This window comes from Acipenser ruthenus, chromosome 59, assembly GCF_902713425.1.
Source record: "Acipenser ruthenus chromosome 59, fAciRut3.2 maternal haplotype, whole genome shotgun sequence".
NCBI lineage: Eukaryota > Metazoa > Chordata > Actinopteri > Acipenseriformes > Acipenseridae > Acipenser > Acipenser ruthenus.
This window is the reverse complement of record NC_081247.1, coordinates 2,505,002-2,576,732: the sequence shown is the minus strand read 5'-3', so window position 1 is coordinate 2,576,732 and position 71,731 is coordinate 2,505,002. Positions and strand designations below refer to the sequence as shown.

General features: G+C 42.2%; 5 protein-coding genes across 11 annotated transcripts in view; 1 reads left to right on the top strand and 4 right to left on the bottom strand.

Annotated features, from left to right (window-relative positions):
- The window catches only part of LOC117409948 (voltage-dependent calcium channel gamma-6 subunit), a 21,792-nt gene extending 18,235 nt beyond the window's left edge, over positions 1-3,557 (bottom strand). For 2 of the 3 annotated variants that reach the window (XR_009320397.1, XM_059018393.1), the window contains exon 1: positions 2,824-3,051. The gene's annotated coding sequence lies outside the window, so the exon portion shown is untranslated. Of the gene's footprint in view, positions 1-2,823; positions 3,052-3,516 lie in introns of those variants that run through there. The other variant, XM_059018392.1, reaches the window with a different exon arrangement.
- An 11,061-nt stretch (positions 3,558-14,618) lies between these two features.
- LOC117409949 (ER lumen protein-retaining receptor 1) lies at positions 14,619-24,382 on the bottom strand. Its single transcript, XM_059018399.1, has 5 exons — positions 23,990-24,382; positions 21,268-21,368; positions 20,183-20,341; positions 19,667-19,919; positions 14,619-18,463 (listed from the first exon to the last, which is right to left on the bottom strand). The coding sequence occupies exons 1-5, from the start codon at positions 24,078-24,080 to the stop codon at positions 18,429-18,431; spliced, it is 639 nt and encodes a 212-aa protein (XP_058874382.1). The 5' UTR covers positions 24,081-24,382; the 3' UTR covers positions 14,619-18,428.
- An 8,039-nt stretch (positions 24,383-32,421) lies between these two features.
- On the top strand, positions 32,422-46,555 carry LOC117966814 (coiled-coil domain-containing protein 106-like). Of its 5 annotated transcripts, none has more exons than XM_034913515.2 (7): positions 32,424-32,966; positions 35,013-35,111; positions 38,138-38,317; positions 38,484-38,525; positions 38,616-38,873; positions 42,110-42,337; positions 42,806-46,555. In XM_034913515.2, exons 1-7 carry the CDS (start codon positions 32,930-32,932, stop codon positions 43,120-43,122), a joined length of 1,161 nt encoding a protein of 386 aa, XP_034769406.2. In that variant the 5' UTR covers positions 32,424-32,929; the 3' UTR covers positions 43,123-46,555. The 5 variants fall into 5 exon arrangements, with proteins under 5 accessions (XP_034769407.2, XP_058874315.1, XP_034769406.2 ...); XM_034913514.2 differs by having other exon boundaries at positions 32,425-32,966; positions 38,141-38,317; positions 38,481-38,525; XM_034913512.2 differs by having other exon boundaries at positions 32,425-32,966; positions 38,481-38,525.
- Positions 46,556-49,416: 2,861 nt separating this feature from the next.
- Positions 49,417-58,323, bottom strand: LOC117409922 (zinc finger protein interacting with ribonucleoprotein K-like). Its single transcript, XM_034016234.3, has 2 exons — positions 57,929-58,323; positions 49,417-53,106 (listed from the first exon to the last, which is right to left on the bottom strand). Exon 2 carries the CDS (start codon positions 52,642-52,644, stop codon positions 50,962-50,964), a length of 1,683 nt encoding a protein of 560 aa, XP_033872125.3. The 5' UTR covers positions 52,645-53,106; positions 57,929-58,323; the 3' UTR covers positions 49,417-50,961.
- Positions 58,324-64,287: 5,964 nt separating this feature from the next.
- The window catches only part of LOC117968865 (uncharacterized), a 22,954-nt gene continuing 15,510 nt past the window's right edge, over positions 64,288-71,731 (bottom strand). The window contains exon 2 of the mRNA XM_059018383.1: positions 64,288-68,574. Within this exon, the coding sequence (XP_058874366.1) occupies positions 64,288-68,574 (4,287 nt within the window). The remainder of the gene's footprint in view (positions 68,575-71,731) is intronic.

The window sequence follows — 71,731 nt, the reverse complement described above, 5'->3', positions numbered from 1 at the left end:
AGTGCTTGAATGACATGCTTGGCTGGTTTAACGTCCATTCTTCCCACCGATCTGAGCCCCATATAGATATTGGAAACTTTACAGTAAGAGTGCAGTTATTTTTTTTGCAAACATACCTTATGAAATACGTTGAATGCCCCTTGATTATAAGTATGATAGTAAGTGCGTGTTTAGAAGCTTAATAGACAGTATCAATAATTGATTAAAATTGGTGTGAAGTGATGGAAATGGTGATCGAAATTGGTGTAGGTACTGTAAACAGGTTAACGGATTTAAATGTTTAAAAAACAGTGCACCTTGTTATCCTGACTGTTTTTCTAATTTGCTAACATGTTTTAAAGTACAAGCTAGTGCTGTGTTAAACTTCATTTATTTGGCCGCCTTATGTTGGGGGGGGGGGGGGGGGGGGGGAGCCAAATACATATGTAGCATCCCTGAGTGGTCTCGGGGTCTGTTTTGTGCTATAAATTATTATACAGTACAAGTTCTCAGACGCAGGAGAATGAATCCGGTTTACAGCTTTTATTTGTGTCCCTCAGTCCCACTATTTTTCAAACGCAACACAATGAGACTCACTTGTAATTCAGACTCACTTGTAACAGAGTAATTAAAAAAAATAATGCTTATATATATATATATATATATATATGTGTGTGTGTGTGTGTGTGTGTGTGTGTGTGTGTCTCTTACTGTACGTCGTTGGGTTCAATAAATGCAATGGGAAAAGTGTGTGGAATAGCCTCCCCAAACGAAAGACTCACACGCCGCCTATGGAGAGGAAAGTTATTGATTGTTTTGCCGAACCTAAAACAGACGAAGTCCTAAATATCATTGCCAGTGATCGGTTTCCGAGAGCTTGTTTGAACAATGGTTAAAGCCAAGAAAGAAATGCAGCCGCTGAGTGTAAATCTAACGTCTGTGTAAATGATGGTGATGAAATTGCTGTTGTTCCGGAAGCTGTCCGGAAGATATGTGAAATACAAATTAGAAGGGGGTTGTTCATGTGGAGATAAATTTGTAATTATGAAAACTTTTTTTTTTTTTACATTATGTAATAATTGTATTACTTTCAGCAAACAATATAATATTGTAAGTGTTACTTTGAAATGTGTACTACTGGAATTGCTCATTGTTGAAATGATGAGTAATAAAACGGTATTCGCTTTTCTGTTGTATTGTTCCGAGTGTGGTTTTGTTGACAAATCAGCAGTCCTTCTGTGGGCCTACAAATTACCTCAAAGTACCACAAGGTTACCACATACTACCACAAACACTCTTTCAATAGCATAAACAGCAATGCGTTTCTCTCATTTGAGACGCTGTACTTTGTTGCGTTTCAGTGCAGTACTCACAAGAACAGTGGTTTTTAATGTTTATATAAACGAGTTTAACTACACGTAACTTAATTAATGGCTTTTTAAACAAAACAGGTAATGGAAATACGCATTGAGAACGTATTACATCACGATCTATCCTTCTTACACGTATTTCTTCTCTCTTCTCGTCTGTATTTATTTATGTAGCGCTTTTTATACAATAGTATCTCAAAGCATAAATAAACTGCACGTCCCCTGCATGACAGGAACCCGCTGCAGCCCGGCCTTGTGGCTGTGTCGGGGCCGTTGCTGTGATCTGTGTGTACATGTATTTTATCATTGATTGAACACCTTTTTTTCCTGTATAAATATATCCATGTTCTTTGGTTAATTAGTAGGACCAGTTTTTTATGGATTCGTTAATCAACAATATGCATGCCCCGCATCCCCCCTCACTTCAAAGCCACACTGCCACTTTTAGTTAAAAGATTCGTAGGATTGATTAATCAAAATGTCCAAGGGCGACGTCACGGAAATGTTTTAAACGCAGTTTAATAATATTGCACAGATAATACCGTAACCGTTAAAACACAGAGGTGTGGTAAAGCATGTTAAAACATGTAAACCAACTCTTATGAAGTCTCCCACAAGCTCAGCAAAGTGTAATAAAGCGCAGTGAAAGCATGGTAAAGCATAGTAAACTAACCCTTATGAAGTCTCCCACGAACTCAGCAAAGTGTAATAAAGCGCAGTGAAAGCATGGTAAAGCATAGTAAACTAACCCTTATGAAGTCTCCCACAAGCTCAGCAAAGTGTAATAAAGCGCAGTGAAAGCATGGTAAAGCATCGGGAAAGAGAGGTATGGTTAAGCATAGTACAAAAAAAACCATGGTAAACTAACTCTTATAAAAGTTTCCCATAGTACAGCAACGATTAATAAAGCACAGTGAAAGCATGGTAAAGCAGAGAGAGAGGTACGGTAAATAAATCAAATATTAAAATCAAACCATGGTAAATTAACACTTATAAATGTTTCCTACATTAAAAGCACAACAGCGTGTAATAAAGCACAGTGACCGCACGGGCATAGGCAAGCATTGTAAAGTACAGAGAGGTATGGTGAAGCATATATATATATATATATATATATATATATATATATATATATATATATATATATATATATATATAATACACAAACATAGTAAAACTAATGCATAGTATAACCATGAGAACTTTACCATGAAAACGTATTGTAAAGTTAATTTGCGACTAAACTTTTACAATTAGCGAGGGGGGATTTAAGAATTATATTTGATTTAATAAATAAACGAATAAATATGGAAGTACATAAATAAATAGGAATCCAAGTTCCGATGAGGACGCGAGTATATTAACATTGCACCGCCCTGTAAACGATTATAGCTGTCACATTGTACGAGTTTTTACATATACAAAACTGCAATTTATATACAGTATTTTTTTTTAAGAAATTCATTGTACTCACCGGAATTCTTCAGTCGCTGGATTTGTTTTTCACCCAAGTTTAGTTTTTATTTGTTTTCTGTTTAACTTCCTAAGTCCCCAAATTTCGTTCCAAACAAATCTCACCGAGCCGAGCCGAGCCGACAGAAGGGGTAGAGAGAAACGCCAGACACCCCCTCACAGAAACACGCAGCACCTGTTAAGGGAATCAATCTCTTTTTGCTGCCAGTTACAAGATAGCCGGGGGGGGGGGGGGAGAGAGAGAGAGAGAGAGAGAGAGAGAGAGAGAGAGAGAGAGAGAGAGAGAGAGAGAGAGAGAGAGAGAGAGAGAGAGAGAGAGAGAGGAAGGGAGTGGAATTTTGTGAGAAACAGAGAGAGCGCGTGTAGCTCTTGTACATTAAATTTAGACACACTAATTTGGGCGATACTGTTTTGGCTGATACATCCATTTTGAATTTGAATGAGAGAGAGAGAGGGGAATTGATGAGTGTGTGTTTCTCTAGTAAAATAAACAGCCACTAGAAGTCTTTCTTTAATGTAAATTCAATGTGCTCGTTCGTGCGCGCAAAACGCTAAGGGGTGCAAATTAGGGGTACCTCATATAGCGCCATCAACATTAAATTCTGGCGCCAGGAGATATATTAAAAAATATATTTTTTTTATTCCTAAGCAACTCTAGATGATGATAGTTTATCATTGGGTCTGGACTACTCACATGACCCACCCACACTCATTCACATGCACAGGAGAGAAGGTTCGTGTCGTGTGGGAAAGTGATAGCAAAGTCACAGCGCACTTTTACACAGTTATCAATCAAGTCTTTGTTCAGTAAGTTAAAAAGGTATGTGGGCAATAGTAGACTTAACAGGTAACAATACTGTAGCGTGCAAGGGGCTGGGGGTCATGACTGGTAGGTGACGCGATCTAAACATGAAGACATAACCCCGATACCAGCTCTTTCAAGGTTAAGCATAGCTCCTGTAACACACAGGCTAATTCTCACCCCGTGATTAACCTTGTTGTTACGTTAATTAAATTAAGATTTATTATTTTTATTACTTTAATTTACTTAGTCTCCTTAACTTTAGTCACGTTTGTATGTTAATTGTTCTATTGACAGTTACGTTTAAATTGTTATATTTTAATGAGTAGCACATTATATATATATATAATGTGGACAGTATTCAACTTTTTGTGTGTATTTCCATTGGAATATAATTTCCATTTTAAATCCTCCCAATCAATGAACTTGAAGTATTTTTAGATGTGTCTGTCTGCATGGACTATGCAGTATGCTTTCCTATTATTTAGGAATTTATATATATATATATATATATATATATATATATATATATATATATATATATATATATATACACACATCACATTATTTTTACATACAATTACCCATTTATACAGTTGGGTTTTTACTGGAGCAATCTAGGTAAAGTACCTTGCTCAAGGGTACAGAGCAGTGTCCCTGTACCTGGGATTGAACCCACGACCCTCCGGTCAAGAGTCCAGAGCCCTAATCACTACTCCACACTGCTGGAGAAGGGGTTGTAGCATTCTGTGGCCCGTGGTCCGGACCACTCAGCGCTGTGACGTCACAGTGGTCCGGACCACTACAGTTGTCGCTGTTATGTTATGATTTCACAGTTTCCTTTTCATTTTCTTTATTGGCAGTTATGTTATTTACAAATACGTATGTTGCAGTAATACATGCCAGTGTTAAGGTTTATAATAATCAGTAAGGTTTAACTGAGTGTAACTGAGTGGTCCTAGTGGTCTGGACCACTGTGACGTCACAGCGCTGAGTGGTCCGGACCACGGGCCACAGAATGCTACAACCCTTTCTCCACTGTTGCCTCTTTAGTATAGTTTTCAAACTCTTACTTGTCAAACAGCTGCAGAGACAGGTTTGGAAGTACACTCGTCAGAAACTGATTTTTATATGGTCATCTTACAGTTAAAGAAAGTGATCCACTCCATTTTTCATTTTGAATAAAAAAATTATTATCTTTATTATTTAAAACATTGATGTTTATATTATGTCAATAATGTTGTTGTGACAGAGACACTTGATATATATATATATATATATATATATATATATATATATATATATATATATATCAAGTGTCTCTTGATAGTTCCCTTCTTCAATTTCAGTATCTGCCATATGATATTTATAATGCACATTTTTATTGCCTGCATGCCATACTTTACACTTTTCTCTATTAAATGTCATTTGCCATGTGTCTGCCCAGTTCTGAATGCTGTCTAGATCATTTTGAATGACCTTTGCTGCTGCAACAGTGTTAAACACTTCATAATCCATGTGCATGCATTTCCTTGAATCCCTACTGCTTTCAGTTTGAGAATTAATCTTTTATGCAGGACTTTGTCAAAAGCTTTCTGGAAATCTAAATAAACCATGTCATATGCTTTGCAATTATCCATTGTCGATGTTGCATCCTCAAAAAAATCATGCTGACTGTCTCCCAGGATACTGTTACCATATAGGTAATTTTCCATTTTGGATCTGTTATAGTTTCCATAAGTTTACATATAATAGAAGTCAGGCTTATTGGTCTGTAGTTACCTGGTTCGGTTTTGTCTCCCTTTTTGTGGATCGGTATTACGTTTGCAATTTTCCAGTCTGTCGGTACAACCCCTGTGTCAAGAGACTGTTGCATGATCTTGGTTAGCAGTTTGTAAATAACTTCTTTCATTTCTTTGAGTACTATTGGGAGGATCTCATCTGGCCCAGGGGATTTGTTTATTTTAAGAGCTCCTAGTCCCTTTAACACTTCTGCCTTGGTTGTGCTAAAGTTATTTAAAACTGGATAGGAACAGGTCGACATGTGGGGCATGTTGTCCGTGTCCTCCTTTGTAAAAACCTGTGAAAGTAATCATTTAATATATTTGCTATTTTTTTTTCTTTGTCTATGATTTTTCCATTTGTATCTCTTAGACATTTAACCTCCTCTTCAGCCCCCTTAGTAATGTTTCTATCTCTCTCTTGGCCTTTCTAACTTCCTTTTTGACTTGTGTTTGCAGTTCCAAGTACTCTTTCTGTGTGCTTTGTTTTTGGTCCCTTTTAAACGCTCTGTAAAGCCTTTTTTCGTGGATTTTTTTTTTTTTAATTGATCTATTAAACCATTTTGTTTTAGATTTAGATTTGTCTACTTATCTACTTAGATATATCTACATGTTGTCCAGGCTAATATATTTCCTACTGCTGAGATTAGTTCTTGTGCAATGAAAACGATTATGCTATTTACAGAATACTGTGGTGAGACTTGGCCCAGGCTAATGGTTTTTCCACCCTCAGAAGAGTACTGGGGTGAGAATTAGTCTGGGGTGAGAATTAGCTTGTAATGTCGGCTCTTTGTACAGCAGTATGTGCGCTATGCTTCAGCAAGGGAGCTCCTGGGTTTGTGTCCCACCTCTCCGCCTGTGAGCCGTGGTTCTCCACACTACATTGTAAAACATTTTTTCGTGTTCGCAAGCCTTTTAATTTACCACGAAAGGTATGCTTTACTAGTTTATAAACACATTTTGTTGATTAAAAAATGCTGATGCTTTGGTTAGATACATACCTGTAATCACAGATTTATGTTAAAAAACAAATCAATTGTTGCAGCTAATGTAAATATAATCCATTAATACAATGTAGCTGAATTCACAATCTATTTTTCGTTTATATGTTGAACGTTTGGACTACTCAGATCTGCAGTGTTAGGTTTCTTAATATAGCAATTTTGGTTTTAATATATATATATATATATATATATATATATATAGTAAGGCAGCAGGTTGAGTGAGACAGCAGGGAGGGGGTTAAAACCTCCCTGCGAGAGAATGTACGTTTGTTTGGTTGTTTGCTTTATTGTTTCATTTAATTTGCTAATTGTGTTATTGTTTAATTTAATTGTTTGTTAATTGTTTTATTTATAATGATCCCCTGCACCTGGCTATTATTGTAAATTAGAGCCAGGTGCAGGGTATTTAAAGAGGAGCAGTCCGTCTGCTCGAGGCTTCTGAGGAGAAGGAGTGCTCTGCTTCCTGGCAGTTGTAAAGTAAGGTAAAAGTGTGCTGTGTTAAACCTGCGTAGGTGGTGTTGGCAGGTAAACGGCTTAGCCGTCCTGCAAGTTAGTGAGGGAAAAACTTGTATAGTAAGCGCTCCGAACGGAGTTAGGTTTTGTTTTGTGTGTTTTGTTTTCATTTTTGTGTTCATTTTTGTGTGTGGGTGCAATTTGTTACTATATATATATATATATATATATATATATATATATATATATATATATGCAGTGGCTCTCAAAAGTATTCACTCCCCTTTGACTTTTCCACATTTTATTGTGTTACAACATGGAATCAAAATGGATTTAATTAGGAGTTTTTGCCACTGATCAACACAAAAAATTCCATAATGTCAAAGTGAAAAATAAAATCTACAAATTGTTCTAAATTGATTACAAATACAAAACAGAAAATAATTGATTGCATAAGACCACCACATGGTCTCATTTGAAGTATTTTTTAAAACCCCAAAAGTAATGACTAAAGCTAAGGTTTACAATTTTAGAAAAGCAAACTACGAAGGTATGAAACGGAGACTAACAGAAGTAGATTGGTGTAAAATAGAGAAAACATCCACAGGAAAAGGGTGGCTGTTTTTAAAAATGTAGTACTAGAGGCGCAAAACAATTACATCCCAAAAGTAGACAAATCTAAATCTAAAACAAAATGGTTTAATAGATCAATTAAAAAAAATATTCAGTGAAAAAAGGCACTTTACAGAGTGTTTAAAAGGGACCAAAAACAAAGCACACAGAAAGAGTACTTGGAACTGCAAACACAAGTCAGAAAGGAAGTTAGAAAGGCCAAGAGAGAGATAGAAATCAATATTGCTAAGGGGGCTAAAACCAATTCTAAAATGTTTTTCCAATATTATAACAGCAAGAGAACATTCAAAGAGGAGGTTAAATGTCTAAGAGACACAAATGGCAAAATCATAGATGAAGAAAAAAAATAGCAAATATATTAAATGATTACTTTTCACAGGTTTTTACAAAGGAGGACACGGACAACAAGCCCCACATGTCGACCTGTTCCTATCCAATTTTAAATAACTTTAGCATAACAGAGGCAGAAGTGTTAAAGGGACTAGGAGCTCTTAAAATAAACAAATCCCCTGGGCCGGATGAGATCCTCCCAATAGTACTCAAAGAAATGAAAGAAGTTATTTACAAACTGCTAACCAAGATCATGCAACACTCTTGACACAGGGGTTGTACCGACAGACTGGAAAATTGCAAATGTAATACCGATCCACAAAAAGGGAGACAAAACCGAACCAGGTAACTACAGACCAATAAGCCTGACTTCTATTATATGTAAACTTATGGAAACTATAATAAGATCCAAAATGGAAAATTACCTATATGGTAACAATATCCTGGGAGACAGTCAGCATGGTTTTAGGAAAGGGAGATCATGTCTAACTAACCTGCTTGACTTTTTTGAGGATGCAACATTGACAATGGATAATTGCAAAGCATACGACATGGTTTATTTAGATTTCCAGAAAGCTTTTGACAAAGTCCCACATAAAAGCTTAATTCTCAAACTGAATGCAGTAGGGATTCAAGGAAATGCATGCACATGGATTAGGGAGTGGTTAACATGTAGAAAACAGAAAGTACTGATTAGAGGAGAAACCTCAGAATGGAGCGAGGTAACCAGTGGTGTACCACAGGGATCAGTATTAGGTCCTCTGCTATTCCTAATCTACATTAATGATTTAGATTCTGGTATAGTAAGCAAACTTGTTAAATTTGCAGACGACACCAAAACAGGAGGAGTGGCAAACACTGTTGCAGCAGCAAAGGTCATTCAAAATGATCTAGACAGCATTCAGAACTTGGCAGACACATGGCAAGTGACATTTAATAGAGAAAAGTGTAAAGTGTTGCATGCAGGCAATAAAAATGTACATTATAAATATCATATGGGAGATACTGAAATTGAAGAAGGGAACTATGAAAAAGACCTAGGAGTTTATGTTGACTCAGAAATGTCTTCATCTAGACAATGTGGGGAAGCTATGAAAAAAAAGCCAAGAAGATGCTTGGATATATTATGAGAAGTGTTGAATTTAAATCAAGGGAAGTAATGTTAAAACTTTACAATGCATTAGTAAGACCTCACCTAGAATATTGTGTTCAGTTCTGGTCACCTTGTTACAAAAAGGATATTGCTGCTCTAGAAAGAGTGCAAAGAAGAGCGACCAGAATTATCCCAGGTTTAAAAGGCATGTCGTATGCAGACAGGCTAAAAGAACTGAATCTATTCAGTCTTGAACAAAGAAGACTACGTGGTGATCTGATTCAAACATTCAAAATCCTAAAAGGTATAGACAATGTCGACCCACAGGACTTTTTCGACCTGGAAAAAGAAACCAGTACCAGGGGTCACAAACGGAGATTAGATAAAGGGGCAGTCAGAACAGAAAATAGGAGGCACTTTTCTACAACAGAGAATTGTGAGGGTCTGGAACCAACTCCCCAGTAATGTTGTTGAAGTTGACACCCTGGGATCCTTCAAGAAGCTGCTTGATGAGATTCTGGGATCAATAAGCTACTAACAAGCAAGATGGGCTTGTTTGTAAACTTTCTTATGTTTCTTACAATAAAATGTAGAAATGTCCAAGGGGGGTGAATACTTTTGAGAGCCACTGTGTATATATATATATATATATATATATATATATATATATATATATATATGCATACATATACTGCTGTGTAAAAGTCTTAGACATGTTGCATTTTTCTACTCTGTTGCATTATGAGCATCAACAATTTACTCAAAGCCTCCACTAGTCTTTTCTACTATTATAATAACCTTGACTAAAGAAGGAAATAGCTCGCATCACTTGATTTTCAAGGTCTGGTACCCAAAGCATAATCAACAAGTACAGAGAAACATCATCTGTAATTGACAAACCCAAGCCAGGATGAGCAATACTTGAAGATAATATCCTTAAGGAATAGAAAACAGAACTGGCAGAAGGCACAGGTGTCGTTGTCCATCCATCAACAGCCCAAAGCACCTTTGACCATTGTTCCATAGTCCAATTTCTGTGTTCCTGTGCAGATTTTAGCCTTTTAGTCTTGTTCCCCTTTCTTAACAGAGGTATTCTTACTGCAACACATCCTTGGAGTCCTGATTTCAAGAGTGACCTTCGTATTGTTGATTTGATGGACAACGACACCTGTGCCTTCAGTGAGTTCTGTTGTCAATTCAATGCTTGTCATCTTTCTATTCCTTAAGGATATTATCTTCAAGTATCATTACAGTATTTTTCAATTGGCCTCTATTGATGCCTGTTGTGTCATTTTAGAAAAAGAATCGTGCTATGTTTGAAGTAGACTGGAATTCTGAGTGCTTGAAGTTGTGAATTATATCAAATGATAAAGTCTAACAAACACATTGAAAGAAGTATTTATTAACATTTGAATATCATGAATATTATTTACCGTATCTTAGTGTTAGTATATGTCGGTGCATGTGATTACATGATGCACCTCTATACTCACTGTTAGATGCAGTTGCTACAGTAGCATTCATTTGATGTTCTGGACCCCACACTTAATCATCACCACCTATGGCCCCACACAGCCTAAGACTGGCCCTGGTCTAATAATGTAATGAGTTTATTTTGATATTTCTAAATTCAGCACAACTGAGTGTCTAGTTATGAAAGATGTATTTTAAATTAGACGCACTAACTTTGGCGATATTTTCTGACAGATACATTTAAAATTGTAATGGAGAGATGGAAGAAAGGAAGAAAGAAAGTAAGAAATCTGAGTGCCCCTTTTTAAATGTCTGTTTTAGTTTTGCTTCCTGAGCTCTAGCAGAGCTTGAAGATGTCATTTCTAACCTCCTGTACTACTGCTGCGAGTAATAGCAAGAGCATGCCTGATTTGTTCTGTTCTGTCCTGTCCTGTCCTGTTCTATTTCAGTCTAGTCTAGTCTAGTGTTATATTCTATTCTATTCTCTGTGTGTGTCACTGTGTGTGTGTGTGTGTGTGTCAGTGTGCATCTCAGTGTGTTAGTATGTGCATCTCAGTGTGTTAGTATGTTCCTCAGTGTCTCTCAGTTAATGTAGATACTTTAACCACCACAGTCCTCAAGATGTGCCACTGCTGCTAAAATACTGCAAAGAAATTTGCAAATCTTCAACAGCGTTTGAAAAAAGGGATTACCAATACATTTTAAACCGAGTGTGAGATCAAAGCTGGCTTACTGCTTTAGTCAGCAAATGATGCAACAAGAATACTAATTACATGATATTCAATCTCCCTCCCCCTACTTACCACTAGAGCCATTCTCTCCGCAGCCCTAACCACTAGAGCCAGCCAGCCTCCCTACCAGTCCCTAACCACCAGAGCCAGCCTCCCTCCCTCCCAGTCCTTAACCACTAGAGCCAGCCTCCCTCCCTCCCAGTCCCTCATCAGCTCTAACCACTAGAGACAGCCAACCTCCCTACCAATCCCTAACCACTCGAACCAGCCTCCTTCCCTACCAGTCCCTCATCAGCCCTAACCACTAGAACCAGCCACCTTCCAGACCCTACTTAGCTCTAACCACTAGAACCAGCCAGCCTCCCTACCAGTCCCTGATCACTAGAACCAGCCTCCCTCCCTACCAGTCCCTGATCACTAGAACCAGCCTCCCTCCCTACCAGTCCCTCATCAGCCCTAACCCCTAGAACCAGCATCCCTCCCTACCAGTCCCTCATCAGCTCTAACCACTAGAGCCAGCCCCCCTCCCAGTCCCTCATCAGCTCTAACCACTAGAGCCAGCCTCCCTCCCTACCAGTCCCTGATCACTAGAACCAGCATCCCTCCCTACCAGTCCCTCATCAGCTCTAACCACTAGAGCCAGCCCCCCTCCCAGTCCCTCATCAGCCCTAACCACTAGAGCCAGCCTCCCTCCCTACCAGTCCCTGATCACTAGAACCAGCCTCCCTGCCTACCAGTCCCTCATCAGCTCTAACCACTCGAACCAGCATCCCTCCCTACCAGTCCCTCATCAGCCCTAACCACTAGAGCCAGCCAGCCTCCCTACCAGTCCCTCATCAGCTCTAACCACTAGAGCCAGCCTCCCTCCCAGTCCCTCATCACTAGAACCAGCCTCCCTCCCTACCAGTCCCTCATCAGCTCTAACCACTAGAGCCAGCCTCCCTCCCTACCAGTCCCTGATGACTAGAACCAGCATCCCTCCCTACCAGTCCCTCATCAGCTCTAACCACTAGAACCAGCCTCCCTCCCTACCAGTCCCTCATCAGCTCTAACTACTAGAGCCAGCCTCCCTCCTTCCCAATCCCTCATCAGCCCTAACCACTAGAGCCAGCCTCCCTGCCTACCAATCCCTGATCACTAGAACCAGCCTCCCTGCCTACCAGTCCCTCATCAGCTCTAACCACTAGAACCAGCCTCCCTCCCTCCCAGTCCCTCATCAGCTCTAACCACTAGAGCCAGCCTCCCTCCCTCCCTCCCAGTCCCTCATCAGCTCTAACCACTAGAACCAGCCCCCCTCCCTCCCTCCCAGTCCCTCATCAGCTCTAACCACTAGAGCCAGCCTCCCTCCCTCCCTCCCAGTCCCTTATCAGCTCTAACCACTAGAACCAGCCTCCTCCCAGACCCTACTCAGCTCTAACCACTAGAACCAGCCTCCCTCCCTCCCAGTCCCTTCCCAGCTCAGATCACTAGTTAGCCTCACTCTCTTCTCCCTCTTTTTTTTCCTTGTCCCCCTCCCTCTCCCTTATCTTTAGCACACATGAATTATAATGACATAAAACCTGCAGTAGCATTTGTGACTTGCATATAAATGGGTATAGCATTGGACTCAATAGCAATAGCAATACACTGTGTTCTAGTATAGCTGCCATAGCACTGTCAATAGAGTGTACACCATGGGACTAATTCACCTGCCATAGCACTGTCAATAGAGAGTACACCAGGGACTGATTCACCTGCCATAGCACTGTCAACATCAATATCAGGGTCTACTATATACCGTATCTACTGAAATTTAAGTCGCCCCTTAATTCAAGTCACACCCCCAAATTCGAAGACCTAATAATAATAATAATAATAATACGCTTCATGCAAGTCACATTTAACTCTTAAAAACCCCACAATAATAGGCAGTTAAATTGCTTTTTAATTTCTAGGTGCCAGCGTGTAACACTATTACCGTACATGAGTGCATCAGAGTAAGTAATTTACTGTATTTGAAATGTGAAAAGGAAACAGACACAGTGCAGTGCTTACAGTATTGAACGGCAGTCCTGGCAGTGTACAGCAGCTGGAAAAGAGCAAATTACTTTGAACTATTTTGTTCTCCTTTGTTTCATTGCGTCTCCTTCTCCTGACACGTCTCAGACACCCCAAATTCACACTAGAGGGCTGGATCGCATCAATATCAGGGTCTAGTGCTTTATATTATAAAGACATTTCAGAGGGCTGGATCGCATCAATATCAGGGTCTAGTGCTGTATATTATAAAGACATTTCAGAGGGCTGGATCGCATCAATATCAGGGTCTAGTGCTGTATATTATAAAGACATTTCAGGGGGCTGGTTCGCATCAATATCAGGGTCTAGTGCTACATATTATAAAGACATTTCAGAGGGCTGGATCGCATCAATATCAGGGTCTAGTGCTGTATATTATAAAGACATTTCAGAGGGCTGGATCGCATCAATATCAGGGTCTAGTGCTGTATATTATAAAGACATTTCAGAGGGCTGGATCGCATCAATATCAGGGTCTAGCGCTGTATATTATAAAGACATTTCAGAGGGCTGGATCGCATCAATATCAGGGTCTAGTGCTGTATATTATAAAGACATTTCAGAGGGCTGGATCGCATCAATATCAGGGTCTGCTATATATTATAAAGACATTTCAGAGGGCTGGATCGCATCAATATCAGGGTCTACAATATATTATAAAGACATATCAGAGGGCTGGATCGCATCGATATCAGGGTCTACAATATATTATAAAGACATTTCAGAGGGCTGGATCGCATCAATATCAGGGTCTGCTATATATTATAAAGACATGTCAGAGGGCTGGATCACATCAATATCAGGGTCTACAATATATTACAATGACATTTCAGGTGGCATTTCAGGGTCTACTACAGCATATAATTTGTACAGTATTGACATCTACTGGCTGCTGTAAGCACTGCAATGGAAATCTAAACTTACTTCTATGGAGGCTGTGTGGTCCAGTGGTTAAAGAAAAGAGCTTGTAACCAGGAGGTCCCCGGTTCAAATCCCTCCTCAGCCACTGACTCATTGTGTGACCCTGAGCAAGTCACTTAACCTCCTTGTGCTCCGTCTTTCGGGTGAGACGGAATTGTAAGTGACTCTGCAGCTGATGCATAGTTCACACACCCTAGTCTCTGTAAGTCGCCTTGGATAAAGACGTCTGCTAAATAAACAAATAATAATAATAATAATGCTAGGAAACTTATGTGGACTGTCTGAATCATGTTTGGTGCCACTGCTGTATAATATATATAAAACTATGAAGACTGAAACTCAGGGGGACTCTATGAATCGTGTTTGGTGTCACTGCTGTATAATACTGTATAAAACTACAGCTATTGAAACCGAACGTGGTAATATTTAGAAAAATGAAAATAAATAAACCCAATCCCATTATAAATCTTTTTTTAGGTTTATTAAAGTTTGATCAAATATTTAGAAGACGATGGCAAATATTTACAATTGATTTTAATTTTTTAAAACAGTACATAGTTTCAAATATCAAATGTTATGTTTTTTGTATTTATTTTGTATATTCCCCCTTCTGAAGACTCCAGGACTGGACGATATTGAAAGTGCCAAGGGTTTATAAACATGGGTTTATAACATGGGTATTAAAACAGGAGAGACACACTAGAGGATATTAAACAGGGGAGACACACTAGAGGATATTAAACAGGGGAGAGAGAGGCACACACACACTATAGGATATTAAACAGGTGAGAGAGGAATTTAATGGGTTTTCGTTGTTTTAAAACAGAGTTCACTTCTTTAAAAGGTCATGCCTCTGTTTTTCAAAGTATTTTATTATTTTTCCTTGACCCCTCGTCTTTTCATGCTTGCTATCGCTGAGCGCTCAGTATTATTACAATTAATCAAATACTGTGGGTTTTTTATAGGTCTCTGTTGCTTTGACTACGAGACCTTCTCTTCAGTTCTAGTAGCATGCCATAGACATGTGTCCTTTAGTTTTGTTGGCAATACCCTAGATAGCGCTGGTGCTTACTAATATAAAGATGATCTAGCGCAGGGGTTCCCAAACTGCGGCCCACGGCCCAAAGGTGCTCTGCAGGTATAATATAGCTACAAGTGTAATGTAAGCTAAAGGAATGTACCTTTGCAAGCTGTATTTGTTGTAATGGAAACAAAGTTGCAATGTGTGAACGGTAACTTAGCAACAAAAGTACAGTCCATTCTACAACTCTAAAAAGTAAGAGCTTGCAATTTGAATTTGTCACAATGGATCGATTTATTCTTCAAAAACGAGAAGGTTGCACTGGTGGTGAAGATGAGCTTCTGGACCTCCTAAATCTACTCAGAATGAGCCAGTGAGAAAATGTGGTGAGAAACTATGATGATGATGAGTACTTGAAGTTTGAATTTTCCTTTAGTGGATCGAGCGAGTATCCTTTGCCTCAGTGTGTTATAAGCTATGAAACTAGAAAATGAGTGTTTAAACCGTCAAAATGTGAGCGTCACCCGAAGCAAAAACAAAGTGCAGTACACTGCAAAATAAAGCACTAGAGTTTATCTGAGAGGAAAGGCTAAACACTGAAGATGGAATCAGGGGGAGCATCAGTATGAGAAACTGTGCAAGGAGGAGCAGACTCACCCGTCACATTAAGAACACTCCTGGACTGTAAGCTGTATTTATAGTTTCTATTTGCGTCACTTGTTAGGGTGCAGGTAGCTCTGGTGTAACTCAAATTTGACACCTGTTCAGGTGTATATGAAGAAAGAAAAATTAAAAATAGCTTAATTTCAAAAGGTATTTAGCTGTGAAAAGGAGCATTATTTCAAGATTTGATTAAAAACACCTGTTTAGTATTTGCAATTTACTTTATTAAAACTGAAGTGTTTCAAAGAATGTTTCAAAGATCTAGAAGCGCTTCATCCAGTGCAGACTGCTGGTGATTTCTATCCTTAAAAATATTAACATTCAAATGAAAATGTAAATATGCATTTACAGTGTTACAGGTTTAAACATACAGTTGTATGCAAAAGTTTGGGCACCCCTGGAAAAAATGTATGTTACAATGAATCTGACCTGACCTCTACATGGTACAAAGTTAACATGACACCTTTCTGCAAATTTTAATACAGGATTACTATTTATTTGTATTTATTACAGATTCAAAATAATAAACAAAAGTGAACATGGCGCGTGCAAAAGTTTGGGCACCCTGTCACTTAGTACTTGGTAACACCTCCTTTGGCAGATATAACTGCTTCCAAACGTTTCCTGTAGCCAGCTAAGAGTCTTTCTATTCTTGCCTTTGGAATCATTTCCCACTCTTCCTTGCAGAACTCTTCCGGCTCAGAAAGATTCTTAGGTCTCCTTGCATGCACTGCATGTTTGAGATCTCCCCGCAGATTTTCAATAATATTCAAGTCTGTGACGGCCATTCCAAAACCTTTCTCCTTCTTTCTTGTAAATATTTCATGGTTGATTTTGAGGTATGTTTTGGATCATTGTCTTGCTGAAATATCCAACCTCTTTTCAGCTTCAGTGTCCTGACTGACTTTAGGACATTAGCTTCTAGGATTTGTTGATATTTAGTTGAATCCATTCTTCCTTCCACCCGCACAATATTTCCGGTTCCACTGGCTGTCACACAACCCCAAAGCATAATAGAGCCACCCCCGTGCTTAACAGTTGGCAAGGTGTTCTTTTCTTGAAATGCTTCACACTTTTTTCTCCAAACGTACCTTCTTTGGTTGTGGCCAAACAGTTCAATTTTCGTTTCATCAGTCCAAAGAACATTGTTCCAAAAAGCTTCAGGCTTGTCAAGGTTTTCTTTTGCATACTTTAGACGCTGACTTTTGTGATGAGGTCGTAGAAAAAGCTTCCTCCTGACAACTCTCCCATGCAGATCCTTGTTGAGTAAGGTACGCTGGACTGTGGACCTGTGAACAACTACTCCAGTGTCAGCTAAACTGTTCTGAAGGTCCTTTGCAGTGACCTGTGGGTTCTGTTGTGCAGATCTGACCAGTTTTCGGGCAAGTCTATGTGATATTTTTCTTCCAGATCTTGCCTTGACTTTAACCGTTCCATTTCTTGACAATGTTTCTGACAGTTGAAATTGCTAGCTGGAAGCGTTGAGAGAGTTTTTTATAGCCTTCTCCTGTTTTGTGAAAGTCAATTATCTTCATTTTCAAGTCCTCAGACATCTGCTTAGAGGAGCCAATGGTTGTTGAAACCAGGCAGAACAACCATCACAGTCTGACAGATTAGAAGGTATGAAGTTACTTCAGAGTAATAGTTCAACACTGGAATTGACTTCACCTGACTAATTGAAGCCCTAACAAGTGAATCAACCTTTCTGGGTCTTAGTAATCATTTTTTTAAGAAGTAATTAAGAATGGTCCAAAAGGGTGCCCAAACTTTTGCACGCGCCATGTTCACTTTTGTTTATTATTCTGAATCTGTAATAAATGCAAATAAAAAGTAATCCTGAATTAAAATTTACAGAAAGGTGTCATGTGTAACCTTGTACCATGTAGAGGTCAGGTCAGATTCATTGTAACATACATTTTTTCCAGGGGTGCCCAAACTTTTGCATACAACTGTATACAGTACAATGTTTCAGTTCATTTTCTTCAAGAAGTGTTAATAGTGGGGCGTGGTGCCTAATGCAGCTGCACAGGTGGGCCTCAGGTAATAAAAAGCCTGGGAACCCCTGATCTAGCCTACATTACACATGTCCATGGCCAGTATCTAGAACTGAAAGCAGCTGCTGAACTCTGAGTCAAAGCAACACAGACTTACCCTTTTGTTTTTTTTTATTTTTTAAGCACAGTATTTGAGTGATGGCAACAATAAGAAGCACTCGGAATGACTGCAAGCATCATACAAAGGTAAAGGGGGCCAGGAAAAAAAAAAGTCTAAAAATCAAGCAGAAGACAAGTCGAGCGTTTCAGCTCAATGCCTTCATCAGTGTAATGTGTATCATCTATTTAAATCCAGAGTATATGAAAACAAATTTTAAAAAAACAACAGTACAATTCCTGCCCTAATAAAATATAATTGAATTTCTATTATAAACAAACACAAACATTTCTCTTATATTTTATGTTATCTCTAACTAGCAAATAGATTGGAGTGGAGTTTATCTTGTAATAACATTGAGAAGTGATGCACTCTGGGAGTTGTAGTTCTTAGGGGGCACAAACTCATTTTATATTACAAATACAAGACCACATTTCCCAGAGGTTCTCTTCTCCAGCTGATTTCCAGATGTATGCTGGGATACTGGAGGTCCTAGGCTGGTAAACTCAACTTTTTCCCTTTTAAAACTGTGGAGAGAGGGAAGACATGAGAGGGATGGGAGAGCAGATAGGGGAGAGGAGAGAGGGGAGACAGAAAACCAATGTTATATTTAACATTTTTTAAATGTTTATGTGGTAAGGACAGCGTCACTGGCACAGCTGTTACTCCCAGGAAGCAGACCCAGAGACAGAAGCTGCAGTTTAAACGCCAGTGCTCACTTTTAATAACAAAACAACAATACCCAAAACACGCGGACAAACAAACAGGCGCAGAGGTCAAAATAAACAATTCGAAACAAGACAACAAACACTATACTACTCATCACTATACTACTCATCACTATACTACTCATCACTATACTACTCATTCGCTTTCCACTTCGGCAACCCCGAGTATCTCCCGTGACTCCACTCACCTCAGCACCAACGAGAACTCCCAATATATCAGAGCACCGCAAAACACACCAACACTATCCTTCACCAGCATTCACTCTAAAATGAACACCCGTGATCACCCTTTTTATACACTTTACGGCTCCAGCCACATTCCCACGGGAATTTAACCCCCTCCCTGCCTGCCAAGCCAACAGACAGACAGACAGACACAGACACACACAGACAGACAGACAGACAATGAGATCGACAGACAGACAGACAATGAGATCGACAGACACACACACAGAGACAGACACACACACACACACACAGAGAGACACACAGACCGACAGACAGACAGACACAGAGACAGACAGACAGACAATGAGATCGACAGACAGACAGACACAGAGACAGACAGACAGACAGACAATGAGATCGACAGACACACACACAGAGACAGACACAGACACACACACACAGACAGACAGACACACACACACACACACACACAGACAGACACACAGACAATGAGATCGACAGACACACACACACAGAGACAGACAATGAGATCGACAGACACACACACACACAGACAGACAGACAATGAGATCGACAGACACACACACACAGAGACAGACACACAGACAATGAGATCGACAGACACACACACACAGAGACAGACACACAGACAATGAGATCGACAGACACGCACACAGAGACAGACAATGAGATCGACAGACACACAGACAATGAGATCGACAGACACACAGACAATGAGATCGACAGACACACGCACACACAGACAGACACACAGAGACAGACAGACAGACACACAGACAGGTAGATATTCACCCTTGGAGACGTAGAGGTAGAAGAAGTCGCAGTACAGCACGGTCTGCAGGACCCCCGAGAGGAGCGCGATCAGGTCGTAGAACCCCTGGCTGAAGAAACGCCACATCCAGTTGAGCAGGTAGAGCAGCCGGTACGAGCCGAGAGCAAACAGGTAGTGACTGGTGATAGACTCTGCCTCCCCAGTCTTACTGACCAGGAACAGCTGCGGCAGGATCGCCACAGACTCCAGATAGATCGAGAACGTCCACAGGATCTACAGCAGGGACAGAGACAGACTGGGGTTAGAGATCGAGAACACAGCACCTGGAGCAAGGGTAGAGGAGGAGTTAGAGATCAAGAGCAGGGTAAAAGATCTAGAGCAAGGGAGAGAGAGAGAGAGAGGGTAAACGGGGTTACAGTGATCTACGACAGCAGCAGCAGGATTGCAACAGACTAATCTAGAGCAGGGAGATGGCACAGGAACAATCAGTAGAGCCATCAAGAACAGTAGAGGCTAGAAGCGTATCCGCGCGTTACCTCGAGGGGGGTGAAGTCATGGTTGACCAGGAATGCCAGCAGCGCGCACGGAGCGATCAGGAACTCGATCCGGAATGTGTCATGATTCCCGTCGTACGAAGCCTTGAACTTCCCGTAGATCAGGAACACAGTCGTGTAGGAGCACACAATATACACCACCTTGAACACACAGAACAGAGAGGATATAAAAACACATAACCTACAACACACAAAGAGAATACACAATCACAGGATATACACCACCTAGAACACACAGAACAGAGAGGATATACAAGCACATAACCTACAACACACAAAGAGAATACACAATCACAGGATATACACCACCTAGAACACACAGAACAGAGAGGATATACAAGCACATAACCTACAACACAAAACAACACTTTGTTACCTTTGACAGCTACTTATTGTGTGATTTATAGTCAGTTAACCTGTAGTGTGTCATTTCACACTGTTTGAACAGACAGAACCCAAACTACAAGAGAGAGATGACACCTCTTTTAACAATATGAGACACCCTACACACCACAGATTAGTTTCTATAAGAGACACCCTACACACCACGGATTAGTTTATATAAGAGACACCCTACACACCACGGATTAGTTTATATAAGAGACACCCTACACACCACGGATTAGTTTATATAAGAGACACACCCTACACACCACGGATTAGTTTATATAAGAGACACCCTACACACCACGGATTAGTTTATATAAGAGACACCCTACACACCACGGATCAGTTTATATAAGAGACACCCTACACACCACGGATTAGTTTATATAAGAGACACCCTACACACCACGGATTAGTTTATATAAGAGACACCCTACACACCACGGATCAGTTTATATAAGAGACACCCTACACACCACGGATTAGTTTATATAAGAGACACCCTACACACCACGGATTAGTTTATATAAGAGACACCCTACACACCACGGATTGGTTTATATAAGAGACACCCTACACACCACGGATTAGTTTATATAAGAGACACCCTACACACCACGGATTAGTTTATATAAGAGACACCCTACACACCACAGACTCACTGTAACTCTGTTTCTTACCTTCATGCAGGTGTTGTACAGGGAGATGTAGTTTGTGAAAAGGTCAAGGTATCTCGCGGTGAAAACGATCGCAAAGAGAATCTGACTGCGCCCAGAGATACCTGTCAAATAATAAAGAAATGAATATAAAATAACATTCAAATAATGAAGAAAGAAATTAATATAAAATACCTGCTGAATAATAAAGACATGAATATAAAACACCTGTCCAATGCTTCATGTGATTGTAGCGGACATAATCCCTGAATCGGACCTGTGCTGCACTTTCATTCACTACAGGGGTCTCAGATGTGCAGTTTAGGAAGATGTTAAGCAAACATGGATTTTCATTGTATCTGCTGCTACACCAGGGTAAAGAAATCTCTGTTTGCACAAGCCATGCTTTCAGATCACGCTGCACTTCCTTGGTCACCTGGAGGGTGAAACTGCACCCCGTCCACGGCTTCTTTCATTAACCAATCAGCTGCTGCTTCCCCTGCTGACTGACACGCTTTCAGAGAGACGCTGCTCAGGTGAACTAGTAAGTTTATAAATGTAACTTCATGTCTGCTGTAACTATGTGTTTCTTTCTAAACTGCACATCTGAGAGCTGTGTAGAGAGCGGAAGGGCAGGACAGGTCAGATTCAGAAAGTATGTGATCAGCTACAATCGTTTTTAACCAGGGATGCAACAGGACTCTTACATCCATCCCTGAAGCTGCTCCTTATAACAGAGCTACAGGCTCACAGGTGAGACGCACTCATGTTGTGATGAGAATCAGTTCATTCACAGATTTACCAGGGGTCTGATTGTTCAAACTCCTGGTACCTAGCTGTCATTGAACTGTACCAAATGCCAGCGTCGAACAGGAGTCAGTGGGGATGAGATGCTGATCATCATCATCATCATCATCATCATACTAAGAATATCACTTTGGTTAATATAATCACACTCCAGTTACTATCACTAATATATCAGTGACACAGCTGATTCCCACTCACTTAATCTATTTTCATATAATTATTATTTTTTTATTATTATTTATTTCTTAGCAGACGCCCTTATCCAGGGCGACTTACAATTGTTACAAGATATCACATTATTTTTACATACAATTACCCATTTATACAGTTGGGTTTTTACTGGAGCAATCTAGGTAAAGTACCTTGCTCAAGGATACATCAGCAGTGTCCCCCACCTGGGATTGAACCCACAACCCTCTGGTCAAGAGTCCAGAGTCCAGAGCCCTAACCACTACTCCACACTGCTGCCCCAGGTGGTTCGGACGCTTCCATGTCAGTAAGCTGCTGTGCAGTATTGAAATGTTCTGCCATATAAAGCTGTGCAATCTACCACACAGAACAATGTTTACAGCTCTCTCCTGTGTGCTTAATGGATGTGTTGTTCAGGTACAGTAGAGTGTATATTGAAATGTTATTAATGAGCTCTATTGGAATCAATGCATCTCAACACTTCTCTGTGTGTTTAATGGATGTGTTGTTCATGTACAGTAGACTGTATATTGAAATGTTATTAATGAGCTCTATTGGAATCAGTGCATCTCAACACTTCTCTGTGTGTTTAATGGATGTGTTGTTCAGATACAGTAGAGTGTATATTGAAATGTTATTAATGAGCTCTATTGGAATCAGTGCATCTCAACACTTCTCTGTGTGTTTAATGGATGTGTTGTTCAGGTACAGTAGAGTGTATATTGAAATGTTATTAATGAGCTCTATTGGAATCAGTGCATCTCAACACTTCTCTGTGTGTTTAATGGATGTGTTGTTCAGGTACAGTAGACTGTATATTGAAATGTTATTAATGAGCTCTATTGGAATCAGTGCATCTCAACACTTCTCTGTGTGTTTAATGAATGTGTTGTTCAGGTACAGTAGAGTGTATATTGAAATGTTATTAATGAGCTCTATTGGAATCAATGCATCTCAACACTTCTCTGTGTGTTTAATGGATGTGTTGTTCAGGTACAGTAGACTGTATATTGAAATGTTATTAATGAGCTCTATTGGAATCAGTGCATCTCAACACTTCTCTGTGTGTTTAATGGATGTGTTGTTCAGGTACAGTAGAGTGTATATTGAAATGTTATTAATGAGCTCTATTGGAATCAGTGCATCTCAACACTTCTCTGTGTTTAATGGATGTGTTGTTCAGGTACAGTAGAGTGTCTATTGAAATGTTATTAATGAGCTCTATTGGAATCAGTGCATCTCAACACTTCTCTGTGTGTTTAATGGATGTGTTGTTCAGGTACAGTAGACTGTATATTGAAATATTATTAATGAGCTCTATTGGAATCAGTGCATCTCAACACTTCTCTGTGTGTTTAATGGATGTGTTGTTCAGGTACAGTAGACTGTATATTGAAATGTTATTAATGAGCTCTATTGGAATCAGTGCATCTCAACACTTCTCTGTGTGTTTAATGGATGTGTTGTTCAGGTACAGTAGACTGTATATTGAAATGTTATTAATGAGCTCTATTGGAATCAGTGCATCTCAACACTTCTCTGTGTTTAATGGATGTGTTGATGGGTTGCTGCACATAAAGCAAGTCACAGGTTTTTGCTGTCCCTTTGGAGTGATATTAACAGGGTTGAACTAACATAGTTATTAACTTAATTACATTATAACTGCAGATTATTATCAGTATGAATAACAGGTACAATTATTATTGCTATTGTCAGTTGTATTAGTATTCATATTATTAATAGTACTTACCAGCACATGACCGTGTTTTCCAAATTTTCAGAAGCAGAATGACAATTGCTATCAAGTGCGCAAGATCGCCAAAAAATCGAAAAATATTCATATTTCGACTTAAATAACGCCGTGTTTAAAATGTGTCTTAATACAATGCAGCGTCTGCCTGCCTCACTCACACACTCGAAAATCGAGTAATGAATTGTGTTATAAATTATAGTTCTGTAATATTTCGTCCGTCCTCCCGTCACACTTTATTTTATTGATTTATTTATTTTTGCTTGCTTTATTTTGTCTTTATTGCACTTTCTTCATCATGTACATTTATAAACATACACAGAGATTCGTTTCTAACTAGGAAGTTAGGCCCGTTCTAGCCTGCGCTGAGGATGCTGGTATATCGGCGGAGTGAATGTGATCTCAAGCTGTGCGCGGTTTTAATTCTATGGTTTTACGTCTTGCGCTATAGTGTGTTATTGCGGCGTCCCGACACACGGTGGTGCTATTAACACGTCATACAGTCCTGAGGTAAAGTCCACTAATTACAATACTTCAGTGCTCCCGATTCATAATATATGATTTTAAAATGTTGATATCAATTCTGCTTTATAGATTATTTTCCTGAGCTCTAGCAGAGCTTGAAGATGTCATTTCTAACCTCCTATACTACTGCTGCAGTAATAGCAAGAGCATGCCTGTCCTGCTCTATCCTGTCCAGTCCTGTCCTGTCCTGTCCTGCTCTATCCTGTCCTGTCCTGTCCTGTCCTGTCCTGTTCTGTTGCGCTCACAGAGTGACACTCATGTAGTGGCGAGCAGGTTTCATGTGGGCGGCCTGTGTCCCTACAGCTGAAAAAAAAACATGTTCCTTTGAGGGAGGATGGAAACAAACTGGACTGTCTACTAGGCTGTTTCTGGGTCCCCGAGTGGCTCACCTGGTAAAAGCACAGCCGCATGGTGTGCAGGGGGTCATACAGCACAGGTTTGCGTGCTGGCTGTGTGAAGTCACCAGTCTTTGCTGGGGATTACAAAGGGAGCGTCTCATTGGCTCTGGAGCTCCCGTGGGTTAGGGAGGCAGACCTGCAGGGAGTGTTTTTCCTCATCACGCTACAGCAGACCCTGCTGGCCAGGCGTCCAGTGAGCTCAGAGCGGACACCCGCAGGGCTGGCCTTGGTCCTCCAGAGGCCGGTATCTCGCTGACATCCGCTCTCAAGTTCTGGGTGTAGAAGAGGAAGCTGGCTCGGTCATGGGATCGGAGGACGCCCGCTGAACCTTCAGTTCTCCTGAGCTGTGTGGGGAACTGCTGGGGTGAGGAGGGGGAAAGTAATTGGACATTTCTAATTGGTGAGAAAATCAGGGGTAAAATAATTGGGAACACAAATAACAAAAAACTAGGCTGTTTCTATACTTGAATATCTAATGATTTCCTCTTTATACATACAAAACATATTTAATGATCAAGCCAGCAGTGCGAGTGGTACAAGAATCCATGTCTAGGAATGCAGAACGACCGGCGGTGGGGCTTTTATCATTGAGTTTTTCCCACTCAGGCCCCTCACTCACTAAAGAGCTTGGTATCCCTAAGTCATTTAATATAAGCAAATAACAATAACAGGGGTACAATGCATTCACCCTTTATTGATCCTGCTAATACTGTATTCAATTTCAAAATAGTTACTCTTATTTTAGGAATTTTTTTCGAGCGAGACACCTACACATCATGAAGCCCTTAAGGAAAGCTACGGCATTGAAAACAATATTTCTTAAATGTATTACATTTTACATTTTCAATTGAAATTATCCAGGATGCACATCGTGTGATATTATTGGGGTGACGTGGTGTGGCAGTGTGATAGCACTGGTGTGTGGGGCGGGGCGGGGCGGGGCGGGGCGGGGCGGGGCGGGGGGGGGGGGTAGCAGGGAGGGGGTTAAAATCCTCCATGCAAAAACACGTGGGAATGTGGCTGGAGCCATGAATTGAATAAGTGATTAAATGATTCATTTAGGCTCCAGCCACAGGTGTATAAATAGGGTGATCCCGGGTGTTAGTTCAGGTAGTGATGGTGAGGAACAGCACGGTGGTTTTGTGTGTTTGTTGTTTTTTTTTGTATAAATAAAAGTGCATAAGTGTATAAACTGTAGCTTTTCTGGTCTCTGAGTCTCCTTGCCGATGCACCGTGTCACATATGCTGTCAGGAGAGGGATAGTGGCCCTGGAGACTCAGAGAACGAACTGCAGGTTTATTTGAAAAAGGATAAAAAAGTGAAAAGAAAATGGAGTGGAGAGAAACTGTGCTGGAGCAGCAGTGCTGGTGGAGGTGGAGGAGGCTCCTTTGTGTGGGGAGTGTGGGGACAGCTTCGAGGAGTGCTCATGGATAGACCCCCTCTTCAGGGAGGTGTGGCTGCTCAAGAGCCATGGAGCCTCATCTGTGAGGAGAGGGGCACTGTGGGGCAAGCGAGGGAGGTGTGGCTGCTCAAGAGCCATGGTGCTTCATCTATAAGGAGAGGGGCACTGTGGGGCGAGCGAGGGAGGTGTGGCTGCTCAAGAGGCATGGTGCCTTATCTGTGAGGAGAAGGGCACTGTGTACTAAACTGCCCCCTCTAAGAAGAGGAGTGCCCATTGATGGGTCACCATTGACACTGCCAGCGTTGCCAGTAGCAGCATTTCCATTGCCAGAGTGCCCCACACAGCTGTCAGCATTAACACTGCCAGAGTTGCCACTGTCAGCATTGACACTGCCAGAGTTGCTCTGTAACGATCAGGGAATTAACAATATTATAATCATCAGCAAAATCCAAAGGAATAAGTTCAGGACGCAGAATTTCAATAAATAAGCAAGCATATTGTATCAGACAAACACAGGCATCAACACCAATACATTACAAAACTTATAAATCCCACCACCACCAGCAGACCAACTAATTAATGTTGTCTTTTTTTAACAATTATTTGTATTCATTTTTCTCCAAATTTGGAATGTCCAATTATTATTCAACCTGGCTCACCACTGCAACCCCTTAACTAACAGAGGACCACACAGTTCTGAAATTGTGCGCCACCCCTTGGGAGCTCCCGTCAGCAGTCAGCAGTGGCATAGCTTGGATATGAACCAGTGATCTCCAAGCTATAGGGCGCATCCTGCACTCTGGCAGAGTGCCTTTACCAGATGCACCACTCGGGAGGCCCTGTTGTCTTTTCTCTTATAAAACTGAATAACAGCAAACTCAGTTTAGACAAAAACAACAAAAAATATATATGCAAGGAACGTTAATTAGCAAATAATCCAAGTTGCATTAAGCTCACTCCAAGAACATTGCGATTGAACAACCAAAAACAGTGTCAACAAATAAAAAATATAATAATACTCCACAAGTTCAGTTCTGGTCACCTCGTTACAAAAAGGATATTGCTGCTCTAGAAAGAGTGCAAAGAAGAGCAACCAGAATTATCCCGGGTTTAAAAGGCATGTCGTATGCAGACAGGCTAAAAGAATTGAATCTATTCAGTCTTGAACAAAGAAGACTACACAGCGATCTGATTCAAACATTCAAAATCCTAAAAGGTATAGACAATGTTGACCCAGGGGACTTCTTTGACCTGAAAAAAGAAACAAGGACCAGGGGTCATAAATGGAGATTAGATAAAGGGGCATTCAGAACAGAAAATAGGAGGCACTTTTTTACACAGAGAATTGTGAGGGTATGGAACCAACTCCCCAGTAATGTTGTTGGAATCCTTCAAGAAGCTGCTTGATGAGATTCTGGGATCAATAAGCTACTAACAACCAAACGAGCAAGATGGGCTGAATGGCCTCCTCTCGTTTGTAAACATTCTTATGTTCTTAAGTTCTTAAATGGTAATGTTTTACCCCAAGGATGAAATATGGTACGGCTGAGATACTTCCTCAGTGAATTGCCCATAAAAGAAAATCCATAAAAAATAAAGTCCAAAAAGAAAAAATATTCCACAGGAAAGTGTGGCCAATTATCCGGATCAGGCTCAGCAAACTATTTAGCTAAATAATTAAAGTTTTAGTTTGAACATTTACCTTTCTTATCTTATTCCTTTTTCTCTTTAAATAAATTAAATGTATGTACATAAGAACATAAGAATATAAGAACATAAGAAAGTTTACAAACGAGAGGAGGCTCTTCAGTCCATCTTGCTCGTTTGGTTGTTAGTAGCTTATTGATCCCAGAATCTCATCAAGCAGCTTCTTGAAGGATCCCAGGGTGTCAACTTCAACAACATTACTGGGGAGTTGGTTCCAGAACCTCACAATTCTCTGTGTAAAAAAGTGCTTCCTATTTTCTGTTCTGAATGCCCCTTTATCTAATCTCCATTTGTGACCCCTGATCCTTGTTTCTTTTTTTAGGTCAAAGAAGTCCCCTGGGTCGACCTTGTCTATACCTTTTAGGATTTTGAATGTTTGAATCAGATCGCTGCGTAGTCTTCTTTGTTCAAGACTGAATAGATTCAAATCTTTTAGCCTGTCTGCATACGACATGCCTTTTAAACCCGGGATAATTCTGGTTGCTCTTCTTTGCACTCTTTCTAGAGCAGCAATATCCTTTTTGTAACAAGGTGACTAGAACTGAACACAATATTCTAGGTGAGGTCTTACTAATGCATTGTAAAGTTTTAACATTACTTCCCTTGATTTAAATTCAACACTTCTCACAATATATCCAAGCATCTTGTTAGCCTTTTTTATAGCTTCCCCACATTGTCTAGATGAAGACATTTCTGAGTCAACATAAACTCCTAGGTCTTTTTCATAGTTCCCTTCTTCAATTTCAGTATCTCCCATATGATATTTATAATGCACATTTTTATTGCCTGCATGCAACACTTTACACTTTTCTCTATTAAATTTCATTTGCCATGTGTCTGCCCAGTTCGGAATGCTGTCTAGATCATTTTGAATGACCTTTGCTGCTTCAACAGTGTTTGCCACTCCTCCTATTTTTCTGTTGTCTGCAAATTTAACAAGTTTGCTTACTATACCAGAATCAAAATCATTAATGTAGATTAGGAATAGCAGAGGACCTAATACTGATCCCTGTGGTACACCACTGGTTACCTCACTCCATTTTGAGGTTTCACCTCTAATCAGTACTTTCTGTTTTCTACATGTTAACCACTCCCTAATCCATGTGCATGCATTTCCTTGAATCCCTACTGCGTTCAGTTTGAGAATTAATCTTTTATGCGGGACTTTGTCAAAAGCTTTCTGGAAATCTAAATAAACCATGTCGTATGCTTTGCAGTTATCCATTTTCAATGTTGCATCCTCAAAAAAGTCAAGCAGGTTAGTTAGACACGATCTTCCTTTCCTAAAACCATGCTGACTGTCTCCCAGGATATTGTTATCATATAGGTAATTTTCCATTTTAGATCTTATTATAGTTTCCATAAGTTTAGAAGTCAGGCTTATTGGTCTGTAGTTACCTGGTTCGGTTTTGTCTCCCTTTTTGTGGATTGGTATTACGTTTGCAATTCTCCAGTCTGTCGGTACAACTTCTGTGTCAAGAGACTGTTGCATGATCTTGGTTAGCGGTTTGTAAATAATTTATTTCATTTCTTTGAGTACAATTGGGAAGATCTCATCCAGCCAAGGGGATTTGTTTATTTTAAGTTTATTTTTTGAATGAATTGGCTAGGTATTAACTTGTTTGAAGTAAATCTGTTAATCACAAATAGGTCAAAATAGCCTCTGTGTTCACCTCTCTCAAAGTACCATTGACCAAGAACCAAAGCCACTGATCCAACAATGACCTGCTAAGGATTCACATATATTGGACAGGAGTTGGGGGAGGGGTTATATATGCCCCATGTTCCAAAATATAATGACTTTCCGAATATGGCTAATTACTGTAGATCTGCGAGGCAACTTTACCAAAATGAAACTAAGACTAAAAACATGAATTCGAAGGGGGAAAAATGTCTGTGTCAGTCAGAAATGAGTTGACAGAAATGAGAAACGCGCATCACAACTTGTTTTGACTTGTTCCGATTTACCACCGTGCCAGAAGCTGGCAACAGTTTCTAAATTAGCAATTGTAAAAATAGCACAGAGTGGGAGTTCTATATAGATCAACACAGACACTCTTGGTCCCCTGTTTACTAGTCCTGATTAAACTGGGCATGCAACACTTTTCTTTACCTGTAACGACTGCATGGCTTCCTTCGTTTTGTAATCAATTCATTTTTCTACTTTACTATTATTACATAGAATGACTTTGATAATGTTTTGCAAATGAACAAATATTCAAATACGTATCTGAATCCTGAACAGATATCTGAACATGAAATGGACCATGTTTGTTCAGCAGTATAATTAATATATCTTACATGGATAGAATCATAAAGTACAGTATCTAGTATCTCTTATGTAACATATTACTATAATAAACATTATGCATTTCATGTAACGGTCTGTGTGTCACACACAACATTGTGAACAGGATGACTGCCTTGATTTTGTACCGATCTTCATCAAGCTTTTTTTTTAGGGCAGCAGTTTGGAGTAGTGGTGAGGGCTCTGGACTCTTGACCGGAGGGTCGTGGGTTCAATCCCAGGTGGGGGGACACTGCTGCTGTACCCTTGAGCAAGGTACTTTACCTAGATTGCTCCAGTAAAAAAAACTGTATATAAAAAAAACTGTATAAATGGGTAATTGTATGTAAAAATAATGTAATTGTTTGTAAACGTAATGTGATATATTGTGAAACTTGTAAGTCGCCCTGGATAAGGGCGTCTGCTAAGAAATAAATAATAATAATAATTGTATTATTCAGTCCTGGCCTCCTGTGTGTGTTTCGGGTTGCATTTGACTATAATCTTTCACTCCCTGTCCTCTTACTGCGTGATTCTGAGGACCGTCTCTTATCAGCCTGCACTGGGTTTCATAAAAGGTAATGTTGGAGAAAACAGGATACATGATTCTAGTTGATAATTTTGGACAACTCCTTATATCAACAGAAACATTATGTACATTAAAGTACTTCTGTATACACGTTGAGTTATTTTATGTACTTATTTATTTTATTCAGTCAAATGTTTGCCAGAAAACTGTCAAGCTCTGCTCCAGGTTCAGACCCCAGAGCTGGCTCCAAGGCTCCGGAGCATGGCCAACCCTAGATTGGGGTCGTAGGTTCAATCCCAGGTGGGGGACACTGCTGCTGTACCCTTGAGCAAGGTACTTTACCTAGATTGCTCCAGTAAAAACCCAACTGTATAAATGGGTAATTGTATGTAAAAATAATGTGATATCTTGTAACAATTGTACGTCGCCCTGGATAAGGGCGTCTGCTAAGAAATAAATAATAATAATAATAATAATAATAATAATAATAATAATAATAATAATAGATTGGATATTAATAGAATATAAATATAATAAATAACAAAATTAACTTAGGTGGCACAAGCAATATTCATGCTTTATTGCACTTTGCTATGCTTTTAACTATGGGAAACATTTCTAGGGTTATAACGAATGGATGTGCACACCTCGTAAGATCTATGAATAGTCGTTTGAGTCACTAGATTCACCTTCCAGTCATTATCATGACCAGAGCAGCACTCGTCTCTCACTGTGCGTCTGTGCAAGTGTGTGCATGCATGGGTCTGATTCACTGCACAGACACGGAGCGGGAAGTAATTACCAAACTCGTTATTAACATGTCTAATTACAAAACACGCGCAGACATGCCAGTTATTATTATTATTATTATTATTATTATTATTATTATTATTATTGCATGTTATCAACATTCCGTTTCAATAGCAAATAAATAAACTGCCAATTTAAAAGCGTTCATCATTAATAATTAAAAAAATGTGTACAGCATTGGAAGGTAATGGAATAACAAAAATACAATAAATAACAAAATTAACTTATGCGCGCAAGGAATATTCTTCCTTTAACTAACCGAGCAACTGTAGTATTCTAGTTTAAAAATAAAAAAGTATAAACATTTCTGGTTATTTATTTATTTATTTATTTTACATTTTAATTAAATTCTCAAACACTTCCCACTGCCCCATTTTCACACACAAGGAGCGTCTCCGAGAAACGGGTCCGACGGGGAAACAACGAACCGCAAAACGGAAATAAACTCTGTTCAGTTAGTCAAAATAATTCGAATTTGGCGAGAGAGAGGGGGTCATTATTTTATATCCCGTTTTACCCCATACTCAATTCAGATCCCCTCGTCTCCTTACTTTTATCTCACTAAATATCATGATGTCCTTGAATAGATCAAAGTTCCTCCTGTTTGAAATACAGGCTAAAGATTTACAAGTGAATCAGTCCCCTGATTATCTAAATGATAATAATATATAGATGGGTAGATGTTTTTAAAAGATTGGCTAATTTTATGACGCTCCCTAAAAAATAAAATAATAATCATGCAAAAAAAACAAAAAAAAACATTAAACACAACGACCCTCTCCCAAATTCTCTTTTCTCAAGCTTGAATCCGGATATTTGTAGTCGGTCCCTGGATTGCCAGGAAGTGAGTCAGAGAGAGCGGAGAGAGAAAGAGGGATAGAGACTCGCAAAATTGTTATTGTCTGCATTTAAATCGACGGGGTGAGGGAATCAAAAATAAAAACAAAAACACGCGTGGACTCTCCTGAAACACGGCTGTGTATGTCCGCGTTTTTATGAATCTTTCGCGGATACAGAATAGTCTTTTCTCGGCTCCTGTAGTCTAAACAGAGATCTCTATGCAGGAATCGCGGGGACTCTGCGCCTTCCTCCCCCATGCAGTAATTACATGATATAGGCGGCACTTCATTATAATTACACTGTGTGTTTTTCTGCTGAGGACTCAGGAATAACACAAAGGGGGAAACGGGAAGAGGCAGAAAAAAACAACGGAAAAAGAAAAAAAAAAAAGAACTTGGGAAGATTGTAATTCTAGGAGGAAAAAAAAACGTGAAAAACAATCATGAACGAGGAACGCAACAGTGCTCCTAAACCTACAGGTAACATTTTTTTCATATATAATTTGTTTTCACGCATGGTTGTTGTATATTGTATATAAAATCCGCGTGTGCTTGCGGTTTGTATTGGACTTCTTAAAAATATTTGACTTTGGTGCGTGCTTTGTGTGTGTGTGTGTGGAGCAGTGGTGTCGAGTCCATATGGTATTTTAAATTATGCTGTCCCGTTTATATTTTAATCGGTTTGACTATATATAATGTCTGTGTAGTATAGCGGCTTTCACTACTTTTTTTGGGGGGGAGGGGGGCAGACAGACACACGCGTTGTCTTTTCCATTGTACGCCTTGGAAAGCGGCTTGCTGATACATAAAGACTTGAACAGCAGCAACATAATATCCATGCTGTTTACATTACATTGAGATGTCCCGAATGCTAGACTGTATCGCAGGCTACTGATAATAAATAACAATACGACTATAATAATACAATCGCTTTGGTTATTATAGCCACACTCCAGTTTATAACACTGATGTATCCGTCATACAGCTCATTCCCTCCCCGTTTACTCTCTGTTAATAAAAGCAGGAGATTAGGAAGTTTCCATGTCGGTGAAGCCCGGAACACATTCCCTGATGCGCCCGTCCATCTCTGTGGAGGAGGTCGCGTTGCAAAAATAATATTTACGAGCGGGCATCGCTCACTGCCCAATGAAATCGCAGGAAGGGGCGCACAATTTGTTAGTTTTTTTTATGATGTTTCAGCTGCCCTGGATGCATGAAGTACAGCCGCAATGGGGCGAATCAGTAGTCGAAAACATAAGCATATGTCAGTACTAATATCTACAATTTTGATCAGAAGGCGACGTGATCGTAAACAACATGTGACTGGAGACATAATGATGCCGGTCTCTGGTAGAAAGACACGGTGGTCACTAAAGTTATGGTATAGCCGCGCCCCTGTAATATTTGCTTTCGCTTGAAACGTCATCTAAACACCACATGTCGATGTCGCTCTTACTCAAAGAACAGCGATTTTCCTACAAGTACTTGACACTGTTTCGGTATGTTGTGTTTCTTTGACAGTGATTTGATGTTGTAAGCACTAAAAGAACACGGACAACAGCACAATCACAGAACCTAAACTGTTCTCCAAGCTGGAAAAGTGCAATGTGAAACCAATATTATTATTATTATTATTATTATTATTTGTTTATTTAGCAGACGCCTTTATCCAAGGCGACTTACAGAGACTAGGGTGTGTGAACTATGCATCAGCTGCAGAGTCACTTACAACTACGTCTCACCCGAAAGACGGAGCACAAGGAGGTGAAGTGACTTGCTCAGGGTCACACAATGAGTCAGTGGCTGAGGTGGGATTTGAAGCAGGGACCTCCTGGTTACAAGCTCATTTCTTTAACCACTGGACCACACAGCCTCCTATTAGAACTCTAGTCTGCATGAAGCTGCAAGTGAACCAAACAAACACATTTGAATTTACTTTAAGAGACCCTAATTCGCCTGGTGTGAAGTGAACTGAAGCAAACCTGAAAGAAAAAATCAGCTCGTTTGCAAGTGAACCACGATTCGAATCACTTGCAAATCAAATAGGTGTGAAAGTGTCTCAAGTGTGAAGAGCAAGCAAATTGATACATTGGGGGGGGGGGGGGGGGGGGTCTGTCTGTCTGTCTGTCTGCCTGCCTGCCTGCCTGTCTGTACATCCGTCCGTCTGTGTGTCACACGTTTACACCTTGAGAACACAAGACGTTATTCCACACACTGTAAATCATTTTAATAGACTTTACCAGGACACCTCATTCGCTTACCTAATGAAGGTCTTCCACCTCTCCAATTTCCATTAAACTCGTCATTGGCATTTCTTCTTCTGTCCATGCTGTTATTATTTATTTCTTAGCAGACGCCCTTATCCAGGGCGACTTACAGCCGTGAACAAAAATACATTTCAAGATGCACGTTGATACACGTCACATCGTGGGCTTGTCATCGCCCCGATCCCTCTGCTTGTGAACGTGCAGCCGTGGCGATGGGGGATGGATGTCACTGACAGGCTGGTTGTTTTTGTTTTTTCAGTGAAACGTGATGATGAGGAGTATGAGATTTCAATTCCCTTTGAAGAAAATAATTTTGAGCAGCCTGATTATTACAGCCAATCAGAGAACACTTTTGACGGTGAGACCCTGATATTGATGTGATACAGCCCTCTGAAATGCCTATGTATCAGGTGGGGGAATGACCTCACATTAAAATGAGATACACTGCTTAATTGTTTTTATTGCACTGTATATTGTAATGAATCTAGTCCAGGGTGTTGTGTGTGTGTGTGTGTGTGTGTGTGTGATACAAGCTGACTGACACCCACTCAAGGTCAGAACAGCCAGTCAGACACTCTGACCTGTCCATGGTGAGTGGATAGCAGCTTGCACCATACAGCGCCCTGTACCATAGTCTCTGTGTGTATACAAGTGTGTGTGTCTTTGTTCAAAAAGTCCCCACAAGGCAGGAAGACCTGACAAAACCTACCTTATGAGGACACAGGCCATGCTGTCTAATCTTTTAAAAAATGAAGTGAGAAATCCTGTGTGAGCATTATTGTGGGTTGTAAAGAGGATATCTTAGACCCCATTCACACTTGCGAACTTCTCATATGTGAATTCTCTATAAAAAACAAAACAAAAGGCAGCCCAGGGCTGACCTGGATTTGGTCCACTGTCTCGATGTGGCCCGGGCCTGCAATCCAGGACCAGGGCCGGGGTTTACATCTCTATAAACGCAAAGCAGACTCGGGGGGCCGCCTTTCTGTATCACATGACCAGTTTGGTTATGTCGCTCGGTACTCCCATACTCCCAGGCACACGAAAGGTAACTAGAAAGGGGAGTGCTCTGCTAGCCAAGACTGCATTTCTACATCAATCAGCTTTAATCATAAAAATATTAAATAAAACCAAATCTAGCGGGTTATCGTTCAGGTTGTTTCTTTCACATAATACAGCGCTCACCCGTTATAACACGCCTCGTTACAGTGCGGAATCGCTTATAACACGATAGGGTCGTAGCTTCCATTGGCTCCATAATGCCATTACAGGAGCCCTTTTAAACTCATTATAAGGCGGAACACAAATAGCACGGTCTTGTAACTGTGGGCTCCTCACTATAGTGTTATAAAGGGTGAGCACTGTGTATGAGCTGCAGTGCCTTCATAATTAAGCTTCATTTGTCACAGTTACCTTTCCTTCCTGTTATTTAGTAACTAAGTGATACATATAAATGTTGCAGGATTGTGGCTCTCAATGCGGTGACTTGCATGCAACGATATACACAGCGACAGAAGTGTGCGTCTTTACATTACAAGTCACATAATTTCTTTTATCATTTCTGACAGTGTGTAACCTGCCTCTCGTTTGGAGCGATGCTTTTTTTGTTTTTCATGAAATATTTTACATTCATTTTTTCTCATTAGAATTAGTACTGTAATTTACAAAACAAAAATGGCGTATACAACACACACACACACACACACACACACACACACACACACACACACACACACACACACACACACATGAATTGGGTACTGTGTGTGCCGCCCACGCGAGTGTGTGCTGGGAGGGAGTGAACCTGAATATGCTGTGTAAATGACACCTGAAGTAGATTTCAAACAGAATGCAATCACACTCTTAACTGCAACTTAAAAAAAAACAAAAATTAAACATAAATGAAATCAGTTTTGCTGTGAACACGTTTCTCAGTGTGATTGAGATACAAGAACGGCTTAACAGGTATCAATTGAATTGTTAAAGAAGAGTAACACACAACATGTTTCAAACAACGTCGTTGACTGTTATTCTGAGTGGAAACAGCCTTTACCTTTATAAAGAATAAACAGTGTCGGGACAGTAAATATGACACTGAATAAAATAACTTATATAACTTATAATAATTTATATAAGTATGAAATGGACGGGAGAAGTACAAACGGGAGTCTGCATTGCCATTACACACAAAATAAATAAACTAGCTGGTCGTGGGAATTATGCATTTCAAATACTGTGTTTATAATTGAACTTTTTTTTTTTTTTTTTTTTTAATATAAATTTAGTCGTTGCCAATTTAGTTTTTTTTTATTTTTTTTTATTTTCTCCCCAATTTGAAATGCCCAATTATTTTTAGGCTCAGCTCACTGCTACCACCCCTGCGCTGACTCGGGAGGGCGAAGATGAACACACGCTGTCCTCCGAAGCGTGTGCCGTCAGCCGCCCGCTTCTTTACACACTGCAGACTCACCGTGCAGCCGCCTCAGAGCTACAGCGTCGGAGGACAACGCAGCTCTGGGCAGCTTACAGGCAAGCCCGCAGGCGCCCGGCCAGACTACAGGGGTCGCTGGTGCGCGGTGAGCCGAGGACACCCTGGCCGACCTAACCCTCCCTCCCCCAGGCGACGCTCGGCCAATTGAGCGCCGCCCCCTGGGAGCTCCCGTCCACGGTCGGCTGTGGAATAGCCTGGACCCGAACCGGCGACGTCCAGGCTATAGAGTGCATCCTGCACTCTAGCGAGTGCTTTTACTGGATGCGCCACTCGGGAGCCCCCCTAAAATTGAACTTTTGATGGAATGAATATATAGAAAGGTATAACGTGTGTAACCAAATACCCACCATCTCGTCTCATTTCTTTTTTTACTATAATCTCATTTCATCCTCTGATGACTTGGAGGTGGCATTTTAATATCAAAATGAACATTTTACCAAAATTTGAAAAAAAAGAAATGTAACAAAATAGCAAAAAGCTTGTATTCCCACGATGCTGTATTACTGTATCACTGTGGTTACGTGTTGTTTGCAAGCATGCAGGGTGAAAAATGACATCATGCTTTGACATCTTGCTCATGTAAATACACCCCTAACAGAGCACAGCATGAGAATTTAAAGTCAAGTGTGCATTTGTTTTTGAGTGACAGTGTGTCCAATATGAGCCTGATAATAACGGTTCCGGGGGGGCGGAAATAATCTTCGGCCCCTGACCATATCCTTTGGGTCACGTTGTGCGAGAACATTCTGCAGCCCTGCTCTGTGTGTGTGTGTCTTTGTCTGTCTGTGCGCGTGTGTTTGTCTCTGTCTCTGTGCATGTGTTTCTCTATCTCTCTGTCAATTCTGCACACTGTCTTCTAATTGGCTGTTTCCTCTGCCCTGTGTCCTGATTAGCAGAGATCTCAGAGCCCACCCCCAGCTCGTACATGGTGGTGACAAATCTTCGAACCCAGCTCCAGATCTCCCTGGAGAAGAACTCCTGGCTTCAGAAGAGGATCGAGGACCTGGAGGAGGAGAGAGACTTCCTGAGGTGTCAGCTGGACCGCTTCATCGCCTTCACCAAGGGGGACCAAGGTGAGGTGGGGGGGAGAGGAGAGGGTGGTGCAGGGAGGATCAAGTGGTGAGGAGAATAGTAGAATGGTATAAATTTGTTCCATGCCATTCTCTTCAGTAGTGAGGCTGCTTATCCTCCTTGTTGCTCACTCCGATCTCTAAAGCTCAGTCTCATTTCTTTCAGAAGGTGATTCCAGATCCTACTCATGGGAGAGACGCAGAGACAATGGTAAGTCTGTCTACCTGCATGTCCATCTATCAGTGTGTGTCTCTCTCTCTCTCATATTAATCTCTCTCTCTCTCTCCTGACCCTCTGCAGACCCCTCCTCCTCCTCTCGCAGGTCTGGTTCCTCCACGTTCTCTCGTCGCTCGTCTCAGCCTGCTGCTCCGAGCCAGCCCCCACAGCCCCCCCCACCCCCCCGGCACCATCCCAGCTCCCAGCACGGCTCCAGAACCCAGTCCTCCCAGCAGCACCACGGGGCCAGCAACACCAGTAACAGTGCCACCTCCACCACGGCTTCCTACCAGCAGCAGAGCACAGCAGGAAACCAGTTAAACCAGCTGCCAGGACTGCAGGGTGAGAGGCGAGCTGGCAAATTACGTCTAATTAAGTCAAATGCATCAGATTTACAGTGTTTTCCTGTTAAAAGCACGTCTCCGTGAAAATATATATATATATATATATTGCTTACGATTCTAAGTCGCCCTGGATAAGGGCGTCTGCTAAGAAATAATTAATAATAATAATAATAATATATATATAATTCAATCCCTCCCCTATCCAACGATATGTGTTTACAGCCTGTAATGCAAAGTATGGTGGCCCAGTAAGTTAAAGAAACGAAGTGAGTTTATCGCGTTTACCCGATCACAGAATGACACTTCTGCGTGATCGTGTTACATCATCACGTCCTTAAAGGGTTAAACTATTAAAGCCTTTAATGTCCAAAAATAAGCTCATTATTTAACCGCAAGTCAGTCTTGGATTTACTGTGCACGCTGAACTAACTTTGAGTTTCAAGAGGTAAAAAAAGTATTTCAATGATTTATATTAAAATAACCTCACATTTCAAATATGAAGATGTACGCGTGCTGCGTTTTTTGGTTAAAATGGCAAATCGCTGACTTTGTTGTACAATAAGTGCCTCTAAAAACACTGTCTCTTACTGTAAACCACCTGTCAAAAGTGGGAGGCACCCACTGAGCAGCTGCCCCAGTGCACTAAGCCTGTACTGCATTAAAACACATAGGAGTCCTATCAAACATATCAAAATGTGATCTTTTAAATGCTTATGTTAAAAAGTTACTTTGTCTTAAGTGCAACACTGTAATTGCTGTATTGTTTTTACTAATATTTATTTGGCGGTTACAAAGGCACAGTAGCGCAAATGAGTTCAGAGGCAGAACAGCATCCACTGCTGAGACGAGCCGATCTAACGTGAAAGCGCATCCCTTATTCCCACCCTGGAACTCTGAAACCACACCTGACATGTAATCATGAAATGTAGTGTGTGTGTCTTCCTGACACACAGCACTAACCAATCGTGCATTTTGAGTGATAGCTGTGGTTAAGGCTTCGAAATACGTTAATTATAATATACAGTGCCTTGCGAAAGTATTCGGCCCCCTTGAACTTTGCGACCTTTTGCCACATTTCAGGCTTCAAACATAAAGATATGAAACTGTAATTTTCTGTGAAGAATCAACAACAAGTGGGACACAATCATGAAGTGGAACGAAATTTATTGGATATTTAAAACTTTTTTATCAAATAAGAAACTGAAAAATTGGGCGTGCAAAATGATTCAGCCCCCTTAAGTTAATACTTTGTAGCGCCACCTTTTGCTGCGATTACAGCTGTAAGTCGCTTGGGGTATGTCTCTATCAGTTTTGCACATCGAGAGACTGAAATTTTTGCCCATTCCTCCTTGCAAAACAGCTCGAGCTCAGTGAGGTTGGATGGAGAGCATTTGTGAACAGCAGTTTTCAGTTCTTTCCACAGATTCTCGATTGGATTCAGGTCTGGACTTTGACTTGGCCATTCTAACACCTGGATATGTTTATTTGTGAACCATTCCATTGTAGATTTTGCTTTATGTTTTGGATCATTGTCTTGTTGGAAGACAAATCTCCGTCCCAGTCTCAGGTCTTTTGCAGACTCCTCCAGGTTTTCTTCCAGAATGGTCCTGTATTTGGCTCCATCTTCCCATCAATTTTAACCATCTTCCCTGTCCCTGCTGAAGAAAAGCAGGCCCAAACCATGATGCTGCCACCACCATGTTTGACAGTGGGGATGGTGTGTTCAGGGTGATGAGCTGTGTTGCTTTTACGCCAAACATAACGTTTTGCATTGTTGCCAAAAAGTTCGATTTTGGTTTCATCTGACCAGAGCACCTTCTTCCACATGTTTGGTGTGTCTCCCAGGTGGCTTGTGGCAAACTGTAAACGACACTTTTTATGGATATCTTTAAGAAATGGCTTTCTTCTTGCCACTCTTCCATAAAGGCCAGATTTGTGCAGTATACGACTGATTGTTGTCCTATGGACAGAGTCTCCCACCTCAGCTGTAGATCTCTGCAGTTCATCCAGAGTGATCATGGGCCTCTTGGCTGCATCTCTGATCAGTCTTCTCCTTGTATGAGCTGAAAGTTTAGAGGGACGGCCAGGTCTTGGTAGATTTGCAGTGGTCTGATACTCCTTCCATTTCAATATTATCACAGCTTGCACAGTGCTCCTTGGGATGTTTAAAGCTTGGGAAATCTTTTTGTATCCAAATCCGGCTTTAAACTTCTCCACAACAGTATCTCGGACCTGCCTGGTGTGTTCCTTGTTCTTCATGATGCTCTCTGCGCTTTAAACAGACCTCTGAGACTATCACAGTGCAGGTGCATTTATACAGAGACTTGATTACACACAGGTGGATTCTATTTATCATCATTAGTCATTTAGGTCAACATTGGATCATTCAGAGATCCTCACTGAACTTCTGGAGAGAGTTTGCTGCACTGAAAGTAAAGGGGCTGAATAATTTTGCACGCCCAATTTTTCAGTTTTTTATTTGTTAAAAAAGTTTGAAATATCCAGTAAATTTCGTTCCACTTCATGATTGTGTCCCACTTGTTCTTGATTCTTCACAAAAAATTACAGTTTCATATCTTTATGTTTGAAGCCTGAAATGTGGCAAAAGGTCGCAAAGTTCAAGGGGGCCGAATACTTTCGCAAGGCACTGTATATATATATATATATATATATATATATATATATATATATATATATATTATTATTATTATTATTATTATTATTATTATTATTATTATTATTATTATTTATTTCTTAGCAGACGCCCTTATCCAGGGCGACTTACTGTCGTAAACAAAAATACATTTCAAGAATCACAGTACAAGTAATAATACAATTAAGAGCAAGATAAAATACAATGACTTTGGTTCTAGCAAGTACAAGTATATGACAAAATACGATTCAATAACGGAGCAGATAACAGTGTCAGTGATAGTTACATCAGGATGTAATTAAATACAAAATACTACAGATTAAATAACACTTGGCAGATTACAGTACTCTACAGGATTAAATGCAGTAAAATAGGGGGCAGATAAGAGCAAGTAAAGCGCATATATATATTATATATACATATATATAATGATACACACACATTGTCATTCATAGGGGATGAACCTGATCACGCTCTGTGAACCCACCCTACTTCATTGAATTTTAGTTTTTTAGTATTTAAGTTATTGTAGTTGGGTCTCCCTGTTGATTTCTAATACAATCTTGTTCTGTCTCACGCAGCTCTGAAGGGTGATGGAATGGGAGGACTGGGGTTTGGGGTGAATGGAGATGAAGATCTACTGGGAGAGGAAGATGAGGGGCTGTGGGAGGAAGAGGAAGTGATGTCGGGAGAGGAGGCCATGTCGGACCGAGGGAGTGGGGCCTCCAAGAGGGGCATGGCCTCAGCTAACGGTCACCATGCTGTCAAGAGGAGGCGTGTCATCAGAATCTCCAGAGAGAGGCAGAGAGGTGAGTGGTGAATCGGAGGGGAGAGGGTCAGGGTTTTGTGATACTCAAAGGGAGTGCCAGAGAGATCAATGGTTAATACTTAATTGAGGCAAAATAACAGCTGCAGTAATCCATTAATTGATTAATTGAGGCAATGAACTGAGGAGACAGAGGGAAGGAGATACTTCTTCACAGAGTGGTGAGGGGATGGAATGGGTTACAAAGGGTTACCTAGCCATGTTGTTAAGGCAGAATCACTGGTATCCTTTAAAACCCAACTTGTTTTACTACTAGAAACCAGACTGGATATTATGTTTCGACTGTCCACTCCGCTCTCAGTTAAAAAACATTCCTCTACAGCAAGATCTTCTAATCCATGTTTAACAGAGACACTGGTCTTGAGTAACTCTCTCCTCTGAGTTAAAGCCTATTCATTCTACAGTAAGATAAGAGTTGACTGCAGTATGACTCTAACCCCTCTCTCCTCAGTCAAAGACCCAGCGGGCGTGCTGTTCCGCTACAGGAAGATCCTCCTGACCTATCAGAAGCTGAAGAACATGACGAAGGCGTTCCAACACCACGGCGTGGACCGGAACACCGTGGCCTCGACCACGCCCATCGCCGAGCTGCTGCTCGTGGCGCCCGAGAAGATCGCAGAGGTGGGAGAGTTCGACCCGGCCAAGGAGCGGCTGCTGGACTACGCGCGCCGCTGCTACACCTCGCTCGACGAGGAGACCGCGCTCAAAGTGCAGGCCTTCAAGAAGAACAACCTGCTGCTGCCCATCTCCTACCGGTTCAAACGCTAGAGAGAGGGTGAGGGAGAGAGAGGAAACAACCTGCTCTTCTCATACCGTTTCAAACACGAGAGGAGGGGAGAGGGGGAGAACAACCTGCTGCTGCTGCTGCTGCCCATCTCCTACGGGTTCAAACGCTAGAGAGAGAGAGAGAGAGAGAGAGAGATAAAAACACACACAACCTGGACAACCTGCTGCTGCCCATCTTCTACTGCGCCAGACACTAGAGAGAGGAGGCGAAAGAAAATAGAGAGATCTACAGATTCAAACACTAGAGGGAGAGGAGTGAGGGAGGGTGTGGGTAGTAAGAGAGCTTCCTAGTGATTTTCATAGCGTTTGAAGCGCGAGAAACAGAGAGGGAGGTTAATGCAGATTGGAGAGAAGGAAAGGAGCTTCAAACGCCATGCTTCAGTTTATTTCTACAATTGAAATACATGGTTCAGAGAATGCGCTAAATATATTCAGGAAAGCGAGGGGGCTTCAAACAACATATATATTTTTTTATTTAAAAATATATTTAAGAAAATAAATTAAGTTAAGTTTTGCTGTGAAATATATTTTAAGAAAATATCTCAATATATTTTTACATTTTTAAATTAAGTCACTACATTTATTGTAAATCCATATGAGGCGCAATCGATCTCGGAAACGATCACATCGTGGACGAGGTGAAAAAAACCCATATATTCAAATCTAGGGACCAGTTCAAATATATAAATACTAATTCAAAATGGCATTTTAAGTTATATACAGTCCTTAAAGCTAAAAAGTATTAAGACAAATATATCAAAAATCTACACCAGTTATTTCTGAAACACTAAAAATGTCTAAAGCTTTGAACCTGTATATCTAGGCTCAATTTTCAACGTTTATTTTTTTCACCAGAGACCCTAATAAATCACTCTGATGTTTCAAAGTAATATTTCTTTTAGAGCCAGGTTCTTTATCGACTCGTCCTGAATCCTGTTACTGTGCATCGGGTTGCAGGGGCTTTCTGCTCAATGCCGTCGTTCTCAGTTTATTGTGCTTCGGACCAGCAGCCGGGGCTGAGGTATCCAAGCTGAGGAAAATCGAATGCAACGGGCGTCAATCAAACCTGACGCTTTCCTGTTGGTGACTCTGGATAGCTCCGCCCCACCCAATCGCAGCTCAGCTGGTAAGAAACACCTCCTAAACTGAAAGCGGTGAAACCTGTTGTGCATGGAACAAGATGTTCCGCTGAAGAACCCGTCAAACACTCTGAAAGGGGAGGGATTTATTAAACGAAGCGAGCTCTAGCAGAGCTTGATGTTATTTCTCAACCTATACTACTGCCGAAAGTAATAGTAAGCTGTCACTGAACAATATTGTAAACTTTTCTTTGTGTTGGTCTGTGAGGTGCTTCAGGTTCAAAGTATTTTTTTTTTTTTAAAACGCATTAAATTGTAATAGAAGGGGGATGTATCCGGACACCCTTCTATCGTTAAAACACTAACAGCAGCAAAAAGCTAATTGTGGCCTTAGCACTTCTTGGTCACTTTATTAGGACCCGTCCCTGCTATCGGGTCACCGTTTGATCTCAGCCTTGACGTGGCCTCGACTCCACAAGGTGTTGGAAGGTGTCTCTGTTGATCCGCTCCCTCGTTAATATTGCCTCTCCGACCCTCTTCCCCCTCGCTCTCTCTCTTCACACCCTGTTCCCTTTGCCATTGCTGATGAAACTCAAGAGCAGCCGAACCAACAGAACTGTCCTTCCTACTGATTGCAATTCCCTCAACGGAGCTCTCCGAATCATGTCTGAACTACATCGGGTACAGCAGAGTGGAGCCATGATTAACCTGCCCCCTCCCTGCAAATACATCAGTAAGACATATACACACAGTATACACACACAGCAGTCTCTGGCTAAGAGACAACCCTTCGGGAAGCAAGCAAAGTGTTGACAGTGACAAAGAAAGACTACAGACACAATCTGCCAAGGCCAATCACTATGTGAATCAAATGCAAATGTATTTATTACGTATGTCGTGAAGCACGTGCATTAACAGAATAAGAGAAAAGCAATAGGCAAGCTTATATTGAGAAACTCTAATAATAAACTAACTGAAAAACTCAATTAACAAAACCCCTACATATAGTAAAAATTGCTCTCTAGATTACTCTCGCGATGACAAGTCAGTTTTGAAAAGATTGAATAAGCCATTCGAATTTGATTTTGATGATGAGGAGTTACCAGGTTACAAAACACTCCTGTATCGGTCGGCAGTGAATCGCTAGCTAGAGAAAGGGTTTCTTTTAAGAGGAGTTCCGGTTCCATTAGGCGGAGCTTTTACAATGGGAAAATTCCATAAGTGTTCTCTTAGGAGGTGTTACTATATGCAAAGACTACTATATCTATCTATCTATCTATATATATGTATCTTACTTACTGCTGTGTTTTTTTTTTTATTCACTAGGGGGGCAGGGTGTTTGCAGGGTAATAATGCTTAAACTTTGGGGGGTATCTTACATAAATATTAAACAAAACTGTGCTGAATTTAGAAATACTAAAAGAAACGTCATAAGTTCAACGACGGGCAGTTTCAAATTTGTTAGATTTGAATTCCCAGTCTGGTATACCTGATATTGATTCTGAGAGCTCTGTTGAGGCCACAGGAAATTATACAAAGTGAATCTAAACTACAAGAACAGTCCGTTGCTTAAGATGACTGAGGTTTCACTGCTGTACCAAGTCGCTGTTTCAAATGTAGTTTAATGTAATTGTAGCTGACAAAATCATTCCCTGAATCTGACCTGTCCTGCACTTCCATGCACGGCACACTCCTCAGATGTGCAGGTTTGAAAGATGGTAGAGCAAACATGGATTTTCATGTGATATCTGCTCCTACACTGAGTTAAAGAAAGTTCCCACTTTCCATGCCTTACTCACAGGAAATGTGTTACACTCTGTCTGAAAGCGTGTCAGTCAGCAGGGGAAGCAACAGCTGATTGGTTAATGAAAGAAGCCGTGGACGGGGTGCAGTTTCACCCTCCAGGTGACCAAGGAAGTGCAGCACGATCTGAAAGCATGGCTTGTGCAAACAGAGATTTCTTTACCCTGGTGTAGCAGCAGATACAATGAAAATCCATGTTTGCTTCAACATCTTTCTAAGCTGCCTATTTGAGGCGTGTGTAGCGGATGGGAGTGCAGGACAGGTCAGACTCAGGGAATGTGTTTGTAAGTTACGATCAGTTTTTAATAAAGTTTTGAGAGGAAGTGCAGAAAGTGATCTATAAGAATGATACTGATGCAAAAAAAAGTGTCTTCTAATTTGTTTTGTTTTTTTTACATTTTGAACTGATTGAATTACTTCAGTAATTAAAGCTGTAATCAATAGTTATGAAAAGTATGTTTATAAAAAAAAACAAAATGTTGATATTCGTACTGAGAAATTGATAATAAACATTTGTTGTTGTTCTGGGAAAACCTTGTTTTGATTTTAATATTTTGTCTAGTCGACCCCCCCCCCCCCTTTCCCTCTCTTCTGGTACAAGACTGCTGTCGGTCTCACTAAATTAACAGACGTGAATCTGTGCAGTCGATTCCCCCCCCACACACACACACACACTTTCCCCGTCTCGTATCGTACAAAGTGGAGGAAAATGAAAGTTTCTGAAACAAATACATAAAAGGAAAATATATCTAAACTGGTGAGAAAATAAAAACTCAAAACAAGGTCATTTTTAGCAATAAAACTATTTAATCAGCAGATTAAACACACACATGGAGAAGTCTCCATTACTAACATAGCTGTTAGTATACAAGCTTTTAAAAAAAAAACACACCTCACAAAGTTCAGCTCGAAGTTTTTTGCTGCAGATCCTTGAGGTCAAGCCGACGCAGGCAATGCTGTCCAGAAATTATTCAACGTTTTCTTTTTTACACAACAGCTCAGGAGAAGGTCAGTGAACATCCTCCGATCCTCAAGCCACAGCGATGTGAGCTACCGCCCCCTGGAGGACAAAGGCGAGTCTTGCAGTTGTTTTTGCTTGCCTGGCCAGTAGGGGCAGCTGTAGCACAGTGAGGTGACTCAGTAGATTTTGCCTCCCTAACGTTGCACAGGAGCCAATGCTCTGCTCTTCAGTTCTAGTTGTCTGCAGTAGACGTGTAACACAGGCTGGATCAGCCGCAGTGTCTTTATAGGAGTAAGAGCCAGCTAGTGTCACTTTGTAAACTCATGCCATGCTTCTCGAACCAGTAGCAATTCCGGCACGGTGGACGGGTGTTATGGGGAGGGAGTAATGAAGTTATTGTCAGTCAACAGGGGAAGCTGTTGAAGGGAGAGGGAGGACACAACAGCTTCACTCTCCGTATTTCCAGGACAGTGCCGCACTATCTGACAGCATGGCTTGGGCAAGCAGAATTCTGTCACCCAGAGTAGTAGCAGATATCATGTTTAAAAATTAAAATACATGTTTACTATAACGCTTCTTTGAAAAATGCACATTTGTGACCTAAGTAGCAAATATAATGTAAGTGCAGGACAGGCCAGATTTCAGGTATTGTTGTGTCAGATACAATCCTTTCATCCAGGGGTGAAATTCTGCCGGTACTCAGTACCGGGACTTATTTGATCTGCTTTTCATGCAACACACATGCATTCCATCCACTCTTACTCAGTTCACTGGTTAATGATTCAGAAGTTGATTGACCATTCCACGAGTGAAAAAAATGCCAGTTTAAGATTCTTTATACAGTAAATATGATTTTTTTTTAAAATTACGAGCAGTTATTATATGTATTGGTAATCAACGGCCAGGCACTGAACAGCTTTCATCATTCCGTTCAAATCATGTGAAAGACTGACTTTTGAACTCTGCCAGCCCCGCCTACTCTCTGTCTGTATTAATGTAGAGTAGGCGGGGCTGGCAGAGTTGAATGCTCACACTGTCACATGACTGAATGAAATGAGGAAGGCTGTTCTGCTTACCCTAACCCAGGTGCAGCACAGAAACCAGAACCAGAGAAAACGCAGGCCACAGGGGGGAAGAAACGCTTCTTCACACAGAGTGGTGAGTGAATGGGAGGGGTTACCAACACCCCGTTTCCACTGCCAGTCCAGCCTGCCCAGGCCCTAGAAAAGGGTGTTTCCACTGCTGGCCACATGAGCCCTGGTCGACCGTGGTTTGCTGTATCCTACCCGATGTGGCCAGACCTGTTCACAAAGGAACTACATCATCACAGAGCAGGGAGGTGTGTGCTGGATAAGAAGCCGACGGGGACAGAGCGACACATTTCAAGCTTTTTTCACTACGGCTGTCAAAGTTTGAGTTTGTGGCGGCACTTGGGAGAACGAAGAAACAAAAATTATTTTAACAATCGGGCTGGCTCTGAAATCCACAAACAGTTAATGGGTGCTGTGAGGAATTCCACACGTTCTTTCAATTGCAGCATCCGTTGCTCGGGCAGTTTTTTTTCCCTGAGCGTAGTACTGTTACAGGTGTCTTTGATACACAGCACAATACTATCCCACAATCCCCAGTGACCTTTTGACACAGGACAAGAACTTCTGATGTTGGCCACGTTTGGAAAAAACACTGGTGCGTTTTTCTGGACGTAGGGCGAGCCGCGGCTCACAGCAGAAATGAGGCACCAGGTTTACCGAAACACGTTGTGGAGGCTGAATCACTGGGATCCTTTAAGACCCGACAAAGTTTTGAGATCAATCAGCTACTCTGAGCAGGATAAGCACTGATGGGCTGAATGGCCTCCTCTTGTTCAGGAAATTATTTTAGAATACACAGTAAAATAAGATAATTGTCTCATTTTAATTTAAATATATTTTTAATAATGCAGATTAAGATACTGGTTGGCCCTGGGGGGGAAAAAAAACTATTACTGGAGTGTGTTCAATAAGCAGAGAGCCCAGGGTGAGAGCCAAGCTCTGAGCTGCCTTGCTGGAAGTTCAAAATGGCTGACCTGCAAATTTTTTTTTTTCCAAATAAGGACTTGTTTGACCAACACATGTCTGGGAAGTATTATTTTTGTTGTCATTTTGTTTTTGTTTTTAAACAGATTATGATATATTTTTTGAAAGAAACATGTTTATAACTTGACAAATCAGGCCTCGAGATGATAAATCAAAAGAAAAGTGTCGTAACTTCACAAAAACACAGCAGCACAGTCAGCACCGCTTCATCAGGACACCTTGGGAGATGTAAAAATATCCCAATTAAACAAGGACCTCAGTCACACTTACATTCATCACTTACAACATGCATAAGAGAAGTATTTTTACAGTACTGTTATTACTAAAGAAAAAGAATGAAATCACATCACATTAAGAATAAATGTTAAAAGTTTTTATTTTTATTTTTTTAATCCTAAACAAAATTAATCAATGTTTTTTTTATTTCTAAATGAACAAGGCGAGACACCTGGGATGTTGACACGCCTGATTTCCTTCCACAGCAGCCTGAGAAATTACAGAGACTCCAGCTCCTTCAAGAGTTCAACCTGGTTTACTCAAATCATAGAGTAATCACGTAATTACTGCACTGCGCTGACCTTGAAAAGCGATCTCCGTTCATCATTTTAAAATACAGTATCCCAATTAAACAAAGTGAAGTCCCAATTAAATGACAGAAACAGCACTGGGAAGAACCATCTCCCATTTAAGCAGACATTCAGATTATCAGTGTCCCGATTAGGCGGTGCTGACTAGTAATTACATTTTAAAAAATGAATTAAACACATTGTGATATCTTGCCTGGCATTTTGAAACTGCTCGCTCCTCACACAGCTTTGCATGACCGCGTCCGTCGATACGGGGGTCCAGGGGAGAGAGCTCTGCTTATTGAATGCACCACTGTTGGCCAATCCACAGTTAAGGAGTTAGGTGCTACAGGTGGGAGAGACTCAGAAGGTGGGGCAATTAGGAGAGTTTGGGGGGGGGGGGGGGGGGGGGTTCTTTCTATCCTTTTGTTTTTTTCATCTCATTGTTTTTTAGATTTACCTCTTATTTGTGAGTTTGAGGGAGCTGTTTGGATTATGTTTTTCTGTATTCACTACACAGCCTGAAGTGGTTTAATCTGTTCATTACACTACTGTTTGGATTCAGCACTGGAGGAGGACTGCGTGCCCTGCTTGAGAAGAGGAACCCGGCTTATTTCAGCTTTGTAAGGGGTTTCTGTTCAAGTGAAAGAGCTGGACTGCACTCTTCTTTTACCCTGGTTCCACACTTTCAGTGTTGCATTTGGTAAGACTGTTCCTTTTTTCTACAGTGCTGGACTAACTTTGGGTTGTGTGGGACATTATCAAGCGTGTATATAGATAGATAGATCAATCTATCTATCTATCTATCTATCTATCTATCTAGATAGATAGATAGATAGATAGATAGATAGATAGATAGATAGATAGATAGATAGATAGATATACACACTGTAGGGAGAATGGGGCTCCAACAGAGATGGATTTAACTTCTGTTGTAGAGCAGTTTGATCCATTCTGGTTTTACTATGAGTTTAATAACACACACACCTGAGCTTGTTATCTATACACACTGTAGCTAATCAAGCACATACTAAAACCTGGAATGGGTGAAACAGCTATGCAACAGGAGTCGTATTTCCATCCCTGTCTAATACATATAAACTCATGAACTATACAAGTTTTATTAAATAAATAAAGGAATCAAATGTGATACTCAAATCAGTATCAGGCAGTTTCACCTCTTGTTGATGTGTTGGTTGAGATTATCGTTTGTGCTTTCTTTTTATTAGTTTTTTCTTTATTTTTTGATTGTTAAAAGGTCTATTATATATTATGAAGACATGTTAGATGGCTGTATCACATCAATACCAGGGTGTAATATGTATTATAAAGACATTTCAGATGGCTGTCAAATCGGACACTGTTCCTGCCTCGGGCTCGTATTTGTGCCCCTGCTCCTCTGCGGAGTGTTTCCTCTGGCAGTGTCGTCTCAGAGTGGTTCTCTCGGTGAACCTCATTCGGCACACCTGGCACTGGTACGGCCGCTCCCCGGTGTGCACTCTCTGGTGCTGGAGCAGCTCCCCCGGCTCTCGGAACCCCTTCTGACAGACGGTGCACTGGAAGGGCTTGCCGGCGTCGGAGTGGACGTGCCGGTGGCGGGCGAGGTGCGAGGAGCGCTTGAAGGCCTTGCCACAGTCGGTGCACACATAGGGCTTCATCTCCAGGTGACTGATGCGGTGCCTCTCCAGGTAGGAGCGGTAGGGGAAGGCCCTGGAACACACCGTGCACACGTAGGCTTTGATGTGGGTAGGCTGAGGGCTGCCGGTGGCTCGCGACAGCTCCGTGTCGCTCTGGAGCTCCCCGCTTTTGGGAGTCAGTATCGGCCGCATGCACAGGGTGTAGGGGACCCCCATGGCGTCAATCAACAGGACCCCCCTCGCGCTGTACAGGTCCTCGGGGTCGGAAGTTTCAGGGGGTGCCGGCAGCAGGCTTTGTGGGCAGTCCGGTTTGTGGGCCTGCTTGTGTTTGGTTCCTCTTTGCGCTTTCTGTTTCGTATCTCGTATTGCATCTTGACACCTGGGTCCAGGATCAAAGTCTAAATCTGTTTCTGAATCTGTCTTCTGTGAATTCCTGGCTGCTTTTGTATTGATATGCGTCCGATTTTCTTCTTGCATTTTCTTTTGCGTCACTTTTGGTTTTGTATCTTGTTTTGTATCCAAATCTAACTCTGATCCTGAATCTGTGCTCTGTGAATTTCCAGCCGCGTTCAAACCAACACGCGTCAGAATGTCTTGTCGCGTTTCTTTAGTTCGTTTGGCTTTCCGTTTCTTATTTTGACACCTGGGTTTGGAATCAAAGTCTAATTCTGATTCTGAATCCGTGTTTTGTAGATTCCCCGCTGCGTTCCGCAGTTCCTGTTTTGTGACCTGACAGCTTGTTCCATGTTCTGTGTGTAATCCAATACTGAGTTTGGCTTTCGTGTTCCTAATTCCGTGGTTTGGGCGTTGCGATCTCTGCATTCCCTCGCGGTTCAGTTTTGTGTTGCGCCGTGGCGATGCAGTTTCTAAATTTAAATCTGAAAAAAGCCCGTAACAAACCAACTTGGTGTCTGCAGCGGCATTTAATCCCTGGTCCGATCCCGTGGTCTCTGAGAAATCCGGCCTCAGCTGCTGCTTCCTCTCATGTCGTTTCGATTCACAACTGAGTCCCCAATCCGATCCTAATTCCAAACTCCTGATAGTGCTGGCACCACTTTTGGGAATTGTAGTAGGATTTGTGGTTTCCGTGTTCAAGGCATGTTTCCCAATGGGATTTGTCCCACTCTGTTTCCTTTTCCGAGACTTATTTCCGGAATCTGACTCCAAATTCAAGTCTGTTCTCACATCCTGTTGCGTTTTGTTGTGGATCTGAGAATCTGGAGTAAGAGCATTCACACCAGTGTTTGTGTTTGAATTTGAGGTCGTACCTGAGTCCATATTGATTTCTTCTTGTCTTTTACTACCGATTTGTAAATCCGGAGTAAGTGTGTTCACATCTGAACTCATATTGGAATATGAATTTGCACTAAAGTCCATTTTCATGTCTTGCACTGATTTGCTCCAGATTGTTCGTTCACGCAGGTGTTTCTATCTCAATGTGAAGTTGTACCCGACTCCATGCTGGCTGCTTCTTGTGTCTTATTGAATGTGGATGAAGTTCAATCGCAGCTGCATTTCCATTCCAATCTTGCGTTTGTTTCATATTGTCTATTCTCGGTTGCTGGGTTTTCCTGCAGAGTGTTAGTTAACATCTGAACTCGTGTTGGAATTTGGATTGGTATTGGAGCCTTTTGTACGGACTGTCTGAATCGGGCGGGTTTAACCTCTCTGCACTCGTGTTGAGGTCAAGCTGCTTTCTTGTTTGCATTCTTCCCTTATCTTTCTCTCCCTTTCCAAAGAAATAATTTCTGTTTATTTCATGAATGCTTGCAACACAATCTTTGTTTCTTTCTTTTTTCTTTCTTTCTTCTGTTTATAGTCAGGGAATTTCAAGTAAACTAAACACTGTAAAGAGACAAAAAAAAATTAATTATTTGCAAAATACAATACAAAACTCTTCTGCTAAAGAATGTCCTAACAAGTTTCACCAAACATGATTCAGACAGTCAGGGCTCCAGACGAACATGTTGCCCCTAGGCCTAAGATTTTGGGGTTCCAAATCAAATTGTTGGGTGACACTTCTTTATGAGCAAGTTGTTGCTTCCATATTCAACTGCTTAAAATACAAGAAAAACACTGAAATGATACAAAAACAGAAGTGTGATGTTTGCGCCACTTGTTTGCTGCCTCATTGTTCATCTCTGCTGCCTGGCCTGATCTCCTTGTAATCTGCTGTCCTGCACCACACCTGTCCCCAATGCTGCTGTCCTGCACCACACATGTCCTCAATGCTGCTGTCCTGCACACCTGTTCCCAATGCTGCTGTCCTGCACCACACCTGACCTCCTTGTGATTTGCTGTCCCCCACCACATCTGTCTTCAATGCTGCTGTCCTGCACACCTGTCCTCAATGCTGCTGTCCTAGCACACCTGCCCTCAATGCTGCTGTCCTGCACCACACCTGTCCTCAATGCTGCTGTCCTGCACCACACCTGTCCTCAATGCTGCTGTCCTGCACCACACCTGTCCCCAATGCTGCTGTCCTGCACCACACCTGTCCTCCTTGTGATCTGCTGTCCTGCACCACACCTGTCCTCAATGCTGCTGTCCTGCACCACACCTGTCCCCAATGCTGCTGCTGTCCTGCACCACACCTGTCCTCAATGCTGCTGCTGTCCTGCACCACACCTGTCCTCACTGCTGCTGCTGTCCTGCACCACACCTGTCCTCAATGCTGCTGCTGTCCTGCACCACACCTGTTCTCAATGCTGTTGCTGTCCTGCACCACACCTGTTCTCACTGCTGCTGCTGTCCTGCACCACACCTGTCTTCAATGCTGCTGTCCTGCACACCTGTCCTCAATGCTGCTGTCCTGCACACCTGCCCTCAATGCTGCTGTCCTGCACACCTGCCCTCAATGCTGCTGTCCTGCACCACACCTGTCCTCAATGCTGCTGTCCTGCACCACACCTGTCCCCAATGCTGCTGTCCTGCACCACACCTGTCCTCAATGCTGCTGTCCTGCACCACACCTGTCCTCAATTCTGCTGCTGTCCTGCACCACACCTGTCCTCAATGCTGCTGCTGTCCTGCACCACACCTGTCCCCAATGCTGCTGCTGTCCTGCACCACACCTGTCCTCAATGCTGCTGCTGTCCTGCACCACACCTGTTCTCAATGCTGCTGCTGTCCTGCATCACACCTGTCCTCAATGCTGCTGCTGTCCTGCACCACACCTGTCCTCAATGCTGCTGCTATTCCTGCCTGTTATTTTCCACCTTTGGTGCTTTAAAACTGAACTTCAAATTTCCTTGAGTTCTACCTTTTGGTAACTAATTGGAATTTGGCCTAAACTTAAGCCTGTGCACTTATACAACTATCAAATCGTTCTTGTTCTTCAGGGTTGGTGTCGCCAACAGTTAAAATATCTGCATCACTTGGCCAGGAAGTGTAATTTGGTCTTCATTTCCTTTTACCTGAGGAAAGCCAGCACTTAACACAAGGCTTTGGGTCAAACATTTCAAGGTAGGGGCTTTCTGCACTGACTCAAACAGCAGCCACATTAAGTGAGTTGCTGTGACAGAGAGCGAATGAATCCGAATCAACAATCTCCCTCTCGACCGGTGGGGGCGCTGTACAACAGGAACTGCGTGCCTCGTACTGAATGGTTGGGCAGTTCATTCCAGGGGCAGTCGGAAGCCAGCCATTCAGGAAGAGGGCGGTGTCATGGTACCAGGAGTCCTCACCCTAGTACGGTGAGCAATGTTTCAGTCATGAATTGGAGGAGACGTGATTGAACTAGCTATCGGAGGGGGCGGGGCTTAGGGTACTTTAGGGGGATGTGACGCCGTAATCAGCTCCTTTGTTGTGGTTAATGGGAGGAAACGAGGACGATTAAACCGTGAGTGAAGTGTTGCTTTTGTTTAACTGTGTGTGTTTATCTCCACCAGATGGCTAAACACGGATCTGGGAGCTGCCGCTTTTACACCAGCGATACACCCGGACTGCACTGCACCTGAACACACACCAGCACCACTGTTTCCAGCACTGCACCTGAACACACACCAGGACCACTGTTTCCAGCACTGCACCTGAACACACACCAGGACCACTGTTTATAGCACTGCACCTGAACACACACCAGCACCACTGTTTATAGCACTGCACCTGAACACACACCAGCACCACTGTTTATAGCACTGCACCTGAACACACACCAGCACCACTGTTTATAGCACTGCACCTGAACACACACCAGCACCAGTTTATAGCACTGCACCTGAACACACACCAGCACCACTGTTTATAGCACTGCACCTGAACACACACCAGCACCACTGTTTATAGCACTGCACCTGAACACACACCAGCACCACTGTTTATAGCACTGCACCTGAACACACACCAGCACCAGTTTATAGCACTGCACCTGAACACACACCAGCACCACTGTTTATAGCACTGCACCTGAACACACACCAGCACCACTGTTTATAGCACTGCACCTGAACACACACCAGCACCACTGTTTATAGCACTGCACCTGAACACACACCAGCACCAGTTTATAGCACTGCACCTGAACACACACCAGCACCACTGTTTATAGCACTGCACCTGAACACACACCAGCACCACTGTTTATAGCACTGCACCTGAACTGAGAGCACGGAGAGCAACACTATCTGAGGCTTGCTACAGTAGATGCAGACTCTGCAGTACTAGTGCTAGATGCAGCAGAAGAACTAGAGAACATCGGATATTTTTCTATTCAAAGTGACTCTCAAATTCGTCTTTGTACTATACCAGCAAGGTCTGCATTGATTTGTTGATGGCGGCACAACTCACAAACTTTCATCAGCTTGAGATGGTCACCTTTTCAATTGCTTTGTTGTTTAATCCACAACCGTTTTGTTCTCAAGAACCTTATTAAAGCTGTATTATTTTCACGGATGTCTTGATTTCCATGAAATGTACCCGTTTGCCGTGTAATATGAAAATTCCCATTTCTGAAAGAATTGTAGAAATATACATATTTTTTATCACTTAAATAAATACAGCAAACGTTTGCTTTATTGACACATTACCTATTACAGTGGGCGAACAGAGCGTATTGTCAACGCGAGTGATTGAGTTCATCCCCTATGAGGACAGTGTGTGAGTATCATCAATGCGAGTGATTGAGTTCATCTCCTATGAGGACAGTGTGTGTGTATCATCAATGCGAGTGATTGAGTTCATCCCCTATGAGGACAGTGTGTGAGTATCATCAATGCGAGTGATTGAGTTCATCTCCTATGAGGACAGTGTGTGAGTATCATCAATGCGAGTGATTGAGTTCATCTCCTATGAGGACAGTGTGTGAGTATCATCAATGCGAGTGATTGAGTTCATCTCCTATGAGGACAGTGTGTGAGTATCATCAATGCGAGTGATTGAGTTCATCTCCTATGAGGACAGTGTGTGAGTATCATCAATGCGAGTGATTGAGTTCATCTCCTATGAGGACAGTGTTTGTGTATCATCAATGAGAGTGATTGAGTTCATCTCCTATGAGGACAGTGTGTGAGTATCATCAATGCGAGTGATTGAGTTCATCTCCTATGAGGACAGTGTGTGAGTATCATCAATGCGAGTGATTGAGTTCATCTCCTATGAGGACAGTGTTTGTGTATCATCAATGAGAGTGACTGAGTTCATCTCCTATGAGGACAGTGTGTGAGTATCATCAATGCGAGTGATTGAGTTCATCCCCTATGAGGACAGTGTGTGTGTATCATCAATGCGAGTGATTGAGTTCATCTCCTATGAGGACAGTGTGTGTGTATCATCAATGAGAGTGATTGAGTTCATCTCCTATGAGGACAGTCTGCGTATCATCAATGCAGCAGTTTTGAAATCGAAGTAAGATTATCCCAGTAATTATCAATCGCAAACAATATATATATATATATATATATATATATATATATATATATATATATCCTTTTTTTCTGCTACATGTCTGTCCTAAAATATTTAAGTATGTTTGTGTGGTCATATGTTTAACAGAGCTCTAAAGTCACTACAAATTGTAAAACCTGTTATATTTATAGTTTATAACAATTTCTCAAAATAGAATATAAATCTCACAAAACATGGTTCTTTTGATTGTACAATTCACCTAGATTACATTAGGCACAATAAATAAATAAATAATAAAATAAATTCTCAGTGGCTTTTATTGTATAACAGTTTGTTTTTAAGAAAAGTGACTCTATCAATGTTGTGACTTTATTATAATTTACAAAACTACCGATACTGATACTGTGGGAAACGATCTAAATCTGCTATTGTTATTAGTTATAAAGTTGTGTGTTTTTGTGCTTTTTCGTCGTTTGTTATTAAATGAATGAGATAAACATAACAATTTTCATAACAATAATCATACCGCTGGTGATGATAATAAAATAATAATAATAACGTCTATAGACATACTCTTTCTTTACAAATGTTTAAAATTTTACATTTTGAATTCACATGTTGCCAACGATAACTTGTGACTGAACAGGCATTCTCAAAATAATATTCATTGTCTCGTATTATCATAAAAACTACGACGAATGCGCGCAAGAGCATGTTTTACGTGAATCGGAAACTCTCAGTTAACGTGTTGTTTTGTTTATCTCGCTAATTGTCAAGTTAATTCAAATGAAATGTTTAAACTGTAACACCGCTGACTACTCACCCCAAAACATTTCAGACTCTTGTTGAAATCCCCTTGGTCAAAACGGGGTCCCGCACCAAAACAGTGCCCCGGCGACACAAGGAGAAGGTATTTCGTGTTCCCATTACACATTTTCAACTCAGTTAAAGAGATACTTCGTTGTGATGATTGTTATTATTTTTTAAATGTAGAGTTAATGTGAAAATGCATTGCTTATGATATGTTTTTGCCTATTAGAAGAGAGGACGAGGTAAAAACTATATACAGTAATAAAGGTATTTTTATTTTAGGCAGATTAATCAACATATCCTAGTTAAGTCGGTGTATTTTTTTTTAATTTCAACTTTCTAAACATGTTTTTAAAGCGTTTATAAAAATGTAAGATGCTTTTAAAACGATAACACCCTCTTCGAGGTACCGGGAGAGTTCCCGGGTGAACTGGTATTTGTAGTCCGTCAAAGAGGCGCCATTTCTTGAATTTGTAGTTCTCTAACCATTTCATGGCGTGTGCTCGTCTGGGATTTGTAGTTATTTTTTTGTCGCCGCCGTTTGTAAGAGGTGCGGTGTTGTTGTTTTTTTAAACAGTTTATTTACAATATTGATAGTGTAATAAACATACAAGATACGGATAGTGCTAGTGACGGGCCGTGGCACATTACAATGCTTATTATTTATTTCTTAGCAGACGCCCTTAACACGCTGCTTTGTCAACTACATCGCAAATAAGGAACCGGGAATAAGTAACCAACTTCCAGGTGGTCTTACCCAGGGCGACTTACAGTTGTATACAAAATAAAATACATATCAAGAATTACAGTACAATTAAGAGCAAGATGCAAAATAGACTTCAGTCCTAATAAGAGCAAATTCAAAACACAGTACGATTTTGATATCGGGGCAGTTGAAGAGCAGATAACAGTGTTGATAGTTACATGAGGGTTAGATACGAGTGCAAGTGAAATACAAGATACTACAGATTGGGTTCAGTGCAGGATTAAATACAGTAAAATAGGGAGCAGATAAGTGCAAGTTAAAGTGCATTAGAGGCAGAGTGCTATATAGTCCAGAAGGGGAGACTTGAGTTTTCTGAAGAGGTGTGTCTTGAGGAGGCGCCGGAAGGTGTGTTTTTCATATAAAAACACAGAGCAAGGAAGAACATATATAACAATATATACATTTCTATATATACTTGTTCATAATATCCAATAAGTACTGAGATGTCCTAGACTTTACTAGAGAAGGGGACTTGATTACTCTGATGCCGCCTTTAAAAAGGAGTTAACAGATGGTTTCATAAAAAGACATTTACATTTCTGAATTAAATACTTTCCAAGCAGCAAGATAAGGTTGATAACATCTCTGGCTTCAGTGTTTTCTATTGTATTAAAATACCCACGTCAGTATATAGATAGTACATTTGGAATTTTCAAAGACCATAATGTATAAACGCCATTCCAAAAATGCTTTGTAAAAGAAGTTTAAAATAATACGCGCGTCGTTGTTTCAATATCAGTCGCAGGAATACAAAAAGTCTCTCAAAGCATTGTACAATACAACGCGTCACAATAAAATACATTCGTATCAGGATCCTAAGGCGTGCCAACAATTACACCATTAAATTAAAAACAGTCTGATAAAGAATATGTTGAATACAGAAATTCAAAATTATATTTAAAAAACATTGGTTTTAATTGTAAATAAAACAACAAAGAGTTTAAAACCATGTAATAAAATTAGAATTTAAAAAAGAACAAAAGGAAAATGCAGTTTAGATTGTAAAATAGGAACACAAAGAGAGAAAAGCTAAGATAGATAGATAGATAGATGCATAGATAGATAGATAGATAGATAGATAGATAGATAGATAGATAGATAGATAGATAGATAGATAGACAGATACACAAAGATTGAAGATATATAATTCCAGGTTGTAACACTACAAAATGCGGAAAAGTCCAAGGGGGGTGAATACTTATGCAAGGCACTGTATATATATATATATAATCTACATGTTGTCCAGGCTTGCTCTAAACAAGATTATTGGTTTGTGGTGTGTGAAACATGTTTGTTCTATTACAGTAATACTAATGTTCACCCTCCCAAAAGAGTACTGGGGTGAGAATTGGCCTTACAGGGTGAGGATTAGCCTAGGACAGAACTCACCTGGAGTGAGAATTAGCCTGCAACACCAGACAGTGCTGCTGGCCTCCTCTCGTTCGAGAGTTTTTCTTATTCTTTTATTTATTATCTCCAAGGGCGGAGGAGGCGTGTTGCATGCCCAGGCACCGGACACAGAGGAGGTGCTTGTCCTCTGAAGGGAGCTTCGCCTTGCAGGACGTGCAAGCGTGGTATTTAGCCATGCTTGATGTCTCTATTTGTGTTGAGAACCCCAGAGGCGTGAAGCGGATGATATCGATGTGCTGGGGCACCGAAACACGGAGTATCCAAGCACCGAGGCTCTGAGGCACCGAGCACTGAGGGCACATGCAGTAGGGGGTGCTGAAGCACTGAGCACTGAGGGCATGTGCACCAGGGGGTGCTGAAGCACCAAGGCTGAGGCACCGAGCACATCCACTAGGGGGTGCTGAAGCACCGAGGCACCGAGAGCTGAGGGCACGTGCACAGGGGATGCTGAAGCACCAAGAACTGAGGGCACGTGCACCAGGAGATGCTGAAGCACTGAGGGCATGTGCACCAGGGGGTGCTGAAGCACCGAGCACATCCACCAGGGGATGCTGAAGCACTGAGGCTCTGAGGCACCGAGCACTGAGGGCACATACACCAGGGGGCGCTGAAGCACCAAGGGTACAGAGCTTCTAAGCACCGAGGGTGCCGAAGCACTGAGGCTGTAATGCACTGAGGGCACTGAAGTACTGAGGGCGGCAAAGCACCAAAGTCACCAAGACATGGAGCGTCGAAGCACCGAGGTTCTGAGGCACCAAGTGCACGTGCACTGAAACACCAAGGGCACCAAGACACTGAGGCTCTGAGGCACAGAGGGCATAAACACCAAGATACTGGGCAGGTGCTTAGCCTTAACCGCATGCAGTCACACACAACCGGGGCACCGTGTAGCGTACGCCGCGGTGGAGCACAGGCTGAAGAGCTGCAATAGTAGAGTGTACTGCTTGTGACTTTTTTATTATTATTATTTAACTGGAACAGCAGTGAGATAAATACACATGTATGCACACACAACAGCAAGCTGCAGTTAGAACAGGATGAGACAATCCGGCAGAGTCAACTCGACAGTGGGGCGCAGCCAAGCCGGGTCCCAGTGTAGGAATCATGCATTTTTTTTTTTTAGCTGCAATAGCATAGGTACAGATGCTGCAGAGTTAGAAAGCAGACTACAATCGCAAAGAGATGCAGGCTGCTGAAAAAGAGAGAAATATTAAAACGCTGTTGCTCAGCTCAGTCTACAGATGTCGAGTTTCTGATTCCGGGGAAGTGGCAAGCCGACTTCCAGCAATATAAGTATTTCAGGGGAACTCCAAAAAAACTCGAGTTAGAGCTCTTTCACACAGACTGAACCACAGCAACTGGAGAGTATACCTACCTTACCTACCTGATGTGAGAAGCCAAAGAGGAAGTGAGCTCCGTGGAGCAACTGTTTGTTCCCTTGGGAGGCAGGACCGAGGACGTCACTCCCCGGAGGGTCCTATCAGCAGCTCTGACATAAAATGCTCATATCCCCAAAATATTGGTTGGTGGTCGTCTTCGAATTGAAAGGGAACTGCTATTCCACATGTAAAGTATATATACTGAGATTGTTTCCCCTAATTGTTACCAATGTTATCAATTATCCCTATTTTAATATATGTAAAAATTCCTGGGTATAATATATACCGAGCATCAAAAGAAACTTATCACTATTATAATTTATTTTTGAAAAAAAATAAGGTATATAATGATGGACATTGACAAAATGTTTTTGGTTTCTTTTTATTCACTCGATCATTCATCCTTGACCATGACACGCTTGAGTGACTATGACTGAAGCAGATGCACTTAATCACCTAATTAGTGAGACAGTTGATTGGACTCTGGATATGGAGTGATTTCAGCTGTTGAACTTCAAGCTTGAATAAAAGCAATAAAGAAAATCACAGAAAAAAAAATCAATATGCCACATCTGACAAGAGAGCAGCGCCTTCGTGCAATCAGCCTGTTGGAGGCTGGACGAGGGCAGAGTGCTGTGTGTGGCTCGCCGTCTTGGGTGCTCACAGCCAGCAGTTTCAAACCTGGCGAGACGGTATAACCAGACACACTCTGTCAATGACAGGCAACAAACTGGGAGACCAAGAGTCACAACACCTGCCCAAGATCCACAGATCATTCTGCAGCATCTTCGTGATGTCAGTAGTTAATCAGCACAATAAAAAGTCACTGCATCTGCTCTAAAACAGAGTTTGTCGTTTTTTCGATCATGTCTAGTGAATTTTATCCAAATATAAGGGATACGTTTCTTTTGATGCTCAAATATAAGTGATCAGTTTCTTTTGATGTTCAAATATAAGTGATGCTCAGACAGAGAGACAGACAATGTAAGATATTACACAGTAAATTTGGGAATCAACATTTTTAATACATATATATATATATATATTTTTTCTTCTTTAGTATTTAAACCTGTTCAATGTTCAAACAGTTAAACATTTCTCAATGTATTAACAACTTATTTTCCTCCCTCCTGTGGAAAAGAATATAGATTTTAAATCGTAATAAAAAAATTAAATATTAACAAAAAACACAGTAAAAGCATATAAAATACAGACTGATATTTAAGAAAAAGAACCGTTTTTCCAAACTGCAGAAAAATCCTGATATCTGGGTAAAACAGCCTGTTAGAAGATGTGCTAGCTAAGCTCTCTGAAATACTTTCTCACAAATTGTTCCTGTCTTCTTCACAAGTTCATCTATACAATACTGAGGGGGGAAGTGAAAATGGTATTGAAGCTATTAAAAGGGAGGGAAATGGATTTGAAAACCTCAGAGGCTACACCTTTAAGAGAAATTATTACAACTGAAGTTAAACTATACAATATAGAGGGCCAGTGAAAATGGCACGGACGTTATTAAAGGGGAGGGGATGCATTTTAATCCTTAATTACAACTGAAGCTATTAAAGGAGAGGAGTGGATTGTAAAACCTCAAGGAATGCATCTTCAACTTCACAATAATAAAGTAACCATAGCTAACAAAATAGTTCCATTCATTTTCTCCTCCCTGCAAATCTATTCGCTACACGGGTCTCAAATGTGCAGTTTTGAAAGGTTTTACAGCAAACATGGATTTTCATGGGTTAAAGTTTGCACAAGCCATGCTTTCAGATCGTGCTGCACTTCCTTGGTCACCTGGAGGGTGAAACTGCACCCTGTCCGCGGCTTCTTTCATTAACCAATCAGCTGCTGCTTCCCCTGTTGACTGACACGCTTTCAGACAGCGACCCAAAGACACTGCTGAGGTGACCTAGGAAGTAAAGCACTAACTTCCTGGAAAGCCATGCAAGCAAACTGAGAACTTCTTAAATGTCTGTTTTAAAATGAAAATGTTTTGCTTTAACATCTTTCAAAACTGCACATTTGAGGCCTGTGTAGTGAGTGCAAGTGCAGGACAGGTCAGATTTATGGAATTATTTTGTCAGCTACAAACATATTTAAATGGTTATTATTATATCTGAATATTTTCATGTTTTTTTCCCATTTCATTTTGTTTAAAGTGATCTCACTTTCTGCAAAAAATGAACTATTTTCAAGAAATGGCTTTGCTTGAATCATTCCTATAGGTAGCGCTCTGTGTTAGTTTCAGTGTGCCATACATAACCAAGTATTAACAACTCGTCCGTCAATAAAAACTACAATGAAAGCACAAGGGGTCTATATGATGAGAATTCTGTCTGCAAGCGACGATCAGAAGTGTAATATTTCCCCTGGAAGTTGCTTCTCCTTCTCTACGTTAGGAGGGATATCTGCAGAGCTTGTCTATTGTCTTGCTTTCCCAGTGTGTATCGAATCCTCTGCAGCCCTGCTTGTGCAATTCTGATCATTTTAAGGTTCCTACTTTGCATGGTTTTAAATGTGAGCGCCATCTTTAAACAGCTTCAGTCTTCAGTGAGCTGTTTAGTATCATGGATCAATTTAATTGTTCAAAGATGCCATTAAAAACCATGCAAGGTACCCCCCCACCCCACTATGATAGTTCCATTAAATGAGAATCAACCTCCAGAGGAAACGGTTCAATTCTCATTTTTTAGAGGCTTAGTGCTAGAACAGTAATGTCATTTTTCTGACATTTTCTTAAAGAAAAAAACTTTAAAAAAACCTCCATAGCTGTGATAACAGACCTCAAACAAAGCCCCCCCCCCCCCCGTGTCTGTTTCAAGTTTGATTCCTCTCCCCCTCCCCTCTCCTGTCCTCTCCGTTCCCCCTCCCCCTCAGTCTCCTGCGCTGCTTTCCCATGCACATCTCCCTGTGTCTCTCCAGCAGCTGTCGGTTCCAGAACTTCCTCTGGCATTTGCCGCAGCCATGGTTGCCTTGCTTCACGTGCCAGCCGCGGTGCCCCAGGAGGCGCAGGAAGCTGCTGAACCCGCGCCGGCACCCCTGGCACCCCCACCTCCGCCCGGCAGCTCCCCGCCCCAGCCGCCCGTCCTGCGGCTCGGAGTGGCGGGAGGAGCGGTGAACCAGGAGCTGGGAGAGCCGTGGGAAGCTGGCCCTGGCACAGACGGTGCAGGGGAAGCGCTTGTCGATGTGGCTCCTCCCGTTCCTCCTACTCTTCCTCTTGGCCTTTCTCTTCTTCACCCGCAGCGCTTTCTTCTTCCCCTGCGAGGCGAAACCGGGGTCGTAGCTCAGCAATGAGGGGTCGGGGTTCGGGGTCGGGGCGTAAGAGAGGCCAGATGGAGTCCTGATCAAGGGGTCACCCCCGACCTGGTTCGGGACTGGCTCCCTCAGATTCGATGGGACGAAGAAAGGGATGCCAGTCGGGTTCGGGGGAGAGAGCTGCAGCAGGGCATCGGTGGCAGCCTGGCTTTCGGAGATTGCAGAGCCACTGGTGCCGTCGCTGGCGGGGCCCGCACTCTTCCCCCGGGCATGCTGAGCTGCCCTGTGCCTCGCCAGGCTGTTGGCGTAACCGAAAGACTTCCCGCAGACCTCGCAGCAGAACAGCCTCTCTCTGGTGTGCACGGCCTGGTGCGCAGTCAGGTGAAAAGAGTGCTTGAAACTCTTCCAGCAAATCTGGCAGGTGAAGGCCCGGGTTTTGGTTAAATCCTGAAGGGAGGCAGGATTAGCGGAGGAGCAGACAGGGGCTGCGACAGACGGGTAGGGGAAATAGCCCTGCAGACCTAGACTAGCAGTGGTAGGAGCCAAAGCAGCAGTGTGATTGTTGTTGTTGTTGTTGTTGTTGTTGTTGTTGTTGGGAGCGGCGTAGTCGGTCCTCGTGTGCAGCTTGGAGTGTCTCTTCAGGCTCTGTGCATAGCCGAAGTCCTTCCCGCAGGAGGAGCACTTGTAGTTCTTCTCCCCGGTGTGCACGGTGCGGTGCTTGGACAGGTGGAACGCCTCCCGGAAGTACTTCCCACAGACAGGGCAGCGGTGTGGCTTCTCCCCTGTGTGGATCCTGTCGTGGCGTCTCAGTGTCTCCCTCCTGCTGAACCCCCTCCCACACACGCTGCACAGGAACAGCTTCTCCTTGCCCCCGCTGCCCCCCTCCCCTTCCACCTTCACTTTCCTCCCGCCCCCTTCCTTTCTCCTCGATTTCCTCTTCATCCTTAAGTCCTCTCCCCTGTACCCCTTCTCTGCTCCCAGCCCAAGCCCCCCCAGAGCTCCCAGTCCGCTGAGCCCCAGCCCTCCCAGCAGCCCTCCGATAATGTCCCTCCTCTCCTCTCCCCCGGCCCCCCCTCTTCCTGGTACCTCGTCCCCGGGAGGCAGGAGGGAGATGGCGGCCGCCACTGCGTTGTTGGTGCTGCTGTTGTCATCCTCCTGGTCCGAGTCCTCAAGGAGGGAGGAGAGGGGGAGGTGGGGGTGGAGGTTGGGGGCTAGGGGCACTTTTCTTAGGTACTGCTGCTGCTGCTGTTGTTGTTGAGGGTTGGGGTTTAGGTTCGTGTCTCGGAAGTACTGCACAGGAGCTCTGGTGCCTCTCCCTATTTCTCCCCCACTTTCCTTGCCCTCCTCTGGGCCGGGCTGGGAGGTCTGCTGCCGGAATCTCTCTGCTTCCTCCACTATCACCCCGTCTCGAAAGGCGAACGCAGAGCGTCTCGCGGCATGGGGCTGCTGCTGGGCCGAGGGGTAGTGCAGGGAATCAGGCCTGAAGACAGAGTCGTCGATTTGGGAGGAAGACTGCGAGGTTCTGGTTTGGAACAAGACGGCAGAGGAAGATGAAGAACAGGAGGAGGAGGAGGAGGAGGAGGAGGAGGATGAGGAGGAGGAAGAGGAAACAGTCCCTCCAGCTTTCCCGCTCCCCTCCTGCTGCCTGTAAAGCTGCTGGCCATTGTCTTCGACTTTCCTTTCGCTGGCGCTCTCGTTCATCCCTCTGCTAGCCTCCGAAGGTCCTCTATAAAGAACCAAAGGGCTGACGCTGGAGGAGGAAGGGACTGCAAAGGACTCCCCGTCCAAACCGCCTTTTATAATAAACACCCTCCCCTGTCCTTCCTTCTCCCTGCCGCCCCGCTCCCCCTCGCTGCCCCTGGCCCTGCCATAGCGCCCGTCAGTCCCGATGGTGAGGGGCGTCCGGGGGGGCTGCTCCGGCTGGGTCCGGGCTCCACCTGCACTTCTCCGGGGAGGCTTGCCGCAGTTGCCCGAAGCCCGATGGTTAAGCAGTGACGTGGCCTCCCGGTAGCAGCGGCCACAGGCCTGGCAGCGGAAGGGCTTGTCCTCGTGGATCTTCTCGTGGCGGGTAAGGCTCTCGCGACGGTTGAAGGCCCGCTGGCACACCGCACAGGCGAAGGGCCGGGCCCCTGAGTGGATGACCCGGTGCTGGAGCAGGTGCCCACGCTTCTTGAACCCCTTCCCGCACTCCGAGCACTTGTGGCACTTTTCCGATTCCCCTTCCGCGGAGATCGGAGCCGTTGCTCCAGCCTGACCATCTTCCATGGGGAGGTTGGGAGCGGGAGCTGGCGCCGTCGTCGTGGCGACCAAACCGTGACTCCGCAGGTGCCTCCGCAGGCTGGACAGGTGTGTGAAACTTTTCCCGCACTCTCCGCACTGGTAGAAGCGCTCCTTCTCCGGGTCTGGGACATCCTCCCGGGAAAGAAGCTCTTGGGAAGCTTTGCCAGCAGGGCTGGACGAGCCCGTGTGCGGGCTGCCATTAGCAGCGGCGTCGTTAGTAGTATTATTATTATTGTTGTTGCCGTTGCTACTGCTGTCGGCCTTTCTCTGAGGCAGGTAGCCGGCCATGGCTTTCTTCCTCCGACCCCCGCTCCCCCCCCCTCCCCCGCAGACCCCTTCCGATTTGGGGGCCTCGTCCTTGGGCACGGTGACGAGCGGTGGGGGCAGCAGGCTGGGGTGGCACACGGCATTAGACTCCTGCATCAGGGCAGCGGCGAGCTGGTTAGAGGACAGCACCGGGATCCCTTGCAAGCCCTGGAATTCAAAGCCTGCATTGGAGGAGGCAGTTATGAGCTGGGGGTTGGGGTGTGAGTGCATGCCAGAGGGATGATGGTGCTGCTGGTGCTGCTGCTGGTGCTGGTGCTGCTGGGAGTCAGGGTGGTGGTTCTGGGAGTGCTGGGAGTTCAGATGGGGGCTGTGCTGGTTCAGCCCCAAGCCCAGTGAAGAGCTCTGCTGCTGGGCAACCAGGAACTGCTCCAGGTTGGAATTGGGAGCTGACAGGAAATACTGATTGGCCGCCAGCATGCAGCTGAACTGCTGGTGCAGGTTCCGCGGGTCCATGTTGTTCTGCCCGCTGAGCTGGTGCTGGGCACCCCCTGCAGCCAGGCCAGGCTGGTGGAGGGCCAGACTTGGGTGCAGCGGAGGTGGGCCAGAGCCAAACAGGTCCGCGCCAGCCCCAGTAGAGCCCCCGGCATTGGGGAACCTCTGAAGGGAGGAGTCCTGGTTCAGCCCAGGGTCCGTGGGGTGAAAGGGGGCCACAGACTTCAGAAACTGCTGGTAACGCGAATCCCCCGCTTTCGATTTGCGGGGTGGCTGCTGCTGCGTCACAGGCTGCATTTTAGGGAACCCCGCGCCGCCGGGCTGTGGCTGCTCAGAGAAAATGGGGCGCATGTTTGGCAGGTTCCCTAGTCCCAGCCCTGTCAGGTTAGCCAGTCCGCCTGGGTCCTGTCTGTCGAGCCCAGAAATCCCGCTTTTGAACTGGTGGTGCTGGTGGCTGTTGAGCATTTCCAGTATATCCATGGAGTACTTGCCAAACTGGAGCATTTCCCAGTCTGTGGCGCTGGCAGACTGGGAGGGGGGGACGGAGCCGACTGTACTGGTATTTCCACTGGTCCCGCCGCGGCCAGTACTGGAAGAATTGGTCCCGCTTGCACTGTTAGTGTTGGCAGTGTTGTTACTGGAGTTTGCTGTCGTGTTGGAAGTACTGCTACTGGCGGCGCTGGAGTTTCGTCCGCTGGAGCCACTGGTTTCCATTGCAGCTCCTTCCCCTCTCGCTCTCTTTCTGTGTCTATCTTTGTTCACAGCTCCCTCTGCTGGTCTGGAGGAGTCAATGCTTCTGAAAAAGAAAGACTGAATTCATAAGTATAGCATCACATGCAAACTGTAGCTTAAATTCTAGGGGCATACAGATCAGACCTGGGGTCAATTATTAATAGAATTACAGTGATCCAGATGAGCTGCATACTGGGTGTTTTACAAATTGAAAAATATGAATTACTCATGATATTTAAATGGAGCAATTTCACTGCACAGCTTGAGTTCGCATGTGATCGTGCTTCTTGTACTTCGTTGGTTCCAGGCGTCTCAATGGTCAGCTGTGAATATCCCTATTTTGGAAGGTAAATCTATATAATAAATACAATACTCTGTGTTTGGAGAGTCGGGATGCTTTATATTACTGTAGCAAGGCGATCAATAAGGAACACGATATTACTGTTTCTTTATTTGCATTAGTGCAGTATTGCTACAGTTTTAAATATATTGCACGTGCATGCAGGCCTTTTAAGTATATGCCACGTGCAGCGTTGGAATTCAAATGAAGTTCTGTTTCTGTTTCTGTGTCTGTTTCTGTTTGCTTCACAGTCATATTGTTTGTGGTCAATAAAGCAAATAAGAATAATTGTTTTTGTTTTTATCTTTAGACCAAGTATTTGTACAGTAGTTCAAAGTAACATTACAGATCAAATGTAAGGTTGCAAGCCCCATAAGTTAGCATTAAAGTAAGTAAAGTTTTTCATTGAATGTACTCATGACAAATACAGCGTTCCACGTCCCCACGTGCTGCTATACAACTGTTTAAATAACGTTCCTGTCATTTTTCTTTTCGTTGTTAACATCCTGACAACTTTTTACACTTAGAACTTTAAAGTTTGCATCAAACCTCTTTTCAAAATGTCCGCTCTAGTGCACTGGGGTTTGAGATCTGTCCTCTAAATCACTGCAGGAAGTGCGATTTAAAAAAAAAAAAAAACATAACAAGTTCTCTGGCTTTTCTGTTCTGTACCACATCATGGATCGTTATTGCTGTGTTACCTGTTTGACAATGTGGGCAATAATCCTGACACTATCAGTGCACTAGAGCAGGCATTTTGAAAAGAGCATTGAAAGAGATTTTATTGTGAGTGTAAAAAGTTGACAGGATGTTAACAATGAAGAAAAAAATGGAGGTACATTATCTACAGTTGTAGCACCGCGTGGGGGCGTGTGACACTGTATATCCGGAACCCCGCTACTTACTCTTTAAAGTGTTAAATACATTTTACTCACATATACATTCAGAACTCTGCCGCTCACATTTTAACTCCAAATTGGGTGCTCATATTACACCAGTTCTTGCCTCTCTGCATTGATTGAGAGCAGGACTGATTTTAAAATTTTACTGCTAACTTATAAGGCTCTAAATAGTTTGGCCCCAGATTACATTTCTGAATTGTTAACGAGGTACCTTCCCCCTCGTAACCCTCGCCCTGTGAATTCGGGTGTGTTAAGGATGCTTGGATATATTGTGAGAAGTGTTGAATTTAAATCAAGGGAAGTAATGTTAAAACTCTACAATGCATTAGTAAGACCTCACCTAGAATATTGTGTTCAGTTCTGGTCACCTCGTTACAAAAAGGATATTGCTGCTCTAGAAAGAGTGCAAAGAAGAGCAACCAGAATTATCCCGGGTTTAAAAGGCATGTCGTATGCAGACAGGCTAAAAGAATTGAATCTATTCAGTCTTGAACAAAGAAGACTATGCGGCGATCTGATTCAAACATTCAAAATCCTAAAAGGTATAGACAATGTCAACCCGGGGGACTTCTTTGACTTGAAAAAAGAAAAAAGGACCAGGGGTCACAAATGGAGATTAGATAAAGGGGCATTCAGAACAGAAAATAGGAGGCACTTTTTTACACAGAGAATTGTGAGGGTCTGGAACCAACTCCCCAGTAATGTTGTTGAAGCTGACACCCTGGGATCCTTCAAGAAGCTGCTTGATGAGATTCTGGGATCAATAAGCTACTAACAACCAAACGAGCAAGATGGGCTGAATGGCCTCCTCTCGTTTGTAAACTTTCTTATGTTCTTATGATTCCGGAGCCTAGGCTTCATTCTATGAGTGACGGGGCTTTCTGCAGTTTTGCGTCTAAGCTTTGGAATAATTTTCCGCAGGGGATCAAGGACGCTAATACTGCTGATGCTTTTAAAAAACAACTAAAAGCATTTCTATGTACAGGCATTTCATCATGGTGAGGCTTGTGTCACTGTGCAATGTTTTATTTTATAATCGGTTTTATTTTTAACTATATGTTGTGTACTTGTTTGTACTTTTTTGTTGTTTTTAGTGTTATTGTTCTAAACTGTACAGCGCTTTGAGATGCTTTGAGGCGCTATACAAAAAAAGATTATTATTATTATTATTATTATTATTATTATTATTATTATTATTATTATTATAGTATCTAAATTGGAAAGTAAATTACTTAATGACCCAAAACCTAATCTGAAGCGCAGTTCTACAATACAGCAGCATTGTTCAATTCTATTACACTGCAGAAATTCCAATTATAATTACGACTGTACTAAATTACTAAAAAGTAACAAACAACTACACACGTAACATGTTTACTCTGTTTATTCTAAAACCGACCCAGCAATAATCCCAGGTACAAATACAGAAACATACTATACAACTTGTTGTTGTTGTAAGTGAAGCTAACCACCATTCTGGCAGCACTGATCAAGGGGAGTAGCCTAAAAGTCGCATGCAAGACGCATGCATTACCTATTAAATGTTCCCTCAAGTTCAATGTACAAATAAAATGTGAGCTCATAGAATTGGTTTTAGAAAAATCTATATTTTAATTGGCATTCCGGTACTTTAAGATGTAGGGCTTAGTGTTGGGACAAACATCTGAATATTCGAACAAATATTTTTTGACGTGTATTCGGATACAAAAATCAAAAAATGGCAAATGAAAAAGAGCTCTGTGTGATATGTGAGATTAATATATATATATATATATATATATATATATATATACAAAAACACAAGATCATCACAGCAGCTCTTGAGCCTCTATTTAAAAGTTTCAGACAGCAAAAAGAAAACAAACCAGATTATGTGTGTGCAAGCATAGTGATCTCTATGGAAAGCCATCTGGGACAAAAATACGTTGTGCTGCTTTAGAGCGAGTGCTGGTGAGTTTTTTCCCCCTTCACTTTACATCGCCATTTCCACGTT

Excerpts from the sequence above, each read along its gene's own strand:
- LOC117409949 (XM_059018399.1), bottom strand. The coding sequence starts at position 24,080 with ATGAATATTTTTCGATTTTTTGGCGATCTTGCGCACTTGATAGCAATT. Across the intron at positions 19,920-20,182 it reads ATGACTTCACCCCCCTCGAG|ATCCTGTGGACGTTCTCGAT; the intron begins GTAACGCGCGGA and ends TCCCTGCTGTAG. Across the intron at positions 18,464-19,666 it reads CTACCTCTACGTCTCCAAGG|TTTTAAAAGGGAAAAAGTTG; the intron begins GTGAATATCTAC and ends CTCTCTCCACAG.
- LOC117966814 (XM_034913512.2), top strand. The coding sequence starts at position 32,930 with ATGAACGAGGAACGCAACAGTGCTCCTAAACCTACAG. Across the intron at positions 38,526-38,615 it reads GGAGAGACGCAGAGACAATG|ACCCCTCCTCCTCCTCTCGC; the intron begins GTAAGTCTGTCT and ends GACCCTCTGCAG. Across the intron at positions 38,874-42,109 it reads CCAGCTGCCAGGACTGCAGG|CTCTGAAGGGTGATGGAATG; the intron begins GTGAGAGGCGAG and ends TGTCTCACGCAG.
- LOC117409922 (XM_034016234.3), bottom strand. The coding sequence starts at position 52,644 with ATGAAAATGGACTTTAGTGCAAATTCATATTCCAATATGAGTTCAGAT.